General features: G+C 42.0%; 1 protein-coding gene across 1 annotated transcript; it reads left to right on the top strand.

The window, feature by feature from the left end:
• The first annotated feature begins 16,394 nt into the window (after window positions 1-16,394).
• PTGFR (prostaglandin F receptor) lies at window positions 16,395-64,738 on the top strand. The gene is made up of 3 exons (XM_036756362.1): window positions 16,395-16,774; window positions 19,811-20,684; window positions 61,744-64,738. Exons 2-3 carry the CDS (start codon window positions 19,887-19,889, stop codon window positions 62,047-62,049), a joined length of 1,104 nt encoding a protein of 367 aa, XP_036612257.1. The 5' UTR covers window positions 16,395-16,774; window positions 19,811-19,886; the 3' UTR covers window positions 62,050-64,738.
• Window positions 64,739-72,089: the final 7,351 nt, after the last annotated feature.

Genomic DNA, 72,089 nt, shown 5'->3' with positions numbered 1-72,089 from the left:
ATTCTGCCTTCCTAATATAAATTCTTCGTGTTTAATCTTGATCAAGCTTTTAGAGGTCCAAAATGAAGAGGAATTATCTCCCAATAGTATCTTCAATAGTAATGCTGATAATAATTGCTGTTATTTTAATTAACATTGATAAAACACTTTAAGGTTTGCAGAGCACATGAAATGTCATTTAATTCTCACTGCATCCCTGGAAGTAGGTTCTACAGGGCATTATTATCACTGCCTTTTTACAAATAAGGAAAGAGCCTCATAACTGGCAAGGGTCAGAGGAGGGGTAAAAATGACAAAAAGAAATAACTCTTAGAATCATCAATCTTTTTCAACGATAACAAGCAATAAATTTTAAAAAGAACTATTTTCAAGGTAACCATTAGATTTCAGCAGAAGACTTTTTTCACAATTTTAATTTTATTTTTCTCAATTATATGTAAACAAAAAATTTTGACATTATTTTTTATTTGAATTCCACATTCTCTCCCTCCCTTCTTCACTTTCCCCCTCCTTGAGAAAGCAAGCAATTTGATATAGATTGTACATATGAAATCATGCAAAACATTTCCATATTAGCCATGTTGCAACAGAAAACAGAGACCCAAAAAACAAAACAAAACAAGAAAATGAAAAAAGCATGCTTCAATCCACATTTATATACCAACAGTTCCTTCTCTGGAGGTAGATGGCATTTTTCATCATGAGTCCTTTGGGATTGTCTTGAATCATTGTATTGATGAGAACAGCTAAGTCATTCACAGTTCTTCATCATACAATATTGTTGTTACTGTGTACAGTGTTCTCTTGGTTCTACTCATTTCACTTTGCATCAATTCATGTAAGTCTTTCCAGGTTTTTCTGAAATCATCCTGCTTGTTATTTATTATAGCACAATAATATTCCATTGCAACCATATACCACAACTTACCCATTGATGGGCATCCTCTCAATTGCCAGTTCTTAGCCACCATTAAAAGAGCTACTACAAATACTTTTGTACATATAGGTCCTTTTCTTTTTTCCTTTGATTTCTTTGAAATACAGACCTAGTGGTGCTATTGCTGGGTCATAGAGCATGCACAGTTTCATAGCTCTTTGGACTATAAAAGTTCTAAATTGCTCTCCAGAATCGTTGGATCGGTTCATATTTTCTCCAACAGGGCATCAGTGTTCCAATTTTCCCACACCTCTTCCAACATTTATCATTTTCCTTTTCTGTCCTATTAGCCAATCTGCTATGGGAGAGGTGGTACCTCAGAGTTGTTTTAATGTGCATTTTTCTAATCCACAGTGATTTAGAACATTTTTAATAGGACTATAGCTTTGATTTCTTCTTCTGAAAACTACTTGATTTTATCTTTTGACCATTTATCAATTGGGGAATAGCTTTTATTCTTATAAATCTGTCTTTGTTCTCTTTATGTTTGAGAAATGAAGTCTTTATCAGAAAAACTTGCTGTACAATTATGGGCCTCCCCCTCACAGTATCCTGCTTTCCTTCTAATTTTGGTTGCATTGATTTTGTTTGTGCAAAGCCTTTTTGATTTGATATAATCAAAATTATGCATTTCACATCCTATAATTCTCTCTATCTCTTTTTTGGTCATAAATTCTTCCCTTATCCATAAATGACAGCTAAAATATTCCATGCTCCCCTAACTTGCTTATGACATTGCCCTTTATGTCTAAATCGTGTATCCATTTTGACCTTATCTCAATATATGGTGTGAGAAGTTAGTCTCTGCCTCATTTCTGCCAAACTGCTTTCCAATTCTCCCAGCAATTTTTGTCAAATTGTGAGTTTTTGCCCTCAAATCTTTGACCTTTGAGTCTGTTAAACACTGGATTACTATGGTCATTTGCTACTGTGTCTTGTGTGACTAATAATCTATTCCAGTGATCCACCACTCTATTTCTTAGTCAGGACCAGATCATTTTGGTGATTACTTATTTACAGTACAGTTTGAGATCTGGTATGGCTAAGCCACAAAAAGAAACTTGAAAGATCAGCTGGTCCAAACCCTTCACTTATAAATAAGGAAATGGTGGACCTGAGGAACTGTGTGATTTGTACAAAGTTAAAAGGGATTTGGTGGCAAAGCTGAATGGGACTCTTCATGTGTCACAACTCGCCATCTCCAGTGGAAGTCAGGTTGCTTTTCTAATTTGATAAATGTCTTTTTTCTTTAAAAAATATGAACTAGTTTTCCAAGACCCCAATGAAAAATTAATTCAATAACAATGAACTTAAGACAGGTCTGGAAAAATAAAATCCAAGTTTCAAAGTGTGAGTCAAAACAATGACAAATTAAATAATTTTGAATCAATGAGTAAAATTTAGAAAACTAGGTATCACTTTGATATTTCAGAGGAACTTATCCATATGGGACTTTCCTGGTCTTCCTCGAGCTGATATCTTCTTCTTGAGATTATCTCTAATTTACTCTGTCTAGACTTTGTCTGCATATAGTCTTTTGCATGCTTACTCCCTTACTAGAGGGAGCCCTTTGAAGACAAGGACTGTGTTTTTACTTTTCTTTATATCCCCAGCACTTAGCACATTGCCTGGCACATAGTGAAAAGAAATGCTTGTTGATTGACTCTCTCCACTGGTGCAGATTGCAACCCATCCATGTCTGCCCATTATGTTCAACTCTTGTTCGAATTCTTCCAGGAATCAGCCAGAGGAGGTCTGCCCAATGTGGTGCCAGGAATCTTTTCCTTCTTTTGATATTGCCTAGCCGACAATGGAATTCAGAAACTGTCCCTCAGTTATCTCTTGCTCTCACTGTCTGACTGACCCATCTTTGCTATCGTGATTAAATGCTTACTGGACAGAAAAAATTCATATTTATATGAATCAAGATGGTTCATGAGTCTTTAAAATGTAATTTTTATAATAACACTTTATTTAGTTGGGATGGAGACTGGAAAATGGAATATTATTAGTGGAAATTGTATTTAGAAATCTCATGAGATATATCTTCATGTATTTTAAATTCTTTCTGCCCAGTAATTTCCCCCCAACAGTGGGTTAGACCCCATGGCTGTCTACTCATGAGACTGGCTCTACCTTTTGGATCACCCTGACCAGTCAGAAGCAAGCAACTAACCAGGCATTTAACAGAATTCTCTTTTCTTTTTCTGAACTATGGAAATGTGCAAAGAAAAGCTTTAATCATGTGGAGACACATTTTTGGGGCTCTAAGAGCAGTAAAAAGAGAAGAACTGAGAAGTGGGGCACTGTTCCTTGGAGGATGCCACGTGACCCATTGCCTCCCCCCTCTCTGTACCCACCTTGAGACAGCTTTTATGAGGTTCTGGTCTTTGGTTAGTCTCTTGATCTTTTTATTGGGTTTGGGAAGACAGCAATGGAAAGTGAAAGTCTGACTTTGGTTAACTCCCAGAAATGAAAGGCCTGGAAGATGTAACCAAGAATTTGTCCAGCAGAACTTTGGAAAAGCAGATCCAAGAATTCAGGAGTGGGACTGCCAGTCATGGGAGTTTTCCTGCAAGGCCCTCCTTGGCAAGACAGAAGATCCTGACAATGCCAGTGCTTGCCATGCATAAAAAGGGGGAAGTGAGTCTTGAAGCTCTTTGGGCTTCCTGGAGAAAACAACCCAAATAAACACCTGCACATTACCATGATTTTCATTCTACTATGATTATCATAATTATTACAACCATTTGTGGCCAAATGTGTCCATTTTTATCAAAGGGAAATCTGGAGAAGATTTATAGTGTTGCTTCTAATATCAGGCTGTTCAAAGTAATGCAAAGAGTTCTGGGCATAGAACCAGGAAAAAACCCCAACACACCCTGATTTTGATTCCCAGCTTGGACATTTACTCACTGTGTGACCTTGGACATCGGCTAAGTCTCTGGACCACTCAGAGGGCAGCTCAGACCCACTATCCTTTTCTGCATGGTCTTCTGTGAGAGGCTCATTTTCTGTTCTTTGGGACAGTCGTGTCCAGTGCATGTTGCCCTGGAGCAACACCAAAAAAAGTCCCTATTGAACTTTGCCTTCATGGGGGATGTGAGGTCAGTAAAGGGGCTTTATAATTTGCTGAAAGCTATCATGCCTCTCTCTTCCTGTTCAACTCTGTGCCAACCTTGATGCCTACCTGGGTTGTACGTATCACTCAGACATACACTGCAATTGGGCTGTCCATCCTAAGGCATGTCAAATGTTGTGCAACAGACATTCTTCATCCACTTGATCTTTTTAGTGTGAATGGACAGGCCAGCCTCCTTAGATTAACCAGAGATCTACAATAACAGGATCCTCAGGAGGAAATCCTCGATCACTGGGGCCAGCAGCTCTGGCCAGTATATATGTCTTCCTTCTCTAGGTTTTGCCTAATGTTAACTATCAGAAGGCCATGGAGACAGGGTTGTTTCTGGTACTTCTCAGAAAGACTCTGGATGAGCCTGGGTGATAGAATTTTGTTCTACTCAATGAGGTGCCTTTAAAAAATATGAGAACACTAAACACACAGAGCAGCATCTGATATTCCCTCTGTCTTTCAGTTAATTGTAAAATGGGACCTGAATGTGGAAGTGACCACTGAGCTTGTCCTGTGAGGCATGCAACTCCTCCTATGGAAGAGGCTGGAAGGCCTGCATCCTGGAGATTCATGAGAGCAAGGAGGGGAAGTGACTTCGAGTGACATGGGAGCTCACACAGACAGACATTCTGGAGCATCTGCTTGTGAAAAGAAGCCTCTTTGATTGGCTGAAGCCTTGACCTACCAGCAACTCAGCCTTGCTTCCTGTGACTTCTTCCAGTGAGAATTCAGAGACATGAGGAGGGGCCTTGCTTGGGCCCTGTTCCTTGGAGGCTGCCATGTGACCCAGGAATTCAGGCTTCAGGCTTTTGTTCTTGTTTTAGGTGAATGAGATGGGAGACTATGACCTTGTAGATTTTGAGAGGTCTAGGGGTCAAGTCCATGTCAGGTTTTATGGACAGCTTTGAGGGTTCATCAAGTGAGGAGTAGCCTTTGGAACCCAGGGCAGCAGTAGTTGAGAGATGCCGCATTTGTGCTTCAACTACACAAGAACTTGGTTTGACCAAAGCTATGTAGAAATGGCATTAAGTCTAAGCCCACAGTCCCTAGGGACTGAGGTGATTGGACTTGTTTGGACTTCTGTTCTTGCTCTATCTTTGAATCAAATGTCCCTTTGAATAAGTTAATTGATGTTTATTCACTAAATGGAGCTGGGGTGATAATCATTGGTGGTTAACAGTGGGGGGAACCCATTCTGAATGAGACCTTAAGCTGGTGGCATTAGAGAAAGATTCCCTCAGCCCCTCAGGCGTACCCCTAGAAACTGGAGGTGCAGATATCTTCAGCCTCAATCTAGAACAATGAGATGGCACATTATAGAACAGGGCTTAGCAAATGACTCCTTGTTACTTATCAACATCCTCTTCCAAGACAGCCTCCATTGATTTAAAGATGGTTCTCCAAAGATCCTGTAGAGATGGCAGAGGACACATATAGGGTGGTTGTCACTAAGGTGCTCTTCATCACCCTTTTGTGGTATTCACAAAGTCTGAGGTTTTCCTTCATCTTTGGTATCTCCCTCTACTTTTTACATTGTAAATATGATCCCTGACACTCTCCTAGATAGATCCCCTCCAGCCCTGGCCCTTTTCCCCATCTTGGCTCTCCCAAGTTCTCTTAATTTCTACTTTTCTATAAAAGCAAGGGTCCAAGTGTGGTAGCTCTATTTTCCTCATGGAGAAAATAGTTTGTTAAGTATTTTTTTTTGTAAATCTCTCCATTTTAATCCTATTTGCAGTTATCCTTCCATATTTGTCTTTTAATATTTGCTTAATCTGCTTTCTCACTAAACTTTGAAGAGTGATCTTAAAGTTTTCAAATTGCTTGAGACACATTGTATCATTTCAGCCTCTCAATAACCATATGTGGTAGGTATTAGAGGTACTATTAACCCAATTTTACAGATGAGGAAACTGAAGTTTTTCTAGACCAAGGGACTTGCTTGAGGTTATACAGATGAAACAGGATTCAAACTAGCCAACCTCCTTATTTTACACATGAGGACAATGAGGACCAGAAAATTTAAGAAACTTACAGGTAGTAAGTACCTGAGGCAGTATTAGAACCCAGTTCCTTTGACCTCAGAGCTAATGTTCTTTTGCTCCATATCTAAATTCCTGGACTGGAAGAAGATTGAAGGGAAACCAAACAAGGTGTCTTGTAAAATACTTATAGATTTTGAGGCAGAAGAGGAGGATCAAACCCTGACTCCATCCCAGGAGGGTAGACCTCTTGTACATGGCAAAGATCTGCATGAGGGGTCTCTTCTCTAGCATGGGATAGTGAGGCCAAACCTAATTTCGCAAGCTCACTTTTTGTTGTGAGTGATGACCCGAGGGGGGGGGCAGAAAAAAGAGAGAAGCAATGGAATGGATATGGCCTCTGGGGTCAGAGGATCTGGGTTCAAGTCCTACTACTGAAATGTCCAACCTGTGTCAGGGCAGGTAACTTAATCTCCTGGGCTCCAGGGACTGGTTGTCTGTGTTGGTAAGGAAAATGGGCTCCTTAGCACTTAGTTTAACAAGTGCCCTCGAAGAGTTTGGCTTTTGTTTTGAGTAATTCAGTGTATTTCATTGAGTCTTATTAGGTGCTAAGCCCCAGGCCCAAACCCCTATTAGGTGTGGAACCTACGTGGGTGTGAATTGGTGACTGGGGTGGGGCCCAAGGTGGGGCTGGCTAAGGGGAGGTGTTAACTCCAGAGCCATGCCCTATTAGGTGTTAACCTAACCTATGTGAATGTGAACCTCCCAGGGTCCTAAGGGGAGGGGCCAACTCAAGAACCAATCACCAGAGCCTAAGCTCTGGTCATTCAGATGACATTTGATGACATCTGAAGCCCTATAAGAAGGGAGGACAGAGCCATTTGTGCAGGGCTCTCGAGATCATGTTGATGAGGAGACTCCGGGCAGCTGTAGCTAAGGAGCCCTCCAGCTTGTAAATCTGGATACGGAGACTTTGTTGAACTCTGGTAACTATGTATTGAGATTTGAATCAGACAAGGTCTGTCTGTTGATGTTTGTAATTTGTTTGTATTTTGCTCTGAAGTTCAGTGTGCTGGATTTTTCCCCTGAACTAAGTGAATGATATTTGTGTGCTGAATTAAAGTAAGTTTGCTAACCCCTTCACCTTGCTTCCCTTAGTTAAGCAGATCAAAAGAACCTGTGCTGTTGGCAGCTTTCTGGGTGCTGGCTGTGGGTGGATCTTATACCCCCACAGAAGCTGCTAGCCGGATTGTTGAAACAATGTCTTATGAGTTATGATTCTTTAATTGGCAAAGATAATTCTACGTTATTCCAATCTCGAACATTATTGGGCTCTCTGTGAACAAAGTGAAGCATTTCTGATTCTTTTATTATTTTTAGTGGTGTTCCCCCCCATTCCTAGGAAAATAGGCCTGGCAAATGATGCTGAGCTCAAGAATAGAGACCTTCATTCTCTACTTCTTGTGAAAGTGCAAGAAATGCAAGTCATCATCAAAGCTACTGGGCTGCTGCCCAGTGGGCCACCAGGGAGTCTTCTTCCTGTCACTAAGTGGGCACCATCCAGAAACACCAAGAACTTGGGCACGCTCACTGAGATGAGTTTTACAAAAGGACACAGGGAGGGTTTCCAAAGTGCCTCCACTCGGTCCATGCCAGCAACCATGGAATGGTCTGATGACTGATTCTGAGAACTGCCTGGAGAGCCTGCCTTCCCATAAGAAGCCATACTTGGGCCATTAATCATTGCCCAGAAGGTTTTTGTTCATATTTGTGCTTTGATTGGAGTAGGGAACTCCTCTAATGCAATGAATATACTAAATGAAAATCGCAGAACATGAGGGACCAAGACGCCATCTTTCTGAAGATCAGGTATCTACTTCATCCAAATTCATGTTTAAAGTCAACAATCAACTGATTGACAAGCACTTATTTGTGAAATGCCCACCTTGTGCCAGGCCCTGAGGGGTTACAGTGTCAAAAGGCTCAGAACAAGGATAAATAAATAAATAAGCCATTATTAATTGTGCTAGGGACACAAAGAAACAAAATGACTTCTGGCCTCCAGGAGTTTCCGTTCTGATGGAGGAAGACAATGCATAGAGTTGGGAAGGGCTGGAGAAGAAGGAAGCATACTCAGGGTTGCTTAGTATTTCATTTCTGGTAACTGAATTGGGGTTAAAACTTTGGATGGGGCATTGGAGAGAGACTTCATTCTTGAGTCAGACCACCTGGTTCAAATCCTGCTTCAGACACAGGAAGAAGTTGTTCTGAGCATCGAACAGACAAACAGTGGTGTCCAGGACACCTACTCCACATGTAGGGGGCTGGGGCAGAGGACTGAGTCTTTGGACTTGGGTCTGAATTCAGCTTTAACCCTTGATAGCTGGGAGAACCTGAGCACATCACATCAATTCTAGGAACCTCCTTTTCTATAAAAACAGCCATAATCGTGGCTATAGGGCCAACTCTAAGAGCTACTTGGCAACGAAGTGGGTAGAGTGTCAGACCTAGAGTCAGGAAGCCCTGAGCTAAATTCAGCCTCAAACACTTACTAGCTGTGTGACCCTGGCCAAATCACTCAACTCTGTCTGCCTCAGTTCCCTCATTTGTAAAATGAGCTGGAGATGGCAAACCACTGCAGCATATTTGGCAAACATGCCCCCAAAACAAAATGAAAACCAAATGGGGTTCACGAAGAGTTGTACATGACTGAAAAATGCCTAGATGACAAAAGGACCTACCTCATTGGCTTGCAGCAATGCTCAAGTAAGGAAATTATTTGAAAGCTTTTGCACCATGTAAATGTCTATTTTGCTTATTGTTAATATTATTATAAACACATGTTGTAATTCCTAGAAAACAGCATGCATTTGGGTCACACAGCTTATGAATAGCAGAATCAGGATTTGAACCTGCATTCTCTTACTCTAAGGACTTGTCCCCTGGGGAAGGTATCAACTTGTATATTGTCACCTGCAAACACATTCAAGGAACGTATTCCTTATCCAGTAAAGACCATTAGGTAAGGTGAGGCCCATTTGCTTAAATCAAGGGTTAATCACAACCCTTATCATCATCCTTATTGGCATATTAATATATTTCAGGTTTTAAAAATATTTAATTTATTTTCAGTTTTCAACATTCACTTCCATAAGTTTTAAATTTTTCCCCCTCCTTCCCCCAGATGGCATGCAATCTGATACACACATATTCCTATAAAACACATTTTCACATTAGTCATGTTGCATAGAAGATTTACAACGAATGGGCGAAACAATGAGAAAGAAAACGAAATAAAAGAGAAAAGAATCTACTTCACTCCGCATTCCAGCTCCATAGTTCTTTCTGGATGTGGATGGCATTTTCCATCATGAGTCCTTTGGAAAAGTTTTAGGCCCTTGCGTTGCTGAGAAGGCCTAAGTCTATCAAAATCAGTCCTCACACACTGAGTAAGTTCCTGTATACAATGTTCTCCTGGTTCTGCTTACTTCACTCAGCAGTTCATATAAGTCTTTCCAGGGTTTCCTGAAGTCTGCCTGTTCGTCATTTCTTATTTTTGTGCATGTGGGTCCTTTTCCCATTTTCATGATCGTTTGAAGCAACAATTTGGCTAGCAGCTGTTGTGGGGTGTAAGACCCGGCAAGATCAGCAACAAGAGCTGCCAGCATGGGTTCTTTTGATCTGCTTTACTAAGGAAAGTAACTTTAAGGGGTTAACAATCCCACTTTAATCTGACATACAAATATCATTCACTTAATTCAGGAGGAAAAGCCAGCAACCTGAACTTCAGACCAAATACAAATAAATTACAAACATCGACAGACCTTGTCTGATTTGAATCTCAATGCATAGTTACCAGAGTTTAACAAAGTTCCAGCATCCGGGTGTAGGGGGTGGGATGGGGGGGGGCGCTCTTAACAGTGGCTGCCCAGAGTCTCTTCAAGTCACACTCCGTTCTTCCAGTGAGTGAGAGCCCCAAGGGAAAACACCAGCCTCTGGGTTTATATATTCTGTTCAGGGTCAAAGGGCAACTCACCCATGTGGCCTAAAAGCCTCATGCATCAAAAACATGTGACTCAAACCCATGCAAACCAGACTTTCCCTTGAGGCAAGGAGGTCATCAAAGACTCCTGATCTAATCAAAGAAACAAAGGCCAGACTCTTCAAAGGCACTTGATTAAATAAATCCTAAAAGAGAAAACAGTAAAAGAAAGTCCCACTTTATTTACCAATACATCATTACAACCCTAGAGGCAATATTGCTGGGGCAAAGGGTATGGATATTTTTAGAGCCGTTTGGGCATAGTTCCAAATTGCTCTCCAGAATGGTTGGATCAGTTCACAGCTCCACCAACAACGAATTAGGTATTCCAACTTTCCCACATCTTCTCCAACATTTATCATTTTCCTGTTTTGTCATGTTAGCTAATCTGATAGGTGTGGTGTGGTACCTAAGAGTTGTTTTGATTTGTATCTCTTTAATCAATAGTGATTTAGAGCATTTTTTCATATGACTATAGATAGCTTTAATTTCTTCCTCTGAAAACTGCCTGTTCATATCCTTTGACCATTTATCAATTAGGGAATGACTTATATTCTTGTAAATTTGACTCAGTTCTCTATACATTTTAGAAATGAGACCTTTATGAGAGACACTAGTTATGAAAATTCTTTCCCAGTTTTTTGTTTCCTCCTAATCTTGGTTGCATTGGCTTTGTTTGTGCAAAAATTTTTCAATTTAATGTAATCAAAATTACCCATTTTGCATTTCATGATGATCTTGATCTCTTGTTTGGTCACAAATTCCTCCATTCTCCATAAATTTGACAAATAAACTATTTCTTGCTCCCCTAATTTGTTTATTATATCAGCCTTCATAGCTAAATTGTGTACCCATTTGGACATTATTTTGGTATATGGTGTAAGATGTTGGTCTATGCCCACTTTCTGCCATACTATTTTCCAGTTTTTCTGGCATTTTTTGTCAAATAGCGAGTTCTTATCCCAGAAGCGGGGGTCTTTGGGTTTATCAAGCAGTAGATTGCTATAATCCTAACCTGTTTCACTGATCTACCCCTCTATTTCTTAGCAGTACCAAGTGGTTTTGATGACAGCTGCTTTGTAATGCAATTTAAGATCTGGTATGGCTAGGCCACCATTCCTAGCATTTCTTTTCATTAATTTCTTTGATATTCTGGACCTTTTGTTCTTCTAGATGAATTTTGATATTATTTTTTCTAGCTCTATAAAATAATGTTTGGTAGTTTTATTGGAATGGCATTGAATAACTAAACTAATTTACGTAGAATTGTCATTTTTTATCATATTAGCTCGGCCTACCCACGAGCAACTGATGTTTTTTCCAACTTTTTAGATCTGATTTTATTTATGTGAAAAGTGTTTTATAATTGTGTTCATATGGTCCCTGGGTTTGTTTTGGCAGGTAGACTCTCAAATGTTTTTTAATGTCTACAGTAACTTTAAATGGAATTTCTCCTATCTCTTGCTGTTGGGCTTTGTTAGTAATACATAGAAATGCAGGTCATTTATGTGGGTTTTATATTTCAGTTTGGGCAAATTACATGCTGCAGTCCAAGAAATCTCTCCTTTTTAATTTCTTTCCACTCATACTATCAAGACCTCTTATATAAAATTGTGGGGAAGAGCAATCATCTTAAATTCATGGAGAGAAAGAAAAACTTACCACCCCAACTTACCATTCCTCAAGGACTCCCAGTTCTGAGAGAGGTGTTCTGCCTGGTGAGTGATGTTATGACTGGCTGTGATTGGCACCCAGGTGGCTTGTCATTTCTTTTCTTATCCACCAGGGCATGTCCCAAAGAGTTATTTTCCTAACAATAAAGTCGAAGCATTGCCATACTCTCCGTGATTTTTTTCAAGAAAATTGAGGGACAAACATATTAGGAAGAAGAAGAAGAGGAAGAAGAAGAAGAAGAAGAAGAAGAAGAAGAAGAAGAAGAAGAAGAAGAAGAAGAAGAAGAAGAAGAAGAAGAAGAAGAAGAAGAAGAAGAAGAAGAAGAAGAAGAAGAAAGAGGAGGAGGAGAAGGAGGAGGAGGAGGAGGAGGAGGAGGAGGAGAGGATTTGATTGGTTGATGGTGTCTGTATGTTGGACATGCAGTAGAGCTTTTGTTTATTCTGAATTTCTACAAATTGTATTGAATGGTACAAAAATCTTTTTGGTCTCACTAAATATTTTTAATGATAATATTTTAGGAAGAAAAATGTAATTAAATTATGCTTCATTGCTTTTCTTTTTTGAAAAGACTCATTTTTAAAAAAAATGAGAATTAATGAACACTCTGACTTCAACAAGGCACCTGTTTTCCCATGATTTCTCTCCAACAATCATCATTTTCTTTTTGGTCATCTTTACTAACCTGACTGGTATAAGGTGGAACCTCAGGGTTGCTTCAGCGTTCATTTATTTAATTATTAATGATGGAGCATTTTCTCCCCTTGAGCTGTGGGTCACCTGATTTTTTTTTTCTTTTGAGAAATGACTGCATATATCCTTTGACTATTTATCTACTGGTGGAAGCAACACTTAGGCAATTGTTCACATTTTTCAGGTGAAAAATCAATTTCCTCTCATTTATCTCCATTGAATGTTAGAAATATACTATGCATACACACACACACACACACACACACACACACACACACACTTACTTTTTATCCACTGTATATACTTATTTGTATACATGTTGTTTTCCCCACATTAACTCCTTAAGGGCAGGAGATATTTTGGGGACTAACCCTAATCCTAAATTTTTCTTTGTTTCCCTAGAGCTTAACACAGCGCCTGGTAAACACTTCACTAATGCTTATGGACTGATCAGTACAGTAGAGGTTGCAATAAGTTAAAGGGGCGTCATTTATCTGGAAGGTTCTTGAGGTTCTTTTTTTAGGAACATAAAATCACAGATACAGAATTGAAAGAGCTCTCATGGGCCAGCTAGTATAGTTCCCCCACTTTGCAGATGAGAAAACAGAGGAGCTCAATCATCTTGCTCGCAGGAAGCAAAGGGCCAAGCTGGGATTTGAACCCAGGCATACACAACATCACCCGCCCAACCTCAGTCAGTCTCTCTGGGTAAGGGCAAGGTCACTGAGGTTCTTTCTTCATCTCTGACCAATAGTAAAATTGGGACAGCTGATTATATATTTTTATTTGTAGTCTCCAAATCTAGAACAGTGATTGGCTGATGTGAGTGGTGTTTAAGCAATGCTTGCCAATTGATTGCTGTATTACAACTGTTGCTTGTATACATTGGTAGAGGGATCCCCTCTCAATGAAAGAAAAAAGTTCCCCTCATGGATAAAATCCCAAGTCTGGACAGAAAAAAATGATAGTTACCAAACAGAATTCTCACTTAACCAGAACATTCCATTCCTTGACTCTGCCTGGGTCACACAGAATTTCCTTTATATATTATGCTTGTTTAAAATTTCACCTCAGTCCCTCCTTCAGAGCTGAGCAGGCTAGTCATCCTTTCAAAAGTTAATGAATAATTGAATTTCTCACATTGGCATTTTATGACTCATTATAATTTCTAGGAATTTATAGGCCCCTTTTCATATTTGAATTGAGATGGGATTTATTTCCATATGGCATTCCTTCCTCATGTTGGGATCGAGTGATGACAATATTTCACTGAAATTAGGAGGGTGAGGGTCTGTACTTTGTCCCTCTCTTTGTGTAGTTGCTTACTGAAGAGTTTCAGGAATGGGACAGGAATTAGATGATTCTACAGGAACAAGATATAAGTAGCTGTTCGCTTGGCAAAATTTTACCATTGGCATCAGTAGCAACCAGGCCAATATCAAAATAGATCAAAGGTAGAATGGAAGCTTCTTGAGGGTAGGGATTTTGTGTGTGTGTGTGTGTGTGTTGTCTGTGCATGACACAGTAGCAGACTTTTAATAAATATTAATTGAATGATAGCACTGGGAACAACAGTCTTAATCAGTTCTCGCTGGATTGGATTAGGTCACTCCAGCCACGATTTACTGTTTTTAGTTCCCTGGTGAAAAGGGCACTTGGAAGTGCTTTGGGAAAACTGACTTGGTCCAAACTGAAAACAAAACATTGAGATTCTTTTTCACTTCTTCCTGAAGCAAATCATCAAGAATCCCAAACAAGTGATCTGAGCATTCCCCTCCCTCCTTTTTTTTCATGGCTATCTTTTGTTTTGCACAAGTTGTATTTCCCAACAAACACCCAAACAGCTCCCCTACATAAAACACATTCCCCTAAACAGTTCTGCGAAACTGCTGGACAGTGGGAGTGTAGCCAAGAACATGCCCAACTTTTCACTTTTGAAGTTGACCGGTGGTTCACAGAAAGGAAGGCGTATGGCCTTTGGACCGAGTCTGAGCTTTAAAGAACAAATCCTTTCATTAAGGGGATTTGTTCTGTGAAGTCTGGATTCAGTCAAAAGGCCACACTTGAGGACCTAGAGGGCCACATGTGGCCTCAAGACCAAAGGTTCCCCACCCCTGGTGTAGGCTGTAATTTTGGTGGTGAGGGACCAACCTTGTCCATTATATTTGACCTCAATTCTGTTGTCTCTACCTGGGGTCTTTATCTCCTCTGTGTGGGACATTTCCATTTCCACATGTGCATATTGCCTCCCCTGGTAGATTGTGAGTTCCTTGAGCTTACAATTGATCCTTTGTGTTCCTGGCGCACAGTAGGAGTGCTAAGAAATGCTTCTTGATCAATTCATTCATTCCATTGTTGCAGTCATGTCTAGCTATTGTTTAAACTTCTGTTTTTCTTCTCTTCCTCTTTATAAAGATCTGCCCAGATTTCTTCAAATTCTTCATGTTTCTCACTCCTTAAGTGAGAAATAACATTTCACTACATTTGTAGACCACAGTGCATTCATACATTCTCCCAACCCAAAGTTGTGAACAGGTAAATGTCACAGGTGGGATTTGAAGGACTTGCATTCAAATTCTGCCACTCCTCCATACCATTCAAATCTCACCTGTGATTCTTACTACCTGAGTGTGACTTTTAGCGAGTTACTTTACAGCCACAGTCCTCAGTTTCCTCATCTGTACAATGAATGGTTGGATTAGATAACCCCTGAGTCTCTTCAACTTCTTAAGTTATGGTTCTATGATCTTTGTGGACAAAATATTTTTCCAGCTTTTTATCACGAATAACACTCAACGTATATATATATATATATATATATATATATATATATATATATATATATATATACTGCATAGATAGTTCTTTATTCGCTCTCAAACATCTTGGGGTGTGGGATGGAGGTGGCATCTATGACCCAATAGAGGCATCTCAGGACCAAAGACTATGAACAATTTAGTAACTTTTCTTACATAGTTACAAATGATTTTCCTGAACTGCGAACCTATTTGCAGGCATTCAAACCAATACATCAACATGCATTCAACAAATTCAATTCCAGAGCCTACCAGGTACAAGGCACTATGCTAGCTCTGCCGATACAAAAATTAAAAAAAAAATAAGAATATCGTCGGGACTCTGAAAGACGAGTACATGGAACAGTAACTCTCCTCTTTCTGAGTTACCTGACTTTCACACACACAGTCGCCAAAGAGCTTAATACGGGGTTCCCCTGTACGGATTAGAAACGATGTTCATCCTCAATGTCGTTACTAAAAACTGGGATGCTCCTCACTCCCCGTCCCTGCTTCCGTCCCTACATTGGGTAGGAACCAATGAGCGATGCATTTCCCTTTTACGGAGCGCCTTTGCTGAGGTATAGTGAAAGCCCTTACTTTGCCAAACGTTTGCTTGAATCTTTATGCTCTAGCGGCAGAAGCCAAGACCAGTTTGCACTGTTGCCAGGTCCCGCGAGGTACATTAAACCCTGTCTCCATTCTCTTCAGAAGGGACAGTGGCAACATTCTTGAGCTTGGGGGCAGTGAATGGCCCAGAGACTTCCACTCTGAAAATTCACGCCCTATTCCGAGAGAAGGAGCGAGCATTGGGACAGTCCCAGAGTTGCCTCTCCTACTCCAACTGAGCTCCAGCGAGGATGGCAGCCGCAGCCTAGGGTTTTCTCTCTGCTGCTCCCCAAACTCCGACTCTGCAGCCTTCCTGCGCTTTCCGTAACGCCTGGAGACGCCTGGGTAGTTTCCATCGTAACCGCCTGGCCCCAGTTCTGCTGGGCAGCCGCTGCGGGTGGGTCTGTAGCCGCGTCCTCTAGTCCTCATCTTGTCCCACTGTCAAGGAAAAGAGGGCGGAGAGGAGCAGCAGGGGACTTGGCGGGCGGGTGGCCGAACCGCCTATATCCCGGCGCAAGAGGAGAGAGAGAGAGAGAGAGAGAGAGAGAGAGAGAGAGAGAGAGAGAGAGGGAGAGAGGGAGAGAGAGACGAAGAGGAGGAGGAGGGGAAGGAGGAAAAAGAGGGAAAGAAGAAGCAGTGATCTGAGAGCGAGCCCAGCAGATCTTTCTCGCTTGCAGAGCTGGGGGCTGGCTGGCTCCGAGAAGTGGAGAGAGGAGGCGAGGCCCGAAGGACTAGCGGAGAGCGCGGCTCCTGCTTCAGTGTGATCGGAGAAGAGGGACCCACGGCTCCCGAGAAGCCAGCCAGAGACAAGAGCTTGGACCCTGGACCCTAGACCCCGGAGCCCCGGAGCCGCGATGTGGCCCGGACTGGCGCGATGTGCCTGCGTCCCCGCGGGCTGCGGGGCGCACACAGGTAACTACTCTTCTGGGGGCCAGGGAACTCCCGGGGAACTGCGCTGGGACTTGCACCCTCCAACTCTTCCTCCTCCCGGTCCCCCCACCCCCACCCCCAGCTTCCCCCATAATAGAGGATGGCCCCGCTGGAGTCACTGCTGACAAAGCCCTTACTCCTGGAGAAGCGCGGTGCGTCCGGCCAACAGGTTTGAGTCAAATTCCAGACGGAAGGAGATGGAAAAGGAGAAGGAAGGGGCTGGTGTGGCTTCTGGTCTGGCTCCCTCGAGGGAGAAAACAAAGAGCCTGCTCTGCATTCCCCATCCCCACCCCAGTACCCCAGCTTGTCTGGATCTTCCAGTCAGGTCCACCTTGCGCTGCTGCACTCGCTGTCCAGCCCTGGAGCACCCCCCCTCCCCTCCACTCCCGTGGCTGGTTAGGAATCCATCCAGACCCACTCCTGCCGTGCTTGAGCAACCCCAGGCAGCTGGGAAACAGGCGGACGGGAGATGTTGCAAGAAGAGGTCTGGGGGTAAGGGTGGTAAGTAATGGGGACAGTGAACCAAGTGTGAGTAAGAGCCCAGCTGAGCGTAGAGGGAGGCCTTGGGTGGTCAGGGCTGCGTGGTCCGCACTCCGGGAGGGTTGCCTCCGGAATTCCCTAGTCAGACTCTCCTCGAAAGGCCAAGCGAATTCATTCCTTGCGGGCTCGGTGGCCCCGGTGGCGGGACGTTGCGGGATATAATCCAGTCCTTTCTTCACCATTTTAAGGGGGTGGAATGGGTCGGAGGGCTCTCTGCGGTCACAGATTCAGAGAATCCCTGAATCTTAGAACTCAGCCGGGATCTGGTGCATCCGGTCTCCCAAAAGGAGCCAAAGGCGCAGCGTCTCCGGCAGTTGCCGTACAATAGCCATTATTAACCTTTTCTTCCCTTCCCTTCCCTTCCGTTCCCCCTCAGCTTTCTGCGTTGTTGGCGGGGCAAAGAGTAGCCCCTCAAATGGGATGCATATGTGTGTGCGACTGGTGTGATCTGCCTTAGATTTTAGACAGGTTTTCAAGTAACTCCTAAAAGCGTTGAGAAGCAGGGCTAAGCCGGTGGTGACGCTGGGCCGGTTTCTTTGTGACGATTGAGGAGGCCACGAAGTCTCTGGGCTGTGCAGACTCTAGAAAAGCTGCTTGGCACTTGGTCACTTCACATTGCACAAATGCAAAACGAAAACTCAGCAACGTAAAACGAATGGCCACCTATATTTAAGAGGAAACCAGCAAATTCCTTGAACAGTTTCTTCTTTTCTGTTCCACTTAGAAGGAGAGGTTGGTGCAGGGAAATGAGTCTAAGAGGTGGTCTCGGGGAATTTAGGGTTAAATCCTGGCTCTTTCCTTTGCTCCTTCGGTGCCTTAACTTTTGGGACCCGCAGTTTCCTTATCGATCTGGATGGCCCTTTTAGCTAAGAATCCATAAGGTCATAACTTCTGGCAAGTCACCCAATCACACTGAGCCTTAGTCTCCCTTTTTGTAAAATGAGCATGTTCTTGTATGCGGGAGTGCCTGTGTGTATAGTGGAGTCCTTGGGCAGTTTGGTGAAGCCTATGGGCCTTCTCAAAATAATTTTTTTAATAAAGATTCTTAATTGAAGGATATGTCCAATTTCACTTAGAAGTTAGAGATAATAAGAAAGGCATATTTTCCCCATCCAAGTTCACAGACATCCTGAAATCTATCCATAGTCCCCTTGGAGATCTGTGGCCCCCAGACTAAGAACTTTCTTATTAGATTTAGGATTTAGATTTATTAGATTAGGATTTCTCAGCATCCTCCCTACTCCAAAGTTTGTCAGCTCCTTCAGTGAGTAGAATTGGTAAGCCACAGGTCTACAGAAAAAAATAATAAATGATGAACTTGTGTCCCAAAGGGGCTTCACATCTGGTGCCAGGAACCACCAGGTGCTTCAGAGGGTCGGGAAAACAATTGCTTTACTAGGCTGAAGAACAAACTAGCACAGGTTTTCCATAAAGACTATGTGATGACCCTCCCTCCTTCTTCCCCTCCCCCGTCAGCCTTCAGGGAGGTTCTGTTCAATACATGAAACTGTCCCTATGTGTTCCTTGCTCTGGGGGTTCCAGGTCAGTTCACTTGAAGGTGAAGTTAATTTAACTGGCCAGGTCAATTTCTCCATAACCAGGCTCACAAGATAGGGAGGGGTTAACTCAAGCTGCCCTAAGTCTGCATTATAGCATCAATAGCCCACCTTAACTTGAAATCAGAAAACCTGGGTTTAAATCCTTTCTCTGTTGTCTCCTACTTGTGTAACCTTGAGAAAGTCTCTTCTTTTCTTGGATCATCAGTTTCCTCATCTGTAAATTGAAGAACTTGGTCCAGATGACCTTTAAGTCCGCTTCCAGCTCCAAGGTCTATGGTCCCATAGAGGTTAGGGTTGCTTCTCTCTTGTGTATAGTAATTCCCTTTCGAAGTTTCACTTTTCCTGCTTGGGTAAATTTTCTTAGAATCAGTCAATTAGCCTTTATTAGCACCTGTTGTCTCGAGAGTGTTGCATTAGGTGTTGGGGATAGAGACAAAGAGTGACCTACTCTTTAGTGGGACCTTTAGAAGGATACCAAGTCCAAACCCTTCAATTCATAGATGAGGAAACTGAGGCCTGGAGATGCTAAATGTCTTGTTCAAAGTCACACAAACAAAAAGAGCCAGAATTTGAACGCAAGTCATCTGACTCCATGTTTCATTTCTGGCTCCTTTGGGGTCAGCTGAATTTCTGAGTGTCATATCTGCCAGTGTTGGTTCAGCAGGAAAGCATTAAGAGAGACGCAGTTTGCTGGTGTGGCTCTTGTTTTTTGGCAGCATCCTTCTCTTGAAAAGGGAATGTAGAACATATGCATATGTCCTTTGGGAACATTATGCAACCTTCCTTGTGATTGGCTGAGGACTCACTCGCCACCACCAAACTCCTCAGGAAGCATCTGCTTCAAATGTCAGGTGAGCAATGCCTGCTGTGCTTTTCCTAATCTGGGCGGGATTCTTTTCTTTTCTTTTTCATGCTACAGATGCCTTCTGATGGAAAAGACTGCTCCAGCTTGAGAAGATGATATCTTGAGAGTTCAGTGTATCTTGGCTGTCACCATGTCTGTGAACACATCCAAGCAGCCACCTTCTTCTGCTGCAGGGCTCCTTACCAACACCACCTGCCAAACTGAAAACAGGCTCTCTGTCTTTTTCTCTGTTATCTTTATGACAGTAGGAATCCTCTCCAACAGCCTGGCCATTGCTATCCTCATGAAGGCATACCAGCGATTTAGGCAAAAGTCTAAGGCATCCTTCCTTCTCTTTGCCAGCAGTCTGGTGATCACTGACCTTTTTGGCCATCTCATCAATGGAGCCATAGCTGTGTTTGTCTATGCCTCCAACAAGGACTGGATCCGTTTTGATCAGTCTAATGTCTTGTGTAGCATTTTTGGCATATGCATGGTGTTCTTTGGGCTGTGCCCCCTTTTCCTGGGTAGTGTGATGGCTGTGGAGAGATGCATCGGAGTTACCAAACCCATATTCCACTCCACGAAGATGACGTCCAAGCATGTGAAGATCATGCTAGCGTGTGTGTGCCTCTTTGCCATCTTCATTGCCATGCTGCCCATCTTGGGACTCCGAGCCTATGAGATCCAAGCAACCCGGACCTGGTGTTTCTACAGAACCGAGCACATCCAAGACTGGGAGGACCGATTTTATATCTTGCTCTTTTCTTTTCTGGGGTTCTTAGCTCTGGGCATTTCATTCGTGTGCAATGCCATCACAGGAATAGCGCTCCTAAGAGTCAAGTTCAAAACCCAGCAGCACCGACAAGGCAGGTCTCATCATTTTGAAATGATCATTCAGCTCTTGGCCATAATGTGCGTCTCTTGCATTTGCTGGAGTCCGTTTCTGGTAAGACCTAATGTTTGTACCTGTTTGCCCATGTTGGAGGCTGTGTTGGTTTGCTTTTCCACAGTTGTTAGCCGTGATGGGAAATATAGTTTGGTCCATTCATTTTTCCTGTTAACTGCTTGAAGCTTGTTATTTCAGCTGCCTATGCAGACGTAGGGAGCCAAGCCATGAAGGACAGTCATGGTTCTTTTCATTTATGCCTTGAATGTGCTACAAAACAGTTCTAAGCTGAACATCATCCATACTGAGGCTTCAACATGAGGTTTTGAAGTTCACTGGATTTGGCTGAATTCCCAACACACATAAAATCAATGTTTTGGTTGTTTTTTAATTATTCCTTTTAAAAATTATTTTAGCACCTAGCACAGTGCCTGGCTCAGTCAGTGCTGACTGAAAGTTTTGAGTACTGGAACAAACTGAGGAGTAAGAGACTTCATTGAAAGTTGCATGAACAAATCCAGTTGGGTAGGAACCACCTCCCAATTATCTGATCCTAAACATAGAATGACAGGACCTCTACTTGCCAAGGGAAATAGGGAATTAAAACAAGACTTGAGATTAGGCAAGAGAAGAAACAGCTTGTGTCTGACTTATACATCAAATCAAGGCAGAAGCCAGGTTACCAGGGAAGGGGTGGCCATAGGATCATAGATTTAGAGCTGGAAGGGGCCTTCAGGGTCAGGCAGTCCAACTCTGTCGTGTTATAGACTTGGAAATTGAGGTCTGGGATCCTAGAATTGGATCTGGAAGAAACATTCGAAGTCACAGAGTCCAACTCCATCATTCTGCAGATGAGGAAACTGAGGCCCATAAAGACAAAGGAGGTTTACCATCAGGAAGTGAGAATCAGAATTTGAACCCAGAATCCATAACCCTTTCTGCTTTACCAGAGGCCTCTGTCCAGGGTCAGTCTGGGAATTAGCGGCTACATTGAAGCAGTTCCCGACTCACAGGGATAAAGGGCACCAGAGAATAAGGGGATCTTCTACTCTTTGTCATCCACTAAGTTTCAGTAGACAACCTGCTTTTCAGCCTGGTTTGTGTCCTTGGGTCCCTTGGGTCCCTTGGTGGTCTGAAGCAGTCTGACTGCAGCCCTTTTAGGATAAATAGCCATCTGGAATAAGTACATCCAATTACAAAGAACCCAACCGTAGTCAGAAGGAAGATGGGAATTCTTCCCATCCAAATTCATGGACACCTGGAAATCAGCCTAGTGGGGGTTTGTAGATCCCAGGTCAGGAACTCTTGTCATCTGGGAATTTCCCTGTCTTCCTTTACCATATGCGGTAATATTGATGTAGCTTTTAATGTCTGAAGGGTGACAGCTGAGGTTGAATGTGATCAGTGGAGGTCCAGACCAGGATAAAGAGAGCCTCCTACTCCCCTGAAGCTGTGGGAACTCCTTATACTGCTCAAGAAGTAGCTCTCATATTATGTGGTCTTCCCCAAGGACTCAGGGTCAGATTTAGTCGTGGCTAGACTGTTCAAACTGGAGTTGGGAAGACCTGGGTTTGAATCCTGCCCCAGACACTTGCTAGCTGTCTGACTCTAGGTAAGGTAGTGTGTAGGAGGGCCAACCTTGGGGTCAGGAAGACCAGGGTTCAAGTCCTTCCTGACATTGACTAGTTGAATGACCCTTGGCGAGTCACAACCTTGTTCTCCTTAGTTTCCTCAACTTTAAAATGGAGATAGTTGCAGCACCTACCTCACAGGGTTGTTGTGAGGATAAAATGAAGTTATTTGTGTAAAAGTGCTAAGCACAATGCAGGCATATAGTAGGCAATCAATAATGCTTGTTGATTGAATGAGTGGAAAGTGAGCTAGAGTGTTGTTGTTCAGTTGTTTCTGTCATGTCCAACTTTCCATGACCCCATTTTTGGTGGGGAGGAGGTTCCTTGGCAGAGACTCTGGAGTGGTTTCCTGCCATTTCCTTTGCCAGACTTCCTGGATTGCCATGCATAAGGCATGTGTTAGTCTGGGGTCTAGTGTCTGTTCTTTGGATGGAGGACAGGAGGTATCTTTTGGAATATACCTGAGTTGTCATTGACTTAACAAAGATCAACTTTTCCTTCTTATTGTGGGGAGATTTTTAGGGATGTCAGAGTTTACTTCATGGTACTGTTGAAAGAGGGAGGGATTTCGAGTCAGAGTCACTCACTCCCAGCGTGACCCTGGGCAAATCTCTTATCCATCAGAGGCCTTAATCATCCATATCTGAAAAATGAGAGAGGGAGGCCAGCAAAGTCTCCTCTGAATTTAAACCTGCCTCCACTGAGCTACCCAGGTCTCAGTCTCCCTATCTGTAAGATAGGGCAGGTGGACTGCCTGGCTTCTGAGTCCCCTTCTAGTGCTACATCTAAGATCTGAATAGGTTGTTCTCTGAGCCAAAGATATTTTCAGAAAAAAGGAGGTTTTCACAATGAATAAATTAAATTACAAATGAAATTAATGTAGGACTCAGAAGAGGAAATATGGAAGGGGAGGGGAGGACTATGTCAATATTGTCAACAGCTTAAAAATAAAATTGTTGTAGAAAACATCAACACAACAAACTGTCTTTGTTCATGATGAGAGCCCATTTGGATAATTGAGGCTTCAAGCCCAGCTTCTGTTTTCTATTTGTTTTGAATTAGCTGGATAATTGCCTTAATTTTCTGCTTTGTTTATACTCAATATTTTTTTACCCTCCACTAGAGGAGTGAGGGGATTGTAATTTCTATTAATTCTGTAGATGAACAGAACTGAACAGCTTCATTGAAGTCACCCCCTGCTCATTCCAGTGTCCCATTCATCTTTCTGAGAATTTTGTTTTCTTTTAATTTGAAAATTGAGACACTGGAATTCATTGTGTTTACGGATAGTGCTTCCTAAAAGGAAAAGTTTATGACCATATGACTAGTTCAATAACATTGGCCTGTTTTGATGAAGCATCACTTCTATTGTCAATGGTCTCATTGAGGTCTCACTTCCATTTGTCAATGAATTACTGAAAGCTGCAGTGAAGCTGCTTTAATGCTGAACCTGGCCCTCCCCTGGCCAGACCAGAACAGGTGCTAACTGACTGTTAATGGAGCTGCTCATACCCCTGGTGACTTCTCTTGACGAGATCTGGGTTTTTATCCATTTTCTCCCAGGGGAGTGCCTGCCTGCTCCTGCTTGGAGTTTTGGTCAAGGTCAAGGTCAGTAGGTACTTCTGCCCTGCTCCTAGTCAGAATGCAAAAACAAAACAAAAATCCACCAACAGCCCTAGAAGTTCCCAAAATAAAGTTTCCTGTGGAGAACTCTTTCCACATTTTTGGGGAAACATCTTGTGGGGAAAAGGGGTGGTGGTGCAAAGCAGTTGGTGAGGGAGACCCTGGTTCTACTGAGTTTGTGCTTTCAAAGCTTTTTAGAATCAGAGCCTGAAAACACTCCGGGGCAAAGGCAGCCATTTTCCTTCCAAAGGGGAAGGGGCATGGGGAAGGGCACTACTGTTGGAGTCATTTAGCTAAAAATTGAACTTGTGGTCACCTTGTATTTTCTCTGTGCTTTAAGTGCCCCAAAGTCTAATGTGATGGAAGACCTCCTGCCCAGTAGTGCAGAGCTGTATCCTCACATTTGTTTCTGCAAAAAACATTTTTGATTGGGAACTTAATAAATACCAAATAGGATGAGCATTGCCACAGATGTAGTAGAACAATACAAATTCTGGGAACTTCGCTGATGCACCGCTGGTTTTCTTTTAAAAATTTATTATATTTTCCATTTAACCTTCAAAGCTGTCCTGCTTATCTATGTTTCCTTCTGACTTTTCTTCTGTTCTCCTTTGTGCATTCAAAATAGGACTCTTTCTTTCTTCTTCCCTCCCTCCCTCCTTTCTTTCTTCTTTCTTTCTTTCTTTTTCTTTCTTTCTTTATTTCTTTCTTTCTCTCTCTCTCTCTCCCTTCCTTCCTTCCTTCCTTCCTTCCTTCCTTCCTTCCTTCCTTCCTTCCTTCCTTCCTTCTTTCCTTCCTTCCTTCCTTCCTTCCTTCCTTCCTTCCTTCCTTTTGTCAACCTCTCCCTGGCTTCTCTCTCCTCCTCCCTACACCCTCCCCCATAAAAAAGAACAAAGTCCTTGTAACACATATGTATGGCCAAGGAAAACCAATTCCCTTATTGTTATTTTTTATTTACTTCTCAACATGTACAATGAATTTTTTTATTAGCAAGTATAGAAGATGTCTATAATCCCCCTACTGGATTTCCTTTGGTTACTAAACAAATCATGGGGTCATAGGTTTAGAGGTGAAAGAGACTAAAGAAGTCATCTAGTATGAGATCTTCATTTTACAAATGGGGAAATGAGGCTCAAAGTGGTGACGATCAGTTCCAGGTCACACAGTGTAGAGCTAAGATTTAAGCCCAGATTTTCTGACTCTAAGCAGTCTTCTTTCTTTCAAAAATTATTTTTAATTTACTATAGTAGAATAGAGGAAAAACGATGATTGCCCAGGAAACTGCAAATCTTTTATGTACAACTTGCTATTCCCTTTAAATATATATTAAAGTCATCGTGTAACCTTTTTACCCCCATCCCCAGCCCAGACCCCGATGGCTACCATTAAACAAAAATATGTAAAATCATTCTATACACATTTCTAGTTATCAGTTCTTTCTCTGGAGCTGGATAGCATCTTCTTCCATAAGCACTCCGTCGTTGATTTGAGTATTTATAATCCTCAAAATGACTTAGCTGTTCAAAGTTGTTCTTATAAGAATATTGCTGTTATCATGTACAATGTTCTCTTGGTTCTGCTCACTTCACTCTTCATTATTTCATGCAAATCTATCCATGCTTTTCTAAAATCATTGAGCTCATCATTTCTTATAGCACACCACAATCATATACCACAACTTGCTCAATCATTCCACAATTGATGTGCATCCCCACAGTTTCCAGTCCACAAATGAGCTGCTATAAACACTTTACAATATATAGGTTCTTTTCTTTTTTCCCTAATCATCTTTGGAAACAGACCTAGTAGTGGTATTGCTGGATCAAAAGGTAGAGGCAGTTTAATATCTCTTTGATCATAATTCCAGATCGTTCTCCAGATCAGTTCACAGTTCCACTAATGGTGAATTAGTGTTCCATTTTTTCCACATCCCATCCAACATTTGTTGCTTCCCCCATGTTAGCCAATCTGACAGATGTAAAATGGCATCTCAAGATTGTTTTAATTTACATTTCTCAAATCAATAATGATTCAGAGCATTTTTATATGAACGTAAGTTGTGTTGATTTCTTCATTGAAAAACTGCCCATTCATGTCCTTTGACCATTTATCAACTGGGGAATGACTCATATTCTTATAGATTTGACAAAATTTTTTATATATTTGAGAAAAGACCTTTATCTAAGAAGCCGCCTGCAAAATCCACCCCCTCCCAATTTTCTGTTCTCCTTCTGATCTTGCCTATATTTGTTTTATTTGTACAAAACCTTTTAAAATTTTAATGTAATTGAAATTATCCACTCAATACCTCACTTTGCTCTGTATCTCTTGTTTATTCATAAATTGTTCATCTATCTGTAAGACATAAGTAATATGTTCCACGTTCTTATTTTCTTGTAATCTCTCTCTTTATATTTAGGCCATGTGTTCATTTTGACTTTATCTTGGTAAATAGGGTAAGATATTGGTCTATGCCCCTTTTTTCCTGCCAGACTGCTTTCTAGCTTTCCTTTTTTTTTAAACCAAATAATGAATTCTTATTTCCAAAACTTAAGCCTTTACATTTGTCAAATGCAAGGTTACTCTAGTTATTTGCTGCTGTAAATCACATGTCTACTTTGTTCTATTGATTTAACTTTCCATTTCTTAGCCAGTACCAGATAGCTTTGATAATCACAGCCTTATAATATAGTTTAAGATCTGGTACTGCTAAACTGCTTTACTTTTTTTTCTCACTAGTTTCTTTGATATTTTTTACTTTTTGCTTTTCCTAATGAATTTTGTAATTTTTTTTCCAATTAAGTAAAAATAATTTTTTGGTAATTTAATTGGGATGGCATAGAATATATAAATTAGTTTAGGTAAAATTGCCATTTTTATTATATTGGCCCTGCCCTGCCTACCCATGAACATTTACTATTTCTCCAATTATTTAAATCTGATTTTATTTGTATAATTTTTTTATAATTTTGTTCATATAGTTCCTTGCTTTTGCAGATGTGCTCCCAGATATTTTATATTGTCTAGAGTTATTTTAAATGGACTATCTCTTACTATCTCTCCTTGCAGTATTTTGTTTGTGATAAATAGTAATACTGATGATTTCTGTGGATTTACTTTATATCCTGCTACTTTGCTAAAGTTAATAATTGTTTCAACTAACTTTTTAGTTGACTCTGGGATTTTCCAAGAATATCATCAATACCTTTGCAAAAGAGATAGTTTTATTACCTCATTTCCTATTCTAATTCCTTTATTTTAAATGTTTTGGAAAACATATGCCTCATTCTGCACTGTGAGTCCATAGGGATGGATTCTTATGCATTGGTATGCCATACTCTGTTCCTTGAGAATTCACTAAATGCAAATTAATGGATTCGTTTTTAGTGTGCCGCTGCCCACCCACTCAGTTTAGAAACCTGCATTTTACCAATCAACTAATCACTAAGCTTTTATAAAGCACTTACTCTGTGCCACTTAAGGTGCTAGGAATACAAATACAAAAGTGAGAGTCATGTATTTAAGGAGCTCATATCCATCTATTTGTCTTTCTAGTTATCTGTTTAATTTATTTATTATCGATAATATCTGTCCATCTATCATCTACTTACCTACCTACCTACTGATCACCAACCTATCATCTATTTATAACCCTAACTCTGACTTTACCTACATATTATCTATCTATCTACCTACCTACCTACCTACCTATCAGATATATACTTTGAAACCTTATGATCATGCAAATGTGAATTGACAAGAAAAGACCAGAGACAGAAGTAGATATTTTAGCTTAAAATTAAGTATAACTTATAACTAAGCTTATTGTTTAGTTTAGTTATCATTTAAAACATGCTCACTAAGTTCTTATCTTTTTCGATTACCGTGTTCTGTTTTTCTCACTGCCAAGAGAGTCACCCCTCGTGACAATGGTCAAAAATGAAAAGAAGGAAAGAGTAGCTCACAGCCGGCCATCTCTCCAGGGTCTGGCTGTGCCCCGCAGCCAGCCGGCCATCTCTCCGGCCACCGGCAGGAGGTAGCCCGGCTCGACCATTCTCAATCCCCAGGGCGCAGTTCCGTGCTTTGGTTGATGGCTCAGTCCTTTCTAGTTACGTTGCCACGATCTGTCTGTTGTGTTCCTGGTTGTGTTTCCTTTGTTTTGCTTCGGTGCCTGTTGAGTTGTCCCAGATTTCAAAATGTTCTGCATTTCTTGTTTCTTAGAGGGCAGTAACATTACATCTCCCTCTCGTTCTGTGCCACAATGTATCTAAGCCCAACTTCCCTCAGTGGGCAGCTACTTTGTTTCTAGTTGTTTTTTTTTTTACCACTCCAAAAAGTGCTGGCTTCATTTCTGAAAAGACCCCCTGCTTGTTTGTCAGCTCCTGTGAATCGAGAGTAGGTGCTACTCTTGATTTCATAAAATTTAGCTTGGGTTACTGATTGTGTCCAAGATAAAAATGACTACGTGACTTGTTAGGATTTTTTTTTTAAATGCAATTTATTTATTTAACATATTTGGTTTTCAGCATTGATTATCACAACATTTTGAATTACAAATTTTCTCCCCATTTCTACCCTCCCCCCCACTCCAAGATGGCGTATATTCTGGTTGCCCTGTTCCCCAGTCAGCCCTCCCCTCTATCACCCCCCTCCCCTCTCATCCCCTTTTCCCTTCCTTTCTTGTAGGGCAAGATAAATTTCTACGCCCCATTGCCTGTGTATCTTATTTTTTAGTTGCATACAAAAACTTTTTTTGTTTTTGAACATCTGATTTTAAAACTTTGAGTTCCAAATTCTCTTCCCTCTTCCCTTCCCACCCACCCTCCCTAAGAAGTTGAGCAATTCAACCTAGGCCACACATGTATTATTATGTATAACCCTTCCACAATACTCATGTTGTGAAAGGCTAACTACATTTTGCTCCTTCCCAACCCATCCCGCTTTATTGAATTTTCTCCCTTGACCCTGTCCCCTTTCCAAAGTGTTTGTTTTGATTACCTCCACCCCCATCTGCCCTCCCCTCCATCATCCCCCCACCTTTTATTTTTTTTTTTATCTTCCTCCCTCTTCTTTCCTGTGGGGTAAGATACACAACTGAGTATGTATGGTATTCCCCCTCAGGCCAAATCTGATGAGAGCAAGGTTCACTCATTCCCCCCTCACCTGCCCTCTCCCCTCCTCCCATAGAACTGCTTCCTCTTGCCACCTTTATGCGAGATAATCCACCCCATTCTATGTCTCCCTATCTCCCTCTCTCAGTATGTTACTCTCTCATCCCTTAATTTCATTTTATTTCTTTTAGATATCTTCCCTTCATCTTCAACTCACCCTGTGTCTGCTCTCTCTCTTTTACATATATATATATATATATATATATATACATACATACACATATAAACACATATATATATATACACATACATACATATACACATAGATACATACATACATACACATTCACTTATATATATACATAACCATATATATATACATATACATACATATATATGCATATTCCCTTCAACTACCCTAATACTGAGGTCTCATGAATCATACTCATCATCTTTCCATGTAGGAATGTAAACAAAACAGTTCAACTTTAGTAAGTCCCTTGCAGTTTCCGTTTCTTGATTACCTTTTCATGCTTCTCTTGATTCTTGTGTTTGAAAGTCAAATTTTCTATTCAGTTCTGGTCTTTTCACTGAGAAAGCTTGAAAGTCCTCTATTTTATTGAAAATCCATATTTTGCCTTGGAACATGATATTCAGTTTTGCTGGGTAGGTGATTCTAGGTTTTAATCCTAGCTCCATTGACCTCCGGAATATCGCATTCCAAGCCCTTCGATCTCTTAATGTAGAAGCTGCCAGATCTTGGGTTATTCTGATTGGGTTTCCACAATACTCAAATTGTTTCTTTCTGGCTGCTTGCAGTATTTTCTCCTTGATCTGGGAGCTCTGGAATTTGGCAACAATATTCCTAGGAGATTTCTTTTTGGGATCTATTTGAGGAGGCGATCGATGGATTCTTTCAATTTCTATTTTGCCCTGTGGCTCTAGAATATCAGGGCAGTTCTCCTTGATAATTTCTTGAAAGATGGTATCTAGGCTCTTTTTTTGATCATGGCTTTCAGGTAGTCCAATAATTTTTAAATTATCTCTCCTGGATCTATTTTCCAGGTCAGTGGTTTTTCCAAGGAGAGATTTCACATTGTCTTCCATTTTTTCATTCCTCTGGTTCTGTTTTATAATATCCTGATTTCTCATAAAGTCACTAGCTTCCACTTGCTCCAATCTAATTTTTAAAGTAGTATTTTCTTCAGTGGTCTTTTGGACCTCCTTTTCCATTTGGCTAATTCTGCCTTTCAAGGCATTCTTCTCCTCATTGGCTTTTTGGAGCTCTTTTGCCATTTGAGTTAGTCTGTTTTTTAAGGTGTTGTTTTCTTCAGTGGATTTTTCAGTATTTTTTTGGGTCTCCTTTAGGAAGTCATTGACTTGTTTTTCATGGTTTTCTCGCATCCTTCTCATTTCTCTTCCCAATTTTTCCTCTACTTCTCTAACTTGCTTTTCCAAATCCTTTTTGAGTTCTTCTATGGCCTGGGGCCAGTTCATGTTTTTCTTGGAGGCTTTGGTTGTAGGCTCTATGACTTTGTTGTCTTCTTTAGGCTGTATGTTTTGGTCTTCTTTGTCACCAAAGAAAGAATCCAAAGTCTGAGACTGAATCTGGGCGTGTTTTCGCTGCCTGGCCATATTCCCAACCAACTAACTTGACCCTTGAGTTTTTCAGTGGAGTATGACTGCTTGTAGACTAACGAGTTCTATGTTCTACGTTTGGGGGGGAGGTGCCAGCTCTGTCAGAGCCGCACTCCTCCTTCCCCAAGGACCCCCAGTCCAGACTGGGCTTAGATCTTCAGCAGGCTGTTGCACTCCTGCTCTGATCTGCCACTTAATTCCTCCCACCAGGTGGGCCTGGAGCTGGAAGTAACAACAGCTGTAGCTGCCCCACCTCCGCTGCCCCCGGGGCTGGAAGCCGAACCGCAAACTCCTTCCACTCCCGCAGCTTTTCCCACTAACCTTCTCCGCAGTCTTTGGTGTTTGTGGGTCGAGGGGTCTGGTAACTGCCGCAGCTCACATATTCAGGGCTCTAGGGCCCCCTCCGCCCGGCTTCTGGTCTGGATCGTCCACGCCGCTCAGGCTGGGCTCTGCTCCACTCCGTTCCCAGCTCCCAGCTCTGTGTGGAATAGACCTCACCCAGAGACCATCCAGGCTGTCCTTGGCTGGAGCCCTGCTTCCCTCTGCTGTTCTGTGGGTTCTGCCGTTCTAGAATTGGTTCAGAGCCATTTTTATAGGTTTTTGGAGGGACTCGGGTAGGGAGCTCACTCTAGTCCGTGCTTACCAGCCGCCATCTTGGCTCCGCCCTCACTTGTTAGGATTTTTAAGTGAACATGGTTAAATTTTCTTTATAGAAACTTAGCATTTGGTGAAATAACGAAGCCTGGAAATGTGAGTAATTCATCATACTACTTTTAAAAGATAACTTGACAACATTTTTTGTCCTCTTTTTTTTGGGAGGGGGGCAGGGCAGAAACTCCCTCCACTGGTACAGCTCTGCAACTCATTTTTAATTTATCATCTTATAAAATTGTCTTGCAACATTGACAATAACTTAGCCAGAGTCATGTAGCTAGGATGTTTGAGGGGATTTTTTTTATAATTAAGATTTTTTATTTTTAGTTTACAACACTCAGTGCCACATAACTTTGAGTTCCAGATTTTCTTTCCCTCCCTCCCCAAGACGGCAAGGAATCTGATATATCTTCTACATATAACTTCACATTGAACTTATTTACACAATGGTCAAGTTGTAAAGAAGAATTATGACCAATGGAATGAATCATGAGAAAGAAGAAACAAAACAAAACAAAGATGAAAACAAAAGAGAAAAAAATGGGAAAAAAAGGCGAGCATAAAGTGTGCCTCAATCTGCATTCAGACTCCATAGTTCTTTGGATGTAGATAGCCCTCTCCATCATGAGTCCTTTGGAGTTGTCTTTGTACCTTGTTTTGCTGAGAAGAGCGAAGCCTATCAAGGTTAGTCATCACTGAATCCATATAGCTGTGGTTGTGTATAATGTTGTCCTGGTTCTGCTCCCCTCGCCAGCATTATATCGTGTAGGTTTTTCCAGGTTATTATGAAGTCCGTATCATCTCCATTTCTTATACCACAGTAATATTCCATCACTTGTTCAGCCATTCCCGAATTGATGGGCATCCCCTTGATTTCCAATTCTTTGCTACTACAAAAAGAGCCACTATAAATATTTTCGTACATATAGGTCCTTTTCCCACTTGTGTGATCTCTTTGGGATCCAACCGTAGAAGTGGTATTGCTGGGTTAAAGGATATGGACGTTTTTATAACCTTTTGGGCATAGTTCCAAATTGCTCTCCAGAATGGCTGAATCAGTTCACAACTCTACCAGAAATGTAACAATGTTCCAATTTTCCCACATCCTCTCCAGCATTTATCATTTCCCTGTTTTGGCATTTTAGCCAATCTGACAGGAGAGATGTGGTACCTGAGAGTTGTTTTGACTTGCATTGCTCTAATCAGTAGTGATTTCGAGCATTTTTTCATATGCCTATAGATATCTTTAATTTCTTCCTCTGAAAACTGCCTGTTCATATCCTTTGTCCATTTCTCAATTGGGGAATGACTTGTATTCCTATAAATTTGGCTCAGTTCCCTGTATATTTTAGAGATGAGGCCTTTATCAGAGACACTAGTTGTAAAGATTTTCTCCCAGTTTTCTGCTTCTCTCCTAATCTTTGTTGCGTTGACTTTTTTATACAAAACATTTAAATTTAACATAATCAAAATTATCTCTTTTGCATTTTGTAATGCTCTCTATCTCTTATTGTGTCATGAATTCTTTGCTTTTCCATAAATCTGATAGGGAAACTATTCCTTGCTCTCCCAAATCGCTTATAGTATCAGCATTTATTCCTAAATCATAAACCCATTTTGACTTTATTTTGGTATATGGTGTAAGATATTGGTCTATGCCCAGTTTCTGCCCTACCATTTTCCAATTTTCCCAGCAGTTTTTGTGAAATAGTGAATTCTTAGCCCAGAAGCTGGATTCTGTGGGTTTATCAAAGAGTAGATTGCTATAGTTATTGACCACTGCGTCTTATATACCTATCTTATTCCACTGATCCACCACTCTGTTTCTTAGCTAGTACCAAGTAGTTTTGATGACTGCTGCTTTGTAGTACAATTTAATATCTGGTATGGCTAGGCCATCTTCCCTAGCATTTCTTGTCATTAATTCCCTAGATATTCTAGATGTCTTGTTCTTCCAGACGGATTTTGTTATTATTTTATCCAGCTCTGCAAAATAGTTTTTTGGTAGTTTGATTGGTATGGCACTGCATAGATAAATTAATTTAGGTAAAATTGTCATTTTTATTATATTAGTTTGGCCTAACCATGAGTAGCTGATATTTTTCCATTTATTTAGATCTGACTTTATTCGCATGAAAAGTGTTTCATAATTATGTTCATATAGGCTCTGGGTTTGTCTTGGCAGGTAGATTCTCAAATATTTTATAGTGTCTACAGTAACTTTGAATGGAATTCCTCTTTCTATTTCTTGCTGTTGGGATTTGTTAGTAATGTATATGAATGCTGAGGATTTATGTGGGTTTATTTTATATCTTGCGACTTTGCTAAAGTTGTTTATTATTTCAAGTAGTTTTTTACTTGATTCTCTAGGATTCTCTAAGTAAATCATGATATTGTCTGCAAAAAGTGATAATTTAGTTTCTTCTTTGCCTATTCTAATTCTTTCAATTTCTTTTTCTTCTCTTGTTGCTACAGCTAACATTTCTAGTACCAACTTGAATAATAGGGGTGATAATGGGCATCCTTGTTTCACCCCTGATCTTATTGGGAATGCATCTAGATTATCCCCATTTCATATAATGCTTGCTGATGGTTTTAGGTAGATGCTATTTATCATTTTAAGGAAGGCTCCATTTATTCTTATGCTTTCTAGTGTTTTTAATAGGAATGGGTGTTGTATTTTGTCAAAGGCTCTTTCTGCATCTATTGAGATGATCATATGGTTTCTGCTAGTTTTGTTGCTGATATGATCAATTATGTTGATAGTTTTTCTAATATTGAACCAGCCTTGCATTCCTGGAATAAATCCTACCTGGTCTTAGTGTATTATTCTCATGATAAGTTGCTGCAATCTTTTTGCTAATATTTTATTTAAAATTTTTGCATCAATACTCATTAGGGAAATTGGTCTAAAATTTTCTTTCTCTGTTTTGACTCTTTCTGGTTTAGGTATTAGTAACCATATTTGTGTCGTAAAAAGAATTTGGTGGAACTCCTTCTTCACCAATTTTCCCAAATAGTCTATAAAGTATAGGAATTAATTGTTCTTTAGATGTTTGATAAAATTCACATGTAAACCCATCTGGCCCTGGAGACTTTTTCCTAGGGAGTTCATTGATGGCTTGCTCAATTTCTTTTTCTGAGATGGAGCTATTTAGGAATTTTACTTCCTCTTCTGTTAACCTGGGCAATTAATATTTTTGCAGCTATTCATCCACATCCCTAAGGTTATCAAATTTATGGGCATACAATTGGCAATGTAATTCCTAATTATCATTTTAATTTCTTCTTCATTGGAGGTGAGTTCACCATTTTCATTTTTGATACTGGTAATTTGATTTTCTTCTTTCTTTTTAATAAAATTGACCAAAGGTTTATCGATTTTATTGGTTTTTCATAAAATCAGCTCTTTGTTTTATTTATTAATTCAATAGTTTTCTTAATTTCAATTTTATTAATCTCTCATTTCATTTTCAGTATCTCTAATTTGGTATTTAATTGGGGGTTTTCAATTTATTCTTTTTCTAGCTTTTTCAGTTGCATGTCCAATTAATTGATCTCCTTTTCCTCTATTTTATTCGTGTAAGCATTTAGAGATATAAAACTTACCCTAAGAACTGCTTTTGCTGCATCCCACAAGTTTTGGCATGTTGCCTCATTATTATAATTTTCCTGAATGAAGGTATTAATTGTTTCTATGATTTGTTCTTTGGCCCACTCATTCTTTAGAATTAGATTATTTAGTTTCCAATTAATTTTTAGCTTATTTTACCATGGTTCTTTATGACAAATAATTGTTATTGCATTGTGATCTGAAAAGTATTCTTTGACTACTTCTGCCTTTCTGAACTGGATTGTGAGGTTTTTATGCCCTAGTACATGGTCAGTTTTTGAGTATGTGCCATGTACCACTGAGAAAAAAGTATATTCCTTTTTATCCCCATTCAGTTTTCTCCAGAGGTCTATCATTTCTGCCTTTTCAAAAATTCTGTTCACCTCCTTAACTTCTTTCTTGTTTATTTTTTTATTGATAAAAGTATTTATTTAATATATTTATTTTTCAGCATTGATTTTCACAAGAGTTTGAATTACAAATTTTCTCCCCATTTCTACCCTCCCCCCCACTCCAAGATGGTGTATATTCTGGTTGCCCTGTTCCCCAGTCAGCCCTGCCTTCCGTCGCCCCACTCCCCTCCCATCCCCTTTTCCCTTCCTTTCTTGTAGGGCAAGATAAATTTCTACACCCCATTGCCTGTGTATCTTATTTTCTAGTTGCATGCAAAAACTTTTTTTTGTTTCTGAACATCTGTTTTTAAAACTTTGAGTTCCAAATTCTCTCCCCTCTTCCCTTCCCACCCACCCTCCCTAAGAAGTCAAGCAATTCAACATAGGCCACATGTGTATCATTATGTATAACCCTTCCACAATACTCATGTTGTGAAAGACTAACTACATTTTGCTCCTTCCTAACCTATCCCCATTTATTGAATTTTCTCCCTTGACCCTGTCTCCTTTCCAAAGTGTTTGTTTTTGATTACCTCCACCCCCATCTGCCCTCCCTTCTATGATCCCCCCTTTTTTATCTTCTTCCTCCTTTTTTGCTGTGGGGTAAGATACCCAATTGAGTATGTATGGTATTCCCTCCTCAGGTCAAATCTGATGAAAGCAAGATTCACTCATTCCCCCTCACCTGCTTTCTCTTCTCTTCCTACAGAACTGCTTTTTCTTGTCACTTTTTTGTGAGATAATTTACCCCATTCTATCTCTCCCTATCCCCCTCTCTCAATATATTTTCCGTTGAATTCTGTTCTTTTCATCAGGAAGGTCTGGAATTCCCTTATTTTGTTGAATGTCCATCTCCTTGCCCAAAAGATTATGCTCAGTCTTGCTGGGTAGTCGATGCTTGGTTGTAGTCCCAGCTCCTTTGCCCTTCATAATATCATATTCCAATTTCTCCTGTCATTTAATGTAGAAGCTGAGAGATCCTGTGTGATCCTGACTATAGTCCCACAATATTTGAATTGTTTCTTTTTGGGTGCTTGCAGTATTTTCTCCTTGACTTTGTAATTCTGAAATTTGGCTACAATATTTCTTGGAGTTTTCAATTTGGGGGTCACTTTCGGGGGGTGAGCGGTGGATTCTTTCAATGACTATTTTACCCTCTGGTTCTAGACCTCTGGGCAGTTATCTTTGATAATTTCCTTGAAGATACTGTCAGGGCTCTTTTTTCATCATGGATTTCCAGTAGACCAATAATTCTTAGATCATCTCTCCTGGATCTATTTTCCAGGTCAGTTGTTTTTCCAATCAGATATTTCACATTTTCTCCTATTTTTTTCATTCTTTACATTTTGTTTTACTGCTTTTTGATGACTCTCTCTTTAGTTTCCACTTGCTCAATTCTAATTTTTAATGAGTTGCTGTCTTCATTTTGCTTTTGAGTCTCCTTTTCCAATTGGTTGATTTTATCTTTCAGAGTGTCATTTTCTCTCTGAATCTCCATAGCCATTTCACCAATCTTATTTCTTAAAGACTTGATTCCATCAGTGACTTTTTCCCCATTTTTCCATTTTTTTTACCTCCCTAATTTGGTTTTTAAAATCCTTCTTTAGCTCTTCCAGTAATGCTTTTTGGGCTTGAGACTAGTTCACATTTCCTTTTGAGGTATCAGATGTGGGTATAGTGTCAATGCTATTCCTCTTCCAAATTGGTATTTCGATCATCCTTGTCTCTGTAAAATGAATCAATGGTCCTCAGTTTTTTCGTGTTCGTCTTCATGTTGTTTAGCTTTTTCCTGGCTTTACAGTGGATTTCTGCTTTTGGGGCTCAGGGATCTCTGTCCCAGGTTTCTCATTCTGGGGACTGTGAGTCTATTTACTGGTTTTGTGTATTATAGCCTTCAGTTTCCTGAGGTATGGGGGAAGGGGTCTTGCTGCCTGAATTCTCCTTTTCCCTTGCAGCTCCTCTCCAGCACTGTTGCTCTTTAGCAATGGTCTCAGCTGTTTGTTGTCTGTGCTGGGGTCTGCTGCTTCCCCTGGGGGTGCAAGGGTATGTCTGGGCTCCTGGTGTTGACCCCTGCTGGCTCTGCCCCTCCAGGACTCAGGAACTCCCAGTTCTCAGCCACTGAAGTCCCACTCCTGTCTCCTCTATTGCAGCGTCTTTTCCCGGAGGAATTCTCTGGGTGTGTGTGTGGGGGGGAAGGGATTAGAGCTGTTTACCTGGCCATTATGTCTCCCAGAAGTTCAAGCAAGGCAATTTCAATCCTTTGGGCTGCAAGCCTCAGGAGTAGATATTTCACTGCCAGAGGGGCTGTGCTGCTGCCTCTCGTTGCTTCGACAGACTCCCATCCTGTGTTGGGGGACCTGGGGATCTCCACTGGTTTCGGGTGGCCAGCTTTCTCCCAGCCTGTCTCGCTGGTTGGTTTCCGCAGCTGCTTTCACTTTGGTGCTGTTTGGTGCAGCTCCGTAAGCCGAGTGCTCTCCCAGCCTACAGATCCCTCCGTTGACCTTTCAGACTCTCCTGGCTCGGAAATTTGCCCTACTCAGACTGCTAGCGGCATCCAACTCTCTCAAATCTGCTCAGATTCACTTTTTTAGGGGAATCTGGCAGAACTTGTGAGAGAGCTCCGGTAAGACGCTGCCTTCATGTGGCCATCTTCAAAAGTTGGGACTTTGAAGCAGGGAGAGTCAACCCTTTACATTTGCGAAGTCTCAGACATACAAGAGGTGTTATCGGCTGAAAGGCATACGGGAGGGGAAGGATTAGGGAGCCTGGCTTCCAGGTTGGCCTGCCACTGCTCAGCCCAGAGTCTTCTCTGAGGGGATTTTAAATCAATTGGCTGAGGCAGTAGGGTATAGTGGCTAGAAAACAGATGTGTGAGCTGGAAAGACCTGTATGAACCTGGACAAATCATTTAACCTCTTAGCATTCCAGATAGCTTTCTAGGACTCTGTGTTTCAGAGAAGATGCCCACCTGTATTGGGAGAAGGACTTTTCTCATTGGGGAATTCCCTAGATCAATGAAATCACCAGTCTAGGCTCTAGCCCTGTCCTTGACCTCAAGGCTGGTGCTATATCCCCTAACTCAGGTTGCCTTCTTTGGAATGTGAGCTTTTTGAGGGCACAGAGAATGTTCACTGTCTCTATACTTGTCCCAAAGGAAGTGCTTAAAAATGCTTATTAAATTACTAAATAAATACTTGCTTCTTATGCCTTGCCTTAAGTGAATTGAGCAGTTTTAAATGTGCCTCTTCTGGCTACATTCACCCAGTTGGATCACCGCATTGGAGCCTATGAGAAAATCTGGGCTTTATTACTTTAGAATTTACTTTGATAACAAGAGTCTCATTTGAACAGTTCCAGACTTGTTTCTTGCTTTGCCCTGTTGATTGACTTTCTCTGTATAAACACATCTTAAAATCATTCTTATGATATTTCTATGATGTTGCAAAAAAAATGTCAACAAGACATTTGCTGGAGATTTCAAACCAAACATTCTCTACACTCTCTCCATATTTCTATTATATCTAGCCTTTGTGCATAGCATAGGGTAGGTTTCATGACTTCGCCTAATGGTAACACTCAGTACATGAGCTCTGACAGCCTGAGGGTAACTGGAGTCCTAGAAATAAATGTCAAGGGATGAGACAAGGTCTTACCACCTAGTGAACCAAAGTCTTACGTGCATGATGGTGAGTGAGGTCAGAAAAGGCCAGGACTGGGGCCTTATTTTCTTTCTCAAGTCAGAAGTGGTAGGATACAGCTCCATTCAATCTGACAAGTATTTTTTAAGCACCTACTATGTGCCAGGCACCATGCTAGGTCTTGCAAAAACACTCAAAAATAGGTCATGTTATCAAGGAGCTTGCCTGCTATGGGGGTGGGGAACAAGAAATGCACCAAACAGCCTCACAAAATAGGGGAATGTCTGAAGTGGAGGGGGCAGTAACAACTGGATAAAGCAGGGGTTCTTTGCTGTTTGGTGGGTCATGGACCCCTTTGACCCTCTGGTGGAGCCTTGCCCCCCCCACAGGATAATATTTCTAAATGTGTCCATTAAAATAAATAGGGTTATAAAGGAAATCAATTTTGTTGAAACAGTTATCAAACAAACAAACCATCAGTTCACGGACCCTTGAATTAGAGGAAAAAGGAAAGGCCTGTAGATTCCTGTCAAATTGGGGCCTGACCTATGATTTCATTAATATACATAATTCCCTGGATGAGAAAATAGCCTCTCCCAATGCAGGTTGGTGTGCACTCTGGTCAGAGAGCATGGTCTGGAGCCAAGCAAAGGGAAAGGACTTACTCAGAGTCACACAGCTACGATGGCTCTGAGGTAGAACATGACCCATGTCTCCCCAGCATGGAGGGTGGTTTGCTCTCTGTTTCCCATTCTTTAGTGGCTGTGGTGTTTTCCCTGGAGGTGAAGTGCTGGTTTCTCTTTCTTACCGAGGACAGATGTGTGGAGATCAATCTCTCAGTGTGAATTCATGCTGTACTAGCCCTGGTTTTATCAAAGGATCAGGGCTCTGTCCTGTCTGCAGATGAGTCCAGGCTCACAATGTCCTGTTGGTGAGCCTGGTTAGTTTAGTCCAAGAATTCATCATTCTGACATTTGGCATTTTTGTAGGATGTTGACCCTTGTGTAGATGGAGCCTCAGAACCACATTGCTGGAAATTTAGGCTAATAGCTCAAATTAAAATCTATGAAGGTTGACCACAAGAGGGAGTATGGCATGATGGAAAGAGAGTGCTCCTTAGAGTCTAGAAGAACTGAGTTCAAATCCTGTATCAGCATATACCAGCCAGTGGCCTTGGGGATAGTCTCTTACCAGGCTCAACCTGGAGTCAGAAGACCTGAGTTCAAAACCAGCCACAGACACTTAATAGCTGTGTCCCCTTGGGCAAGTAACTTAATCTGTGTTTGCCTCAGTTTTCTCATCTGTAAAATGGGGATAATAATAACACCTTCCTCCCAGTGTTGGGAGGAGCAAATGAAATCATATTTGCAAAGCACTTTGGAAACCTTAAGATAATTATGTCTTAACCTCTCCTAGTTCATCCTGACAATCAGTGGAGGGAGTTTCTGTACCAAGGAGTTCTCCACCCTGATGACATCTAGGTCAGGAACAAAAGCCAAAAGCCACCTCTTCCCCCAACAACCCTTCCCGTGAAAGATCCTTGACCTCGATTTTCTATCTCCTGTGGGTGACTAATAAAAGTTTGGGGATGGTCTTGAGGGTGACAGTGTAAGGCTATAATTGCATTAAGTCTCAGAACCTTATCATATCATAAATACAATTTAAGCCCATTGTTAAGTTCTGTCTCTGCTGGTGTGGCTGGCAGAGGGTTCTAAACTTCATCTCTTCTGACCCACGTGCCTGCCCTTGAGATTCTGCTGTGAACAAAACTGACTTTGGTTTGACCAAAGCTCATGCTGATCTTTAGATATTTGGGTTTTTACAGAAAGCCTTAAGATCTTCTCAATTTGATGTAAAGTCCAAGGTAGGGGTGAACTCTCTGAAGCCAGGGGCTCTTTCATTTTCATCTACTTGTAGCCAGTCCCTTGGACAAGGCAAAACTGAACTTCAATATAGATCATTCTGTATACTCCCAGACTCCCTGTTGCTCATTGACAAGAGATTTGCTCATCCCATTGCTAGTGTTTGAAGGTCATGCAAAATTGGATCCTGTAATTTTTGGTTTTGGCCAGATGAACCAATGAATTCATATAGCTGCATTTGCATGTGTGACTTGAATGAAAGAGCAGGCACATTTTGGTCTAGTCCTTCCATAACAGAGGTTGAACTCCAAAAAACGATGCCATGGGTGTTCCAGGTTATAATTACCACAGGAGTCAGAGTTAGAATGGATTTTGGGGGCTATTTAGGTGCCCCTCTAAGCCCCTCATTTGATAGGTATGAAAACTGAGGCCCCTGGAATGAGAGCATGTGCCCGCAGTTACAGGGGTCATCGATAGCTTAGCTGGGAATAGAGCCCAAGTGCTCTTACTCTGAGACCAGGTTTATGCCACCATACCATGTTAGCCTTCAGAAGTTTTAAAAGTAACAACCTGGAGAAGCAGCTGCATAAATATGATAATTCCCACTTTGAAGATGAGAGCGTGTACAGTTGTGGCCAGAAGGCTAGAACTGGAGTCAGGAAGTCCTGGATTAAAATCCCACCTAAGAAACCTACGATCTGTGTGACCCTGACCTAATCAGAGGACCTCTAGGTATTGGAAAGTATCCTAGAACTTAGCCACAAAGGCCCAGCCATTCTGTTGTGTGTTAGGAAGTGTTCCCAATGATCGTAGGATTAGCTTTTAGAAGGGACCTCAGAGGTTGGCAAGTCCAACCCCCTCATTTTACAGACTTTCACACTGAGCCCCAAAAAGTGAAGTCACTGGTCACCCTAACCCTAAATGCACTAAATCTAAGAACGTTGGACTCCGTTGCAATGCTGTTAAGCTCCGTCGAACTCCTATGACTCTGTGGAGTGTATGTCAATCATCTAGATTTAATACTGGGTTCTATAAACTGTGTTCTATACTTTTAGGATTGTGGGAACAAGACTGGGAGCTGGAAAGACCCATAAAGGCTAGCTATCAATCTTTCGGCTGAAATTGGTCCAGAAATCATGCCTCAATTGAGGAGGAGACACCTCTGAAAATACACACAGAATTCACAAGCATGGATTGGTATCCCAAACTGGAATCACTCAGTGTTTTAATATCATTTAATCCTGGCATTAGACGTCTTCCTGTTTTTAAGGAGAAAGATATAAAAAGGCCTAAAACTGCCTTAGACATTGAGCCAGCCATTACAAAACAACATTTCAATGATTTAAGTGTAAATGAATCAAGGCCATGTGGAGTCCATTTCCCCTAAAATACACATGGGCCCCAAAATTAATGCTGCCTGAATACATTGGGTGTGTTTATAAGACCTCAAGAATGTGAAGAATGGTCTAAGATGGTGGCTCTGTCCAAAGCCTAGCTAAGGCTTACCCCCTAGTTAGTGAGGAGTCTCAAAATGCATTCCATGTATATTTGTAAGAAAGCAGCTTATGTCTGCGTAAATTTTCCTGGGGAACGTTGAGGAAGCTTTAAAAAGAAGAAAGAAGGAAGGCTATAAGCATTTATTAAGTGCCTACTATGTTTCAGGTACTGTGCTAAGCCCTGGGAATACAATTAATAAAAAGAAAGACAGTCCCTGCCCTCCAGGAACTTAAATCTAAGAGGGGGAGACAATCCCCAGAAAGAGGCAGGAAAGCCCACCAGGGACACCTAATGTGAGGACGAATTGAAACCAGGCAATGCATCAGATGCAGAGAGAAGAGAGTGAGTGATGGTGTCATGTCTAAGACAGCACCCCATGGCCTAAAGAACTTCATTCACAGTAGAGAAGTAAAACATAAGCCCCCACGCCTACAATCCCTCCCCCCACACCCTCTCTTCTTCTAAGGTGCAGCTTGGGCACTGTCTTGTGTCTCAATCCTTCCATGATGCCACCCCAGCTGCTAGCACATTCTCTCCAAATTATCTTGAATTTGACTCCATGTATCTATTTATATTTATTAACTTTGTATTAAGGAAGTATACATTTTATATATTTTTGGACATCTTGAATTGGATGTTCATCGTCATACTCAGTATGTCCAAAACAGACTCAGGCTTATATCTCTTTGCTGCCTAAACCCTTGGAAAAGTTGATGAACAAAAGCAAGCTGATGCCTTCATTGGTGCGCTTTCTTGTCTTCTTGCCAGACCAGGAATTTCATCAGTGTGGGGAGCTCCTGGAGAGGAACTCCCTCAACCAATACAGATCTGCATCTGGACCTGCTGGAGTCTTAGGGAGGAGCTGGGTTCGAATCCTAGCTCTTGCACTCATTTCCTGCTCTTGCCTTCTCCTTCTGGACTCTTTCATTCCCTCTTTAGGTTTTGGTGTCACTTCCCTCCCCGGGTTCTCCTACTGCCCTCCTGGCTGCTCCTTCTCCGTCACCTTTACTAGAACTCTTCTCCTTTCTCACTTAGTGACTTCATCAGCTCTCATGAGTTCAATGATCATCTTTCTGGGGCCAGATCCTGTCCTTTCTGCCTTTAGAGCATCTCTCTGATATGCCGACTCTGCTCCTCTTACACAGCTACCACTTGGAGGCTGGTACTTAGCACTTCTCACCTGGGTCTTCCCACCTCAATTCTGTCCCCCCTCCTATCCATCATAGCCTTTTCCCAAAGCCCAGGTCTCCCCATGTCACCCCTGCTCTCAATAAGCCCAAATGCTTCCCTATCACTTTCAGGATCATTTGGAATTTATAGCCTCTTCACACATTATCTGCCTTCACATTCTCCACATTCCAGTAAAACTGGCCTTTATCTAGGAGACCCTGAAAGCTGACTGGAGCACACGGGGGATAAGTGACTTTCTCAGGGTTATAAAGCCAGGCAGTGTCAGGGACATGACTTGAACATGGGTTCTCCTGACTCCAAAGTCATCTTCTCTTGTTGGTTTTGTGTAGGCCAAAAAGAAGGACGACAGCTGTTTGTGCCAAAGGTTTTATCTGTGTCGCTGTTTGTCCTTCCCAGATTAAAACTCAAGGGAAAAGCCTTCATTTTTAATCATTCCCAAAAGCATGGACAGAGGCTGCCACAAAAAACCCCATCGCTGTTAACAACAGAGAGATGGTTTTCCCTTAAACATAAATTCAACTATCAACAGATAACACAGTTATCCCAGACAGCCTGGAAAAGTGGATGGCTTTTGCAATCAAACCCTTGTTGTTTACAAGTAGTGGCTGTCTTGTTGCTCAATGGTTTGGGTCATGAAAGGGGTATAATGAGACAGGAGAGAATCCCAGCTGTGGAAGAGCTAAAACATTTATTGAGCATTTACTACATGCTAGGCACTGGTGATACAAATCAAGGCAGTCCAAGCTCACCTTCTAACTTGGGGAGACAATGTCTAAGTGAGAGCTCTTGTTGGCTTTGAGTTTGGGGCCAGCAGATGGAGCATAATGGCGGCAAGAGCCTCAAGAGCAGCAGACTCAAAGGTGAGAGCAGAGTGGGGCTCTGGAGTCAGGCAGCGTTCAAAATGCTCTTTAGGTACACGAATATGGGTAATTGCTATTCTTTCTGTGTCTCAATGCCTCACTAGTCAAATAGGATTAATGAATGCTGGGAGCATTTACCTAATAACATGGATAGGCTGTTTATAGGCTTATAGCTGGGAAGGAGTTCAGAGGCCATCATGTACCCTCATTATCTAGTTTTGGAAATTGAGGCGTAGAGGGGTGAAATCCCTTAGAACCAAGAGATCATTGCTCTGGGAGCCCCTGGAGGGCACCTCAGAAGCCCCCTCATCCAATACCCTCTTTTTACATTTGAGGAAACTGATGCTCGGGGGGCGTCAAAGGTCACTTAGATTTGGAGAAGGAAATGGCTGGATTTGAACCCAGTCTTCTCGTGTCAGAGCCTGGCTCCTTCCACTGTATCTCTTGCTCAATGCCACACAAGTACTGAGTGATGGAGCTGGGGTCTGATCCCTCTGTGGCCTTGGATAAGTCACTTAGCTTTCCTGAGTCACAGGTTCCTCATCTTTATTTTTCTTTTCATTTAATCCATGCCAGTTCCTTCACCTGCCTGTTTTCCCACAGCCCCTCCAGTATCTACCCTTTTCCTTTGGGATCCTCTTTGCCAACAGCAGGGAGTGAGTTGCAGCTTTCATTTCTCCAATTATTGGACATTTAGAGTCTTTTTTTCATACAGTTTTGATGGCTTAGATTTCTTCCTCTGAAAACTTCCTGTTCATACTGTTTGACCTTTTATTGGGGAATAGAGATTCCTTGTCTTTAAGAGGAGGGTAATAATCCTTGTATTACTTACATAAGAGAGTGGTTAGGCTCCAATGTGATTAAGTATAAAAAGTACTTTATATACCTTAGAACCCTCTACATGAGAGGCAGGCGGCCTGGTGGAGAGAAAGGAGGCAGGATGGCCTATGTTGCAGTTGGGTTTCCGACACATACAGGCTGGGTGGCTCTGGACAAGTCACAGTGCCCTTTGTAAACCTCTGAGACCATAAGCTTCTAAGCAGGTGCTGGTTTTCATTGGTGGGAGGGGTCTGACCTAGAGAGAGCTCCCTCTGCTCACACAGATGAGCTCCTTCTCTGTAATAGACAGACTTTGAGGCACTTTGAGGCCCCTCTCGTCAAGATTCCCCATGCCTTTCAGGACAAAGTTGCTCTTCTCAAAACAACTAGAATCAGACTTCAGTTCTAAGGGTAACAAATTGCTTTGCAATTTCAACTTTTCAGTTTGACTTTTGGGTTAGTTAAATATTTTTAATTTAGAAAATATTTTTATTTATCAGGACTTGAGTTCCTGATAGGGAAATAAATTACTTAAAGGATTAGATCTTCTATGACAAAGAAAAACATCAAATTTTATCTCTTTCTGACTCAAACCCATCATCTTTAAAAATCAAGTATTAAAAAAGAAATGATTATAGTGGAAAATAACTAGTTCTAACCTCTTAGGTCTGCTTGGCATAAAAATTCACCTTCAAAGTCCTTTGACTGCTGCTTTAGGAAAGAGTCTTTGGTAAGTCATTAATTTGGATAAAATGATAGAATTTGGGAGGAAGGCCTTCATCTAATTCAAAGAAGCTTCAGTAAGTGTCTGCTGTGGATGGAGCCCTGAGCTAAGCTCAGAGTTTACTTCAGAGAGGCTCCCTGACTCTTATAATAGGTCACGTATATCTGCTTCTTTCACTCCCACAGCCTACCACCACAGTGCAGGTGTTGCAAAGGCAGAAAAGACAGAATTCGGCAGCAGTCTGGATCTGTGGTATGAGTACGAGTTAGGGGTTGAGGATGGCACCTAGATTGGGAGGTTGGGTAAACTGGTGGTCCTCTCAACAGGAATTGAAAAGTTGGTAGGAGGAGAAAAGATGAATTCTGCATCTGCTGTATTGAACTTCAGATATCCATGGGACATCTGCTTCAAAATGTCTAATAGGCAATTGGTAAAGTGAGACTGGCAGTCAGGAGAGAGATTAGGGCAATATAAAGAGAATGCTAGTTAAAATGAAATGAGCCTTTGAATATTCATCAGTTGACCTATTATAAGAGTCACTCCTTATATCATGTGATTCCTTTCTGAAGAACTATAATGTACACTGGTATATTATACACTGTAGGTATCATATAGTGATGACAAGTCCTATTTATATAATATATACATTTCTAGAGTCCTTTGAGATTTACATGATCCATTCCTGTAAAGTCATTATTCTTCCAAGTCATCATTATCCCCATTTTGCAGGTGAGAAAGTTGAGGCTCAAAGACAGTGAGTGACTTGCCTAAGGTGGCAAGGTCAAGTTGGAAAGGACATCCTGGGACATCTCATCCAAACCCACACTTTAAAGGTGATTCTTGATTCCACAGAGGTGGCCATCTGTCTTCCATTGCTGGGAACCCTCTTCTTCTTGTGGCAGACTATAGCACTAGGAATTCCTTGTGGTCAGACTCAATGTGCATCTTTCACCGACTCTACTTTCTGTGACCAAATAGGACAAATCCAAACCTGCTTCAACCCAACAGACCCCTCTCCTTTGAGTTTTCTTTTCTTCAAGTTAAACATCTCTGGGTCCTCCAATGGACCCCAAAGGACATGGACATGAGCCCTTTTAGCCTGCTTATTGTGTTTCCTCTGGGCACTTTTTTAGCTTATTAATGGCTTTCCTCAACTATGTTGCCCAGTACTGAAGCCCATACTATAGATGTGAGCTGATCAGAACAGAGAACCCTCTTTGCTCTTCTTAGTCATGGACCTGATACCTCTCCAGCAGTCTAAGATTGCAGTCATTTGTCTGACTCCCATGATACCGTTGACTTGCACTGAACCTGCTCCCTATTAAAACCAGCAGATCCCTTCCTTCACTCTGTTTCCTTTCTCCATTTCTCCTACCCCTCATCCCTGCTGACTGCCAACTGTTGTCTTGGAACAATACATTCTGTAGGGGATCCCCATGAATACCCATCATCCACTATTAGGACTAATGTCCTAATCACTATTAGGGAGTGGAACCTGAGTGTCCCACAGGGGAATCTTCATGTAGTCAGGAACCAACTCTAGAATGAACAGACTATAATCTGTCATCGGGGTGGTTAGGGTGAGCTTTTCCCCTTAGGGCTTAACACAGGGACGCTATCATCTAGTCGCTTTAATGGATATTTGTTCAAAAAAGAAGAGATGCTCATTTAGGAGTTGTCTTATTTCAGTGCCACAAGCCCCATGAATGTCTGCCAATTTTGACTCTATTTGGGTCATTTTGTTAAAAGAAACAACAACAATCAGGGAACGACACTGAGCACTTTATGGAGCCTCTGTAGGGACCCCAAGCACTCATCTGCCTCTTTCCTCATTGCCCCCGTGTGGATGGTCTAGTTGTCAGAGAAGCTTATTTTCATGATCAGGCTGCCTTGTCAGCCAGAGCTGTGGTCCAGCTCCCAGCCATAGGAGAGATGGCCAGCATTGTGACTAGACTGGCTGAGGCCCAAAACCTATTGAGGAGTTCTATGAGGATGGCTCTTGCTTCTATAGCGAGACTTCTCACTGCCCAGCTATTGTGGTGTGGCTCTTTGGAGAGCATCTGGGTCCTGATGGGAGATGTGTCAGGTGGCACAGTCTCAGGGATTCCAGGCCACCTCACTATTCTCTGCTCCGAGGAATTGGGCCACATTCCCAGGCAAGGCAAGAGCAAAATCCACCGTGATTGTTCTGGCCAATGTATTTTAGCATTGAAGAGGCATTTATTAAACATCTCCATATACAAGGCCCTATCCTAAGTGCTGGCGATAGAATGACAAAAACTAAAGAACCTCAAGGAGCTTACATTCTACTGGTATTGTGCGCATGTGTTTGTGAATATTGATCTGTCTATGTATCTATTCACATTTCCACAAATATGTGTATATACACATCTATCATATGCTTTTATGCCACAGATCTATCATATATGCAGACATATATAGGGGTGTGTGTGTGTGTGTGTGTGTGTGCATGCTCTAAGACTTCCATTGGTGAGAACTCATGACCCTCCTGCAGCAGACTCCCACACCTCTGAACTTCTTGAAATGTTAGGAAGCAGTTCCTTAGGTCATTTCTCAATTTACCTCTGCAGCTTCTATCCATTATTCTCCATATGTGTATACATACATACACGCATACACATACACATACATGTACATATACATGAAATAGATGCAGAGCAAGGTGATTTGAAGGCTTGGAAGGAGCACTAGCTGCTCGGGGTGATCAGGAAAGGCTTAGAACTGGGATTGTTAACCCTTTCTTCTGTCATGGGCTCCTTTGACAGTCTTAGGAAATCTATGGTCTCCTTCTTAGAATTATGTTTTTAAATGAATAAAATAGAATACATAAGGTTACAAAGGAAGCCAATTATACTGAAATATAGGTACTGAATTTTAAAAAGAAAAATGATCTCAGACCCCAGGTTCAGAGCCCCTGAGAAATTCAGGTAGCCTTGAGGAGAATCTTGAAGGTACTGGGAATTCTAAGGGAGAAGAGGACAGAGGACATTACAGGCATGGAATGGAGCCACCACAAAGGCAGGTAGATAGTAGAATGCATCACCCTGTATAAGGAATAACAAAAGGGCCAGTTGGACCAGCCTGTAGAGTGCATGAAGGTGAGTAATAATGTTGGAAAGATGTGTTGAGGCCTAGTTGTAAAGGGAAAGGATTTCAGATTTGAATCTGGAGATAGTAGAGAGAACCTCTGTACTCTACTGAGTGATGTGGTCAGACTTGTGCTTCAGGAAAGTCATTTTGGCAAATGTCTGAAGGATGGATAAGAATTGGGCCAGGGACAACAATTAGGAGGGTGTTGTGATAGCCCAGGGACCTGAACCAAGGTGAGGCTGTGTGGCTGCAGAGAAGGGAGCACACCTGTGTGATGTTGTCAGGTAAAAGCAGCAACATTTGGGGTGAGTGAGAGGGAAGAGCTGAGGATGGTGCTGAGCCTGTGAACCAGGTGACTAGAAGCATGGTGGTACTCTTGCTGGAAAAGGGCTGGCCCTGGGGGAGGAATAATGAGCTCTATTTGGGACATACTGAATTTGATGCTCCTCCATCGATTTGGGGTAGAGGTCCAGAAGAACCAGAAATAGGGAGACTAGTCAGGTGTGTCGCTATGGGAATTGGCTGCCTAGCATATAAAATTAAACCATAAGAACTGATATCATCAGCTGAGGGTATAGAGACAGCAGAGGGCCCAGGACAGAACCTTGGGGGCAGCTTGTAGTTATAGGGCATGATATGGATGATGATACAGCAGGGGAGAATGGGAAGGGCCACATAGGTAGGAGAACTCAGAGAGAACTGTGGACCCCAAATCCATGGGGAACGACATAGGAGGAGAAAGTGATCCATAATGTCAGATGCTCCAGAGGGGGCAAGAATGGGAAGAATGGGTCAGGGGCTGGACCAGGGCAGGCCAGGGCCAGGGAAGAGATGCTCCCATCGATAGCTTCCTGTGCTAATGAATTAATCCTGCTATCTAGGGCTTACTCTCCACTGCAACTATCTGCAGAAGGATTAAAAGCAGCACCTTGTTGCTGAAAGAAAACTGGTTTGGGGTCAGACAACCTGAGTTCAAATCCTGTCTCTGTCATTTCTTTCCCTGGGCAAGTCACCTAACTCTTCTGGGTCTTAGTTTTCTCATCTGTAAAATGAGGTAGTAAAACTAGAGGTCCTCTTAGGTCCCTTCTTGCTCAAGTCTATGATCCTGTCATTTCAAGTGCTCTCAGCACCCTCTAAATTCAGTCCACTAGGGGCAAAACCCTGGGATCCCTACCCTAGTTTCGTCTTAGAAGAGAAGTCTCTCCTAGTCCTGAATTCGTTCATCAAATCATTGACCCAAGTGTGAAGTCCCTTCCCCTTTGTTTTGCAAAGGTATCTCCTTTTGCTTATTTCTTTGTAAAATCATGCTATTGTAAGTGAGACAATTTCTCTGGTGTTGTTTTAAGAAATTTGAGATTACAACGTCTCCTGTGCAACCACGAGGTTTTATGAAGCTGGTATTTGGATGGAAGAATGCCATGGAGAGTTTCCCTGGCAGAAAGAAGGTGCTAGCATGTGTGTCTCCTTTTTGAGCTGGGAAGACTCAGAGCTTGCCTGGATCTGTGCCAGAGGAAAGACTTGCCAACCTTGAGTCATCCTCGGCATTTTATGTTCAAAGAGCATTATGAGTGAAGGGTCGGTGGGATGAGCTTCCTGAGGGGTGATATCGAGCTTAGATAGAGAGATAGGGACACGGGCATACCTGGCAGCTCCCAGGCGAGGGAATCCCTTCCTACTAACCCTGGTTGGCACCATCTGTGAAGCTGAAAGGAGGAGACACATTTGGGAGAGATGAAGTTCATCTCACTTTGTTTCTTACGGTGATGGTCCTGGAAAGGAAAATCTTCCTTGACTCCAGTTGTTTGCTCCCACTAGGGTTCTACAAACAATTTTTCAGTTTGGACCTGGGATTTCATGGTGAAGGGAATTCTTTGTGTCAAAATTTCCTCCACCAGGGCAGCAACATATCTGTAACCCAGAGCCTTAGAAAGTCACTCTGGGGCTCTGTGATCACAGAGTGAGTATATGTCAGAAGCCTGCCGAGAAGACAGGAGGAAGGAATGAAATACATGGATGGATAAAATCTATTAGGCAGTTACTACATGCCAAGCCCTGGGGGTACAAATAGGAAAAGCTGGACAATCCCTATGGTGAGCTCATGCTCTAATTATGGGAGAGCTTGGAGGGACCTCTGAGATCATCTAAGTCAACTGTTCACTTAACAGATGAGAAAACTGAGGTTGATGAGGTTAAGTGACTTGTCCACAGTCACATAACCAGTAGGGTTAGGTGACCTATCGAGGGTCACACAGCCAGTATGGAGCAGAGGCAGGTTTTGGCCTCTGGTCTCCCTGACTCTTAGTCTGGCTCTCTAGCCATGATGCCAGACTGCTTTTCTCCTTTTCAATCTGTATAAAGTCTAACAAAAATATTTTAACATGTCACGTATCCATATATGTAAATGTATGTATGTATATATATATTTGTGTGTATATATATATATATATATATATATATATATATATATGTATGTATATACACGTATCTGGCATTTATATAGCGCTTTAAGCCTTACAAACACTTTACAAATATGACCTCGTTTGATCCACACAACAACGCTGGGAGGCAGGTGCTATTATTATCATCCCCATTTTATAGATGGGGAAATAGAGACAGAGGCTAAGTGACTTGCCCAAGGTCTCATAGCTAGTAAGTATATGAGGATGGATTTGAATTCAGGTCTCCTTGACTCCTAGTCCAGCGCTCTATATACTGTGGCATCCCCTTGCTGCATGCATACACACACATACACACATACATGTATATATAAAACGTATTCATATTACACAAATATCTGATATCTTGTTGATTACAGAGAATTACTACAAGTAAATAAAGCTACTCTTTTCCTAACTTTAAAGGGAGGTATAACAGTGAACATTGATGGCATCTGTCTGAATTCAGGAGTAGCACATCGTGATTGAACCCCTGCTTTTTGCCAATCACTGACTTTTGAAGTCAGGAAGACATTCATTAGCTACTTCACCCTGGGCAAGTCACTTCACCCTATTTGCCTCAGTTTCCTCATCTGTCAAATGAGCTGGAGAAGGAAATCGCAAACCACTTCAAGAAAATCCCAAATGGGGTCACAAAGAGTTGGACACAACTGAAGCAACTGAACAACAATAACAACTTTGTGCTGAGGATCAAAGGAGTGAATTTAGGTAAAGCTTCATAAACCTTAAAGTGATGGAGAAAGTCTGGTTATTGTTCTCCATGCTATTCGCTTCTCAAATCTATCATGTTTTCAGACCAATATTTTACACTATGTTCTCTTTAAAGTTACACCCATTTCTGTGACATTTCCCATGGAAAAGCATAGAGCTCCACCAAATACCTCACGTCATCTCAGCACACTGCCATAATCGTAAACAGGCCCTGTCCACTGGCAGCCTCTGGGAAGGAATGCCATCCTTGAAACCCAATGTGACAGAAACATCTTGCTCATATGGCCTCATTTGGTTGTGAAACCAGTGTGAAAACAGCCAAGTGACCTACCATGGTGCCTAGCACTGTGTAGTAGAACAAAACCGAGCCAAACCTTTTCTGAACCGTCATTGACCTTGTATACATGTGAATGAGAGTGGAAGAAAAGGCAGTGGACTCTGGCTCAGAGACTTTTCCCTTTAAGTTATTTTGGGGTATAGGTCAAACCTGCAGTCATTGAGTAGTGGATCCTCTCTCACCCAGTGCAGATTTCAATCCATCCCTACCTTCTCATCTGGTGCCATTTTTGCCTGTGTCATCCCATAGAGGGTCAACTCAATTTACTTGGGAGAGTCATTTTTTTTTTTTTACATTTTGTGGTTACAAACCTTTAGGTCAGTCAGTTAGCAAGCTTTTATTTTTTAAAATTTATTTTATTTTCAATTCACAGAACAAAACAAACATTCCCATGACATAGTACAACAAAAAGATGATTGCATATGAAGTTGCTAATCTATCATGTACAACTTCCTATTCCACCAAATATACAACAAAGTTGTCATGGAAATTTATTTTTTTCCCTTTTTTCTTCTCCACCCCCCGAGATGGCTACTATTGGGCATATACATACATAAAATTATTCTATACAGGCTTCTGTTTATCAGTTCTTTCTCTATTGGCAGATGGCTTCTTTCTTTATATGTCCTTTATTTTTAATTTCTGTATTTATAATAGTCAAAGTGACTTAGCCACTCAAAATCTTTTTAAAACCATATTGCTGTTACTGCATGCAATGTTCTTTTGGTTCTGCTCACTTTTCTCTTCATCATTTTGTGCAAGTCTTTCCATACCTTTCTAAGATCACTGAGCTCATCATTTCCTATAGCACAGTAGTATTTCATCACAGTTACACACCACAACCCGTTCAGCCTTTCCCCAAATAATGGGCATCCTGGCAGTTTCCAGTTCTTTGCCACCACAAAGAGAGCCACTATAGACATCCTATTCGATTTCAAAGTTATCATTACTATTTGTCAATTTCCTCCTCGTCTTGCTTTTACTCACTATTGTCCTTCTTAGCCTCTCTTTTTACCCTATCCCTGTTACCTTATCTTCTCCCCCACCCTCCCACTCCCCACTTTACCCACCCCTTTAAGAGTCCCACCATCCCTTCCCCCCCAAAATCGCAATCTTAATCTGTACATTCTTCCAAAAGTCTCCCTCATCCTCTTCTCCTCTTCCCAAATCCCAATCTACACACCCCTTTAAAAATCCCTAGCCTGTCCCCTATTTTTCTCACCTCTCTACATGTTCAGAAGATTTCTATACCCTTACAGGTGTACAGGCTTTTTTCTCTCCAACCCAGATGAAAGTAAGTTTCCAACATTACCAGCCTTGCACCCCCACCTGCTTCCTCTCTATTAGTTCTCCCTTTCACTTCCCATTTTTGTAATATAATTGCTCCCTTTTACCTTTTCCTTCCCAATTTTGTGTTTGATAATCACCCCATCACACACAACTCAGCCCCTACTTTTTCTCAAAATACCTTAGTAATGAAGACAGTTTTAAGAATACTGATAACATTTTCATCTCTCTCTCTCTCTCTCTCTCTCTCTCTCTCTCTCTCTATATATATATATATATATATATATATATATATATATATATGTAAACAGTTTAACTTTAACGAATACCTTATAATTAGTCTTTAATGTTTTCATTATATTTCTTCTGATCTTTTATATTGAATTTCCCATTGAGTTCTGGTCCTTTTGTTATAAAGATCAGAAAGCCTTTCTGTTCGTCAAATGTCCATTTTTTTTCCATTCAGGATTATACACAACTTTTTAGGTAAGCTATCCTTGGACGCAACCTCATATAGTATTTCAAGACCTATGATCAGTGTGTATTTATTAAGTGCCTATATACCAGCTTCTAAATCAAGAGGCAGCTGGAGATGCCATAGGGCACAGAGCTCTTGGCCTGGAGTCAGGAAAAGCTCAGTTCAAATCCAGTCTCAGAGACTTCCTAGCTGTGTGACCTTGGGCAATTCACTTAACCTCTGTCCCAGTTTCCTGTACTGTAAAACAGGGGTAGTAATGGCACCTATCTCATGGGGCTGTTGTGAGGATCAAATGAGTTGATATTTGTCAAGTGCTTAGCCTGAGGTCTATCACATGGTAGGTGCTGAATAAATGCTTATTCCATCTTCTTCTTCCTCTCTCCTCCTAAGGACTGAGGGGTACCAAGAACAGTAAAAATGTGATCTCTGTCCTCTAATGTTGCTGTTGTTCATCCTTCATTCATGAAGAGGACCATGACATCAGGAAGGTGATGCCATGACCTGCAAGGGAATTGGATTTAAGTAAGGGACAACTGTACAAAGTAAGCAGCCTTACTCTCTCCTCTGGAGCCATCTGGGCCCAGTGGCCAGATATAGATCAGGATGACTGGAGATGGCCCTCATCCTTTAATGGGATACATAGCAGGCCAACAACTAGCTACATACTCTCTCTCTCTCTCTCTCTCTCTCTCTCTCTCTCTCTCTCTCTCTCTCTCTTTCTCTGTATGTGTATATGAGAAGGTGTTTCCAAGGGAAGGTCCTTAGGGGTGTGGAGGACTGGGAAAAGTCTCCATCAGAAGGGGGAGATTTGAGCCCAGAAAGCCAGGAGGTGGGAAGTAAGGGGGGAAACCTTCCAGTCTTGGGGGACAGAAAGTAAAAAGTCCTGGAGTTGGGAGATGGAGCAGCCAGGAGGCTGGAATCATAGGATCATAGAGTACATGGGGGACTAATGTGTCAGAAGATGGCAAAGGTAGGGAGATGTTGGGAAGGGCTTTTAACTGCTGCTGGATGCCCCCATCCCCAAACTAGCCAGCCTCTAATGAGAAATATTAGGTACCCTTTTCTCAACTTTATAGGCGTAACAAGGAAAATATCATGAAATATGGGGTTTATTCCCCAGGATGTGATGAAATTTCTGGGGGAGGCTGCTTTTGGAGAGACCATGAAATATTGGGTAAGAGTGGCTGTGCGAGGGGGTGCGGAATTCCCCTGGAATGCTTCCATGAAGGAGAGAGGAAGTGAGTGTGCTTTCAGCTACCTATTTTCACTCTTCCCTCATAACTAAATGTTAGCTCATTTGTGCAGAAGGACTTCCAGTGCTGCTGGAGCTCTGAATGTTGGCACTGTTGGGCAAAACTCTAGTCACCCCATCCTAGTTACAGCTCTGCTACAGATTAAGGGATAAGAACATGAACCTGAGTAGTGGTGGTGGTGAAATGAAAAGGAAGGATGAAGCCCAAAGACTGTATTGTGAGGTGAACTTGAGAACAAATCTCATCTGCCCTCAATTATAGGGTTTAGCAGTGAGAATGCTCCATACTTGGTACAGGACCCACAGGGTGTTGACTTAAAGGATGTTGCATGAAGCCAGAGGTGGCCAAGTGACCAACGCGAAGGAAGCCCTTGGTTAGGACAGTTTTTGTAGGGTGTCTGTGGTTGGTCTTATAACTCCGGGGTTGGGTTGTCTTTGCAGAGTGAAAAGTATGCTGCTTGACCCTGAGGTCAGGACATATCTGGGTTCAAATACCACTACAGGCAGTCATTGACTGTGAGACCCTGTGCAAATCACTTTAAGTTCTCAGGGTCTCAGTTTCCTTCCCCTGTAAAATGGGAATTATTATAAGAATGATAATAATGAAAATAAATAATAATACTTGCCCTTCATACCTAACAGGTTATTGTAAGGGAAGTACTTGGCAGACCTTGAAAGGCTATAGAAATACAAAGATTACTTATGCTGAAAGTACCCTTAGTGAGGTGGGTGGTTTCTCAGGCTACTTCCACAATTTTATTCATACAAACATGTATACATGCACACACACCTGCGAATTTGTTCAGAGGAAGGTGAGCAAAACAAAGGGGATTTGAAACCACGTCCTGTGAGGGAGTGCGGGGCACAGAAGGGGATGCAATCAAAAATTTAGAGCTGGGAGGGATCTTAGAGGCTGTTTTAAAGATGAAGCAATTGAAGCCCAAGGAAGTTAATGGACTTGCCCAAGGTTACAAAGCTAGTAAGTGTCTGAGGCAGGATTTGAACTCAGGTCTTCTTGACTTCAAGGCCAGTGCTCTAGTTAGTATACCTCTTAACTCTAACCCCACCCTTCAAATATGCCTAAAGGAGAGGATGTGTTTGACTTTAGAGGACAGCAGTATCCTTCAGATAAGCAAATGCAGGCCAAGTGAAGTTAAGTGACTTGCTTAAAGTCACACAACAAATGGGAGATTTAGAATTTGAACTCAGGTCCTTTGACTCCGCATTCAGTGTTCTTTTTGCCCTCCTACACTGATTCATTAAAGAAATGGAGCCTCATAACCCTGGACAAGTAATTTAACCTTTCTGAGCCTGTTTCCTCATCTGTATAATGAGGGTGATGATAACAGAGAGCTCTTGCCCTTAGAGGGTTCATGAAAATGATGCATGTAAAGAAAGTCCTTTGCCAACTTTCAATCCCTAGGCAAAGGCACATTGTTCTGAACAATTGGATGTCCACATTGATGCCGGCCCCAAAGTGGACTTGGAGCAAAGGCTTGTGGGTGAGGACATGCTTCAGCCTTGGCACACCCTATCACACTTTGGTCTTCATTGGAATTGGGGTATTCCGTGGCCGATGGCCCTCGGGCACCGTCGGAAGATTGCTGGGGTCTCAACGCTGTGCTTTTGTTTCTGGAGTGCGCTCAGGGCAAAGAGGAACAAGGGCCTTTTGTGGCCAGAGCCTTGGGGTTCCTGCCCTCTCTGGGCAACTGAAGGAAGCAGGAAGCATAGACTAGTTGACAGAAATGGTGCTCAGGGTTTCTGTGCTTGACTTGGCTGGGGGCCTTGCCCCAGTTGGCCCTATGGTCAAACCAGGATTTGTTTGACTGTCATCTGGAAGGGGATACATGCCGAGCCACTGGCTGTCTCCATGGCTGGAGGGATTGGCCCTCTGAGAAAAGAAATTTAGCTGAAGTATGTAGGCATCATCAAGCTTTGTCCTGGAATATCCTCTTTTGTAGTCTTTGCCTGGGATGGATTGCTTCTGGGGCAATTTTCTGACTCATGTAGTGGGGCTAGAAAGGGGTCTTGAATCTTCCTTGCAGGGTTGTTGTGAGTCTCACAGTACATTTTAATGTGGAAACGTCCACCCCCTCCTTTTAGTGATGAAACTGAAGCCCAGTCAAGTGCAGTGACTTCTGCAGGGTCATCCAATAATAGGATTTAGAATTAGAGGACCTGGGTTCAGTTCCTAGGCTTCTCACTTATTACTTGGAGACATTAGGGACCTTGCCCTCTGGTTCTCTGCATCCAAGGACAGCCCTCTTCCTCCTTACCATATTGCCTCAACACTAATGCCAAAGCCAGGCAGCACAAAGCGGAGAATCGATCCACTGTGCTCTGCCTTGGTTGCCTCATCTGCAGGATGCCTCTGCTCCCTAGAGTCTTGGATGCAGGTCTTCTCTCCCTTAGTCAGGAAGACCTGAGCTTGAACTCAGTCTCTTCATCTGTCCCAGACTCAATTTCTCCACTTGTAAAATGGGAAAAATACTAGCACCTCCTTCACAAGGTTGTGAAGGTCAAATGAGATAATACACGTTATGTGCTACATAAGTGCTCTTATTATTGTTATTATTATTAACTGTGGGACTCTTGGCAAGTCACTTAAATGCTCCCAGCCTCAGGTTCCCCATCTGTAAAATGGTACTAAATAATAGCACCTCCTTACAGAGTCGATGTGAGGATCAAATGGGACAATATACACCATGCCCACAATTTCAATGACATGCTTTTGCAAAACTTAGAGTTTATATCACTGTTGGCAATCATTAATGCAAGGCAATGAATGAGGGAGGATCTTCTCTATCTCATGGACAGTTAATTGAGTCACACGACTGTTCCATTTAATAGCACAAGGGATGACAAGGTAATAGAGAGAATCTGTGGATGGGCTTTGAGGACTTGATGGGGCAATCCAAATATCAGCACTTCCAGTGGCCAGGATGAGGGTTAGATGAGGTAGCATCCCTGGGGTTTTCATGGGTGGCAGCCTGGGTAGACTACTATAGAGGCAAAGCTCCATCTTGGTTTTTTTCTGACAACAGGGGTTTGTCAGCAGCTCTTCGAAGTCTCCCTCTGGGTGGCCCATGCCAGAGTGGAATGTACCCAAAGCCCGCAGTAATACTGTTGGATTCCAGGAAAAATGACCTCAGTCTGTTTGTGCAGATTTTCTTCCTTCTTACAGCAGCTCCTACACTTCTCCTGCCAATCCTGCCAGCCCTGGAGCTCAATACCCTGGCTGGGACCCCTGACAGGACAGCAGAAACCCTGAATTTTAATTCTGGCTCTATTTGTGTGACCTCGTGTGAGTCCCTTCCTCTCTCTGGGCCTCAGTTTCCTCAGCAGCAAAGTGAAGCAGTTAGACAAGTTGTTCCCATGGCCCTGCTGCAGAACTATTACCCTGGTTCACACATCCCCACATGTGAGGAATTTCACATTCATCGTTTACCTTCTTCAGACAGTGCAGGCCTTCCCAGCAGCAGTCCAGGTGCGAAATCCTCCTGATCTCTTTATTTTTGAATGTCAAGTGAGTGCACGAGATGAGGGACTAAAATACAGAGCACAGTTCTTGCTTTAAAAATATATACAGCCATTGATATCTACCATTTATCTATCCATATCAGTCTATTCACCTATATCTATCTATTTTTATCTATCCATCATCTATCAGCTATCAGCTATTTATCTATCAGCTTTTTAAATTATCTGTATATTATCTATCTACTTGAATTAATTTTTCATCAGAAAATGATATCTTTTAATTCCCAATGGGAAATACTTATCTTCTGATAAGAAGACATATGGACTAGCCCAAGCAATGAGATTTAAAAGATCAATTTTTTTTTTCACCCAGCCTGGGATCCCCTCAGTGTAGAAGGCTTCCAGGGAAGGACACTCCCTTTACCAGCACAAATGAGCTGCAGTGAACTGCCTAGGGGCACAAAGAGGTTAAGGGACCCACCCATTTGTGTGCATAGACAATGTGTCTTAAAAGTCTTAGTGTGCATACACGTGTGCGTATGTGCACATAACATGATATATAAACACATGTACATGCATGTATACACATGGACAAGTCACTTAACCTCTTAGACTTAAAACTGCCCTAAGACTCTTGGCTTCTTTCAAGATTCAGCTCCAATCCCATCTGTGCAAGAGGCCTTTCCTGGTCCTTCTCAGGAGTGCCTTCCCTTTGAGAGTACCTACCTTTCATTTCTTTTTTTAAAATAATATTTCACTTTTCGCCAATTACACATAAAATCATTTTTTAACATTTGAGATTTTTTAAAGTTTTGAATTCCAAATTCTCTCCCTCCCTCCCTAATACAGTAAGCAATGCATATGCAATCATGCAAATCATGCATTTTGTGCAAGAAAACTCAAAAGAGAAAGAAAGATAGAAAGGAAGGAAGAAAGAAAGAGAAATACAGTGTGCTTCAGTCTGTATTCAGAAGACATCAGTTTTTTTCTCTGGGAGCAGATGGCATTTTTCATCATGAGTCCTTTGAGGTTGTCTTGAATCATTGTATTGCTGAGAATAACTAAGTCATTCATGGTTCTTCATCATACAGTGTTGCTGTTACTATGTACATTGTTCTGGTGTCTGCTCACTTCACTTCTCATCAGTTCATGTAAATCTTTCCAGGATTTTCTGAAGTTATCCTGCTTGTCATTTCTTATAGCACAATAATATTCCATCACAATCCTATACCACAACTTGTTCAGCTATTTCCCAATTGATGGGCATCCCCTCAATTTCCAATTCTTTTCCCCTACAAAAAGAGCTGCTATAAATATTTTTGTATAAATAGGTTCTTTTCCCTTTTAAAACAATGTTTAAAACAATGGTTCCCAAAGTGTGGTCCTGGGGCAGCTCCTATGATTCTTTGAGGGGGTCCACAAGGTCAAAACTATTTTCATAATAATACTAAGACATTTTAATCTCTAATACAACAAACATGGATAGGGATAACCCACATAAACAAAAGCTCTTTGGGAGGTCCTTGATATTATGTTAAGAGTGTGAAGGGTCCTGAGACCAGCAGGTTTGAGAATGGCTGCTCTAAGGCTCAGCATTGCAGGTGAGTCACTGTTTTATATCAGTAGAGAGTTTCTAACTAGAGATTTCCCTATATGGATTAACTCATTCCTGGACTACAACCATAACACTTGTGTATACACACATACACACACATACATACATATACACACACATATCTCCCCTCAGAGATAATAGATGGAAAGCCGACTCCCAGGTTAGGAAGACCTGGACTCAAGTCCCCCCTTTGACCTATATAACCTTGAAAAGTCACTTTAACCTCAGACTCCCCACCCTCGCCCAAGTCTCCAAGACTAGAAATTGCAGATTTTCCTTGAGAGAAGAAGTTCTTCATTTGGCTCCCTGTGCCATGGAAATCCTAGGTCACATACACATACATACACACACAGATATTTATATGTGTGTGCATATAAACAGATGGACAAATCTGTGTGTATAAACATATGCATACACGTATATGCACACAGAGAACTATTGGTTTATAAAGTATTTTCTCATAACAACCCTCTGAGGTAATTAGTGAAGTAATTTCTCAGTCTTAAAGATGAGGAAACAGAATTTGAGAGGCAGCGGACTTTTACTAAAGTTGCACAACTAGTGAGAATCAGAGTCAGCACTTGAACTCAGATCCCTACTGCCTCCAAATGTAGAGCGCCTGCCTCTCACTTACCTCCCATCCAAGGACAATGGACTCCAAGCCACCACTCGCACTCATCACTCCAGGTCCCAGTCCTCTGCTTTTTCCCCGATTGTCCCCCATACCTGGAATAAACCTTCCTCTTCCCCTCTGCTTTCTGTCTTCCCTGTCTTCCTTCAGATTGCAGCTCAAATCCCATCTTCTATGAGAAGGTTTTCCTGATCTCTTTTAATGCTGATACCTTCCCTCAGAGATCACCTCCAATTTCATCTTTTATTGTACTGAGTTGTTTGTGTGTTGTTTCTCCTATTAGAGGGTAAGCTCCTTGAGGGTGGGGGCTATCTTTTGCCTCTCCCTGTATTCCCAGCACTTAGCCTAGAGCCTGGTACACAGTAGCTATTTAATGAATACTTGCTGACTTGACGTTTTATGTCCATGTGTCTTGAGGAGCCCAACATTCCACTGGGTTCACAAAAATCTATAGTCCCAGACCTCACTTTTCCTCCTGCCCTCATGTCCAAGGTCTCTTCTCTCCTAGGTAACCATGGCCAGCACTGGAATCAGTGGAGGAGACTCCCTGGAAACCTGTGAGAGGGTTCTCTTTGCTCTCCGCATGGCCACGTGGAATCAGATTTTGGATCCCTGGGTGTACATCCTGCTGAGGAGAGCTGTACTCAAGAACCTCTACAAGGTCGCCCGGCGGTGCTGTGGAGTGCGTGCCATCATCAGCTTGCACGCTTGGGAGCTCAGCTCCATTAAGAATTCCTTAAAGGTTGCAGCCATTTCAGAGAGCCCCCCTACTGAGAGAACAAGCCCACAGCCACCCACCTTCACAGGGCAATGAGCCTGTGGAGGCCCAGCAAAGATGAGACAGGCCTGAGGCCATTATCCTGTTAACTCGATAATTACAGCCTGCATGTTTGAGAGCTGACATGGTTTATACAGTCATTGAATTAACTGGATAATTGCAAACCTCTGCTTTGCTTTATGTAGACACAGCCTCAAGGCAAAGTGTATGATGAAATGACATGAGGGCCATAGAGTGAGGTCAACTTTGTGGTCAACTGTGTCTGTGACTAGGTGAATTCTCCAAGGTTGACCAAGGAGTCCCCAAATGAGCACTTAGACACCCTAACTAGAGCTGAGCTGGAAGGGGGCTCAGAAAAGCTGGAATGGACCATCATTATATAGATAAGGGAACCGAGGCCAAGGAAGCCTATTGACTTACCTAGGACCACACAGGAGTAAATGTGAAAGTTGGTCTGGGGACACAGCTCCAGTTTTTGGCTGGCTGGTCCCCAACTTTGTCATTTGGTCCCCAAGGTACACTCAGTGGGTTGATATTGCCATATTTCTGGTCTTGTCTGATCTCTCAGTGATTGTAAAGGCCATCCTAGGCCAGGTCACAGAACCATAGAATTGCAAAGTGGGAAGGGGCCACTAATCTGACCCAAACCTGAAAGGAATCTCTACTAGAGCCTAGCTGGCAAGTGGTCAGAGGTCCTGGATTTGGAGACCTCCAGGTGGTCCAAGGCACTTCTGGCTCAGCCCATGAATTTCTGATGCTGAGGCACATTCAGGATACATGAACATTGAGTGTGTGTGTGTGTGTGTGTGTGTGTGTGTGTGTGTGTGTGTGTGTATAGACAGTCTATATATTTCTTAGTGGTCAGAATGCAAAGCCCCAAATGGGGCTTATGAAGATTATCAACCTAAGAAGTAGGCACCAAAACTGTATTCCAATTCAATTCAAATCCATTCTGTAGGACTTTATTGAGGACCTACTATGTGCCAGACACTGTGTTGGGCACTGAAGAAAGACACAAAACCAGAACGATCCCTGCCTTCAGGGTGGTGGGAGTGGGAATGGGCACAACATGTATACAACTGACTGGACCCAAAATGTCTACAAAGTAATTGTGGGCAGCATGAACAATGGGGTGCATTGAGACATTTGCACCTCTTTTAGAAGGTAGTCTTCATTCTAAGCCCTTGCCAATCTGGACCACCAGAGCTGCTTGGTCACAGCCCACCAAGGCCACCACCTAAAGTGTGATCTGCATCAAAGGATGGACTGTTTACATAGAGGACATCACAATTCTTGGAAGTGGTCACGTCAGGAAATGAGAGTTGGTGGGCTTTCACTAGGGGAATCATCAAAGAGGCCCTTTTCACCTGAATGATGTCAGGGGCATCAGTCTTGCCTAGGGAAGCTAAAATTGAAGGAACAGCCCCATTAATGGCCACACTCCAGAATTTCTGTCCTGTCCATGTAGGGCTCAGCAATGTTATTGAGTAATAATTAACTTCACTGAAAACAGGGAAATGTGGAACCTCAGAGCCTGTCAAGTTTAACCCCTTCATTTTACAGATGAGGAAGTCAGGGCTGGAGAGGTTCAATGACTGGCTGTGTTAAGTAGCAGAGCCAAGCTTCAGAAAGATTGTCCCCCTTCTCAACATTATCTAGTGGAGTCATGTTGGATTCATTTGAAGCATCACCTGTATGAGCATCAGAGCTACTGATGGTTCCTTTCTCCCTGTTGAAGGTGGTGATATCTAGGTGGTTGTGTCTAAGAAGGCCAGATGACAAGAATTTGATCCCAATTGTACTAAGGTAGTGACCTAGAAACCTGAGCTTTGGGAGCCCATAAATCCTCCAAGCAACTTCTCAGCTGGAAGCCATTTTCAGTGTTGGATCTTGTACTTGTAGGTTGAGGAGCAAGACCTTATGCAGATTTCCATGACTAGCCTGAGCCTCCTGCATATTCAATCTCAAAATCTGATGCCAAGTGCAGACCATGTTGATCCTACTCTCTGCTTTGGCTGTTTTCTGCTCCCATTAGAATATAAGCTGCTTGAGGGCAGGGTCTGTCTTAGTTTCCCACGTTTAATCCCTAGTGTTTAGCATAGTGCTCAGCACATTATAAGTGCTTACTAAATGTTTGATCATTTTAATTCATTCGTTCATTTGGAGGGAAGAAAACCTGAAATATGAGCTTGCTTATAGGTAGAAAGTTACATCTTCTCATAGTCAGTGTAATTATGCCAAATGGAACATGCCTAAAGCTTGTGTTACCTCTCTGTGCAATGTAGTAAGCAGTCTTGCCTGGTGCCTGTGTTTCCTAGTGTGTGTCTGTCCTAGGTTAGAACCCCCAAGGAGGGCCTGCTTTTGGTAAAAGCAGAGATACTTTTGGTGAAGTCTCTGGATGACTTTCTCTGCCACAGGATTGCTGTTTCCTTTTAGGGAACTGGATGGGAAAGTTGTAAATATGCTACCTATCATTGCTTAATCCATCATTTGGGTGTCACCATCCAAGGTAACAGCTGCCAAGTGATACTGGACACTTGAAAGTGACCATCTGCTTACTCCACCATTGAAGTCTGCCTTGGACTTTATCATGTGAATTAAAGTATTTTGTGTTCTCTGTCTTGGCTGATGTGTAGAAAAGGTTCAAAAGTGATGTGTATATTTGGTTGCTTGTATTTTATGTACCAGTATTGTAATGAATGTAACTTTAATGCTTCATTAAATGTAAAAAATTAAATAAAATGTCTGTCTCACAAGGTGAATATACCAGCATTTTCAAAGTAGGTTCTGGCACTTTTGGAAAGCCAGAGGGGGAGGTCCAGGGGTCATAGGAGGGGAACTGGGACTCATTATCAACCTTTGTACACATCCTGGTTGGGTGACCTTGGTCCGTGGAGGGAGTGCTGACTTGCACTGGTGGAGTTCCATCCACCATCCAGGAGTTCCATCCATCATCCAGAGGTTCTCTTTCCTAGAGAAATCACAGGTCCACTCTCAAGCCTTCTTCTTCTTCTTATCATCATCATCATCATCATCATCATCATCATCATCATCATCATCATCATCATCATCCACTATCATCCCATTAAAGGTGCCATGATACATCAGGCTCTAAGCCTAAAGGTTCGAGTTACAGAGAACATTGTGTGCCAAAATGAGAAATTTGGGAAGACTCCAACAATAGATCCAAAGGCATTTTCATCCTCTAGCAGGGACCATTTGGCTTCTTCTGGCTGCACCCTTTCCTCTATACCCTCTTTGTGGGGGTGAGGTGGATATTAGTGTTCACTGCCTTGCTTTGCAATTTGGTCCTGACCATGGTGGCTCAGCCCCTGGTTATACACTGGTCAGACTTGGCAAGTATTTTACCATCTGTAAAATGAAATGGTTGGGTTAGATGCTCTCTAAAGTCCTTCTAGCTTTAAACTCACTATGATCCTAGGAACCTAGCCCTCCCTTCTTTCTATAGTGTGGGATCTTTTCTGAGGGCTAGAATGTAAACAGGAGGATGCACAAAGGCAAGGATCTTTGGCTAAGATTACATGTTGGCAATACCATGCGGTGAGATGGTTTGTCCAAAGAGGTGCTTGGAAAGGGGCTGAAGGAAATCATATACTTCTGGCTGATTTAGCTTTCAGTCATGCTCAGGAGCCACAAAACAATATTGGGTTAGAAAATTAAAGCGAGGTCACAGGAACTCACATTTACCTCAAAACAGCTCAACACACGGTCAGAGAGAATCTTATGTGTTTACTGCTATTACATTTTGATCTGGTCATTTAAGTCACAGGCAGAATGAAAATGACAGCATCCTTGGTACTCCAAGTTGAATGGAGACAGGATCATTTAGTATCTCAGGGAACATTTTCATTTCCATTGAGAAGAGGAAATGAATTTTGGCTGTTCAGTTCCAACCTTCACAAGCCCAAGGGATCAGGGACCAATCAGCACACCATCCAGGGGAGGGCTCACCAGCCATCCATTTTCATTGGTGTCAGGCATACTTGGGAATCTACTAAGGATGGGGTTCTCACTGGAAGTAACATCAGAGGTTATCTCATTCAACCCCCTCATTTAAAAGATGAAGAAACTGAAACCCAGACAGTTCACACAGGCAGCAAATGGTAGAGCTAGGATTTCAACCCAGGGCTTATAACTCTTTCCACAGCACCACACTACCTCTAATATTTCAGTTACACAGCTTGACAATATTTGAAACTACAAAAATGTACAGAGGTGCTTTCTGATAGAGCATTGGCTTCATTTAATTAGGGTTAGGAGTACTTATGGGACTGAAGGAATGACAACTCAGTTGTTATTAAAATATAATAATGGCACTACCCTTCTTATTGAATAATAACATCCTCCACCATCAACAAGGCATGGATTTTGGAGAAAGGCTTTGGGCATTTCACTTAGCATCTCTTGATTGACTCTTCTTGTGACCAACAGCATCAGATTTCCAGATGCTTGGTGGCTAAGTAATAGCATTTGTGGCTGAGTAATGGAACCATACTAGCTGACTCATAGACACTGAGCAACCAAAACCTTATACCTTTTAGTATTACCTTTTTTTAAGAAAAAGAAATGTATTATAAACTTTAATGTTGAAACTTAAGTACAAAAAAAAAGCATGTCATGTGTATTGCAGAATGTAGGAGAGGATTCAAAATACATAGCAAAAAATTTCCATTTCAAGAAAGCCTATGTAATAAATACTATGCATTGTGTTGAAAATTATACATCTTTGCTTCTTTGTAAATTTTCTTCTGCTCACTGCTGTGCACTTTTTACTTTGTTCTTTTGTCCTCCTTCCTCCCCCATTCCTAGATGGCTACAATTAAGTGTATACACACACACACATATACATATATATGCACGCATATATCTATATATACACACATACACATATATACATACACACACACACACACACACATATATATATATATATATATATATATATATATATATATACATATACTACCTTCTAATCTACTTATACCTCATACATGGCTCCCTTGCATAATCACAGATAATCATTTGAAACCAAGTTGTGACTGGTATGGAGTTCAGGTCAAATGTACGTGAATCCAACAGGCCTTTTTCAAGCAAGGTCCAGGATTAAGCACTGGATATGCAGAGACAATAACAAGATAGTCCTTTCCTCTGGGGAGACAGAATAAGTTTATAGATATCTCCCAGTGTTGCAACAATTTGGCTAGCAGCTGCTTTGGGAGTGAAAGACCAACACAAACCCAACAACAAGAACACTGCCAGCACAGGTTCTTTGATCTGCTTTACTAAGGAAAGTAATGTTAAGGGATTAACAATCTTACTTTTTTTTTTAATTTAAATTTATTTATTTGACATATTTAGTTTTCAGCATTGATTTTCACAATAGTTTGAATTACAAATTTTCTCCCCATTTCTACCCTCCCCCCCACTCCAAGATGGCGTATATTCTGGTTGCCCTGTTCCCCAGTCAGCCCTCCCCTCTATCACCCCCCTCCCCTCTCATCTCCTTTTCCCTTCCTTTCTTGTAGGGCAAGATAAATTTCTACGCCCCATTGCCTGTGTATCTTATTTTTTAATTGCATGCAAAAACTTTTTTTGTTTGTTTTTGGACATCTGGTTTTAAAACTTTGAGTTCCAAATTCTCTCCCCTCTTCCCTTCCCACCCACCCTCCCTAAGAAGTCGAGCAATTCAACCTAGGCCACATGTGTATCATTATGTATAACCCTTCCATAATACTCATGTTGTGAAAGACTAACTACATTTTGCTCCTTCCCAACCCATCCCGCTTTATTGAATTTTCTCCCTTGACCCTGTCCCCTTTCCAAAGTGTTTGTTTTTGATTACCTTCACCCCCATCTGCCCTCCCCTCCATCATCTCCCCCCTTTTATTATTTTTTTCTTCTTCCCTCTTCTTTCCTGTGGGGTAAGATACACAACTGAGTATGTATGGTATTCCCTCCTCAGGCCAAATCTGATGAGCGCAAGGTTCACGCATTCCCCCCTCACCTGCCCTCTCCCCTCCTCCCACAGAACTGCTTCCTCTTGCCACCTTTATGTGAGATAATCCACCCCATTCTATCTCTCCCTATCTCTCTCTCTCAGTATGATGCTCTCTCATCCCTTAATTTCATTTTATTTCTTTTAGATATCTTCCCTTCATCTTCAACTCACCCTGTGTCACATATATATACACATAGATATATACATACATACACATTCACTTATATATATATATATATATATATATATATATATATATATATATATATATATATGCATATTCCCTTCAGCTACCCTAATACTGAGGTCTCATGAATCATCCATGTCCTCTTTCCATGTAGGAATGTAAACAAAACAGTTCAACTTTAGTAAGTCCCTTGCAATTTCTGTTTCTTGATTACCTTTTCATGCTTCTCTTGATTCTTATGTTTGAAAGTCAAATTTTCTATTCAGTTCTGGTCTTTTCACTGAGAAAGCTTGAAAGTCCTCTATTTTATTGAAAATCCATATTTTGCCTTGGAGCATGATACTCAGTTTTGCTGGGTAGGTGATTCTAGGTTTTAATCCTAGCTCCATTGACCTCCGGAATATCGCATTCCAAGCCCTTCGATCTCTTAATGTAGAAGCTGCCAGATCCTGGGTTATTCTGATTGGGTTTCCACAATACTCAAATTGTTTCTTTCTGGCTGCTTGCAGTATTTTCTCCTTGATCTGGGAGCTCTGGAATTTGGCGACAATATTCCTAGGAGATTTCTTTTTGGGATCTATTTGAGGAGGCGATCGATGGATTCTTTCAATTTCTATTTTGCCCTGTGGCTTTAGAATATTAGGGCAGTTCTCCTTGATAATTTCTTGAAAGATGATATCTAGGCTCTTTTTTTGATCATGGCTTTCAGGTAGTCCAATTATTTTTAAATTATCTCTCCTGGATCTATTTTCCAGGTCAGTGGTTTTTCCAAGGAGATATTTCACATTGTCTTCCATTTTTTCATTCCTTTGGTTCTGTTTTATAATATCCTGGTTTCTCATAAAGTCACTAACTTCCACTTGCTCCAATCTAATTTTTAAAGTAGTATTTTCTTCAGTGGTCTTTTGGACCTCCTTTTCCATTTGGCTAATTCTGCCTTTCAAGGCATTCTTCTCCTCATTGGCTTTTTGGAGCTCTTTTGCCATTTGAGTTAATCTGTTTTTTAAGGTGTTGTTTTCTTCAGTGTATTTTTCAGTATTTTTTTGGGTCTCCTTTAGCAAGTCATTGACTTGTTTTTCATGGTTTTCTCGCATCCTTCTCATTTCTCTTCCTAATTTTTCCTCTACTTCTCTAACTTGCTTTTCCAAATCCTTTTTGAGCTCTTCCATGGCCTGGGACCAGTTCATGTTTTTCTTGGAGGTTTCTGTTGTAGACTCTTTGACTTTATTAATTTCTTCTGTCTGTATGTTTTGGTCTTCTTTGTCAGCAAAGAAAGAATGCAGAGTCTGAGACTGAATCTGGGTGTGTTTTCGCTGCCTGGCCATAATCCCAGCCAACTAACTTGACCTTTGAGTTTTTCAGTGGGGTATGACTGCTTGTAGACTACAGAGTTCTATGTTCCACGTTTGGGGGGGAGGTGCCAGCTCTGCTGGACCAGCACTGCTCCTTCCCCAAGGACCCCCAACCCGAACTGGGCTCAGATCTTCGGCAGGCTGTGCACCCCTGCTCTGATCCGCCACTTAATTCCTCCCACCAGGTGGGCCTGGAGCTGGAAGCAGCAGCAGCCGTAGCTGCCCCACCTCCGCTGCCTCCGGGGCTGGAAGCCGAACCGCAAACTCCTTCCACTCCCGCAGCTTTTCCCACTAACCTTCTCAGCAGTCTTTGGTGTTTGTGGGTTGAGAAGTCTCGTAACTGCCGCAGCTCACTGAATCAGGGTGCTAGGGCCCCCTCCGCCCGGCTTCTGGTCTGGATGGTCCAAGTCGCTCAGGCTGGGCTCTGCTCCACTCCGTTCCCAGCTCCCAGCTCCGTGCGGGATAGACCTCACCCAGAGACCATCCAGGCTGTCCTGGGCTGGAGCCCTGCTTCCCTCTGCTTTTCTGTGGGTTCTGCCGTTCTAGAATTGTTTCAGAGCCATTTTTTATAGGTTTTTGGAGGGGCTCGGCAGGGAGCTCAGGCTGGTCCCTGCTTTCCAGCTGCCATCTTGGCTCCACCCCCAACAATCTTACTTTAATCCAACATGTACATATATCATTCACTTAGTTCAGGGGAAAAAGACAGCATCCTGAACTTCAGAGTAAATACAAACGAATTACAAAGATACATTATAAACATATGTTTCAAAAATCTGGCTAGCAGCTGTTGTGGGGGTGAAAGACCAACAGAAGCCTAACAACAAGCACTCTACCAGCGCACTGCAAAAGCACAGGTTCTTTTGATCTGCTTAACTAAGGAAAGCAAGGTTAAGGGGTTGACAAGCTTACTTTAATTCAGCATACAAATATCATTCACTTGGTTCAGGGGGAAAGACCAGCACCCTGAACTTCAGAGCAAAATACAAACAAATTACAAACATCAACAGACAGACCTTGTTTGATTCAAATCCCAATACATAGTTACCAGAGTTTAACTAAGTCCCAACATCTGGGTTTACGAGCTGGAGGGCTTCTTAGCTATAGCTGCCCTGGAGTCTCCAAACGCCACCAAAAGTGAGAGCCCTGCACAAATGGCTCTGTCTTCTCTTCTCATAGGGTTTCAGACATCATCAAACGTCATCTGAATGACCAGAACTTAGGCTGCTATTATTGGCTCTTGAGTTAGCACCTCCCCTTAGTTAGCCCCACCTTGGGCCCCACCTTAGTTACCAATCCACACCCACATAGGTTTTACACCTCATAGGCGTTTGGGCCTGGGGCTTAGCACCTAGTAAGACTCAATAAAATACACTGAATTACTCAAAGGAAACAAAAGCCAAACTCTTCAAGGGCACTTGGTCGAACTAAGTGTTAAGAGCCCATTTTGCTTACCAACACAACATACCAAATACAATTCATTGTTACCAAGACAGCATCTGGATTCACAAGCTGGAGGTCTCTTAACTACAGCTGCCCAGAGTCTCCACATCAACACTCCTCCAAGGGTGAGAGCCCCCACACACAGCTCTGTTCTCTCTTTTTATACACTCTTTAGCCACTATCAAACATCATCTGGGCGACCAGAACTTAGGCTCCAACTATTGGCTCTGTTCTTAGCAACTCCCCTTAGGACCTTGAGGGCTTCATGCCCACATAGGCTTAGCACCTAGTAGACAGGGGTTTGGGCCTGGAGCTTTGCACCTAGTAAAGCTCAATCAAAGACACTTAATTTATCATTCTAAAACAGTAAAAAAGTCCCAACTTAATTGATATTACACCCAGGCGCCAGGTTCACTATTCCAACTTACCCCAGAGGGCAGCCCCTATATCTCCTTTCAGGGTTGGTGACCCACTAGGTATAGCTGCTGCTATTCCTGGCCAATTCTGCTAGAAATTCCAGTTGTTGGACCTTTGATGGTTCTTTCTATCTTTGGATATTCACCAGGTCATGACCTGGTCCACTCTCTCTCCCATATTGTCATCTAAGATCAGGACTGAATAAACAAAACAGAGACAGAAACAGTGGTGATGTGTGTTCATGGCCACAAGACTGCCCGGTTGCAAAGAGAAGCAGTAGTCTTTGATGCCTCTGATACTGCATCTCTCCACCCTTGAAAGTTCCTGGCCTTTGTTCTTCCTCTTCTCCTTGAAAGTTACCCAAGAAGAGTCTTATTTTCCTTGATTTTGCCTTTTGTATCACACACTCAGTGCAAGTTCATCAACCAGTGAAAAGCTGATGGGAAGCTGCCATATGTGCATGCTTGAAATTCGGAGGAAAAAGCCCCCCAATTAATGCATCATCAAGCAGTGGAGTCACCAGCCATCCATTTTAATTGGTGTCAGGCATACATTGGCATGTTCCAAAGACTGGTTTCTCACTGGCCAGTCCCCTCCATTGGGGGAAGTGTAGAATGATGCAAAGTAATTTCAAAAGGTCAAGAATATTAACTCCTTGGAG

This window comes from Trichosurus vulpecula, chromosome 4, assembly GCF_011100635.1.
Source record: "Trichosurus vulpecula isolate mTriVul1 chromosome 4, mTriVul1.pri, whole genome shotgun sequence".
Taxonomy (NCBI): domain Eukaryota; kingdom Metazoa; phylum Chordata; class Mammalia; order Diprotodontia; family Phalangeridae; genus Trichosurus; species Trichosurus vulpecula.
This window is presented reverse-complemented; position numbering and strand designations above follow the sequence as displayed.

Excerpts from the sequence above, each read along its gene's own strand:
- PTGFR (XM_036756362.1), top strand. The coding sequence starts at position 19,887 with ATGTCTGTGAACACATCCAAGCAGCCACCTTCTTCTGCTGCAGGGCTC. Across the intron at positions 20,685-61,743 it reads TTTGCTGGAGTCCGTTTCTG|GTAACCATGGCCAGCACTGG; the intron begins GTAAGACCTAAT and ends CTTCTCTCCTAG.